The sequence below is a fragment of the Ruditapes philippinarum genome, unplaced genomic scaffold (assembly GCF_026571515.1).
Source record: "Ruditapes philippinarum isolate M1 unplaced genomic scaffold, ASM2657151v2 ctg3322_1_1_1_1, whole genome shotgun sequence".
NCBI classification, from domain to species: domain Eukaryota; kingdom Metazoa; phylum Mollusca; class Bivalvia; order Venerida; family Veneridae; genus Ruditapes; species Ruditapes philippinarum.
The window spans coordinates 165,855-237,943 of record NW_026859142.1 but is presented as its reverse complement, the minus strand read 5'-3'; the positions used below and the strand labels follow the sequence as shown (position 1 = coordinate 237,943).

The following is a 72,089-nucleotide window of genomic DNA, read 5'->3' as shown; positions in this document are numbered from 1 at the left end:
GGTACGGAGTACGGTACAGAAATGGCCGTTTGGTAGTTCCCGTATCCGGGACTTATTTCATTTATTCATATGTTGATCTTTTCGAAGAATTTAATGACATTCCTGGAAAACCGAACATTAAAAACGCGACCAAACCTATTGAACATGCATTGTACAAATTCAATATCTTAGACGAAGCTGAAACCGAAATTGTTACAAATATACAGCCCCACGTTGTATCACGAAATAGGTATTACAATTCATACAGTAGCTTTGTATCTTCTCTTGTCAGTCTCAAAGCTGGGGATGAGATTTCTGTGAAGATTTCAGATATTTCATACATAAGATACACGAGGAACAACTACTTTGGCTTAAACCTTATTTAGATGTTTCACTTCTTTGGTTTAAACCAAATTGTGATATATCTTTTCTTTGGCTTAAACCTTGTTTTTACCTCCCCGATATGGAGCGCGTCCTCGTCGCGGTGGAGGGGCAACAGCAATAACAAATTATAAGAAATCTCATCTTAACAACCGAAAGTCTGACTTGATTAATTCAAACTTAACTGAATTTACTGAATTGCAAAATCCTAAAGTCGAAGGTACCTTTCGTCATAAGTCGTGCAACAAAAACGTTTATAAATGAATCATGACTTTCTATATTTGCACCTTTGTCTACATTAGACTTTGACAGACTCTTGTTCTAGATATTGTATTTGATTTTTATTGTACAACTGATGATGTTTGTGTAAAATTCTATGTAATATTTCTTACTGTGATATTTTAATCATAACTCTACAAACTTAACACTGTCATTCTTAACTATTAAGAAAAAAGATAAATGGAATTTAAAGATAATAGCTAACTATTCCATAACAACACCGCACAATCAACATATCTATATGATATTTAATTCTTATCAATATTTGCTGGCTGAGACTCCATTTATTACATCTTATTCTTTAAAGTCGAGTGCTTGTACGAGTTGGTCTAAAGTGTGTATTGATGTTTTGTGCAATTTGATTCTACAAAAATTTATACCATTTTGTTGATAGCCCATTATGAACATATCGTCAAAACATACATGAAATGTATTTGAAATGAAAGATATGGGCTGAGTGTTGTTAATTGTACATTTATGAATTATGTTTTACTGTTTCTTTAGATTAATAAATAACTTTTTACTATCAAAAAATATAAAAAATATATATATATTTATTATAATATATACTTTGAATTAAAAAATCATGTATAATGTATTTGTTCGTTTGTTTGCGTTGGAACTAAAAGCCTTGTTTTCACCTATGTCAGTGTATAAGTATAATAACAAGAAACAAAAATAATATGAATGACACATGGAGAGGCTTTAAATTATACATGCCAATAGACCAACATGTAAAATTATAAAAACCTAATGTCTATCTGCCTTGAATCTTAGTAAAAGTTAAACTCAATATAGAATTTTTACACATTAATTTGCTCTTGGTAAAAGCATTCTTGCTTGCTTACATATGGTTTTCATTTCTGACATCGTGTAGGAATTTCAAACTACAGGATTCGTAGGGTTCTACTTATTTGTTCAATACAATACAATACAAGGTTTTCATAGGAGTTTACTGACAGTAAAAAAGAGTCTTCTCAACCCGAAAAAGAAAGTCAGTAAAACAACAGTATTTTCCCTTTAAACCGACTTGGGAAGTTGCTGAATGCCCCAAATTTAAAATATTTGACAACAACCTGTCGACTCCGAGGTAGCATATATTATTAGAAATTGTTAAGGTATCAGAATTAAATTAAGAATACCACAGGTTAATTGACTATTGTACTTGCGATAATTGTTAAATTAATTTTAATGCCTAATTTAGGCCTGAATACGGGATCAAGTTTTTTTTCAGAATGCTCCTACTTAGTCTTTTCCTACAAGTCCGAGAAAATTGAAATGTTGAAATCCTTCTCGAAAATCATTTTAACGTTCAAAAGCTAAACACGAGTGATGTTTGCATAGTTTTCTGGAAACGGTTTTGAATTTTGAAGTCAGTATTTCTCATTAATATAATATTATATAAGTGGTCCCAGTCGGACACAATTTTGGTAATGCTCCTATTTGAACTAAGAATTTTTACAGCATTTTACTAAAGCATAGGTCATATATAATATATCTGTTAAAGGGTATAAATCTATATCTTATGAAATATTTTTATAAAATTTATCAACAGTAAAATCATATTGTTTCCATTATTATATGGTTGATTCCCGAAATAGTTGTAACATAGGATGTTTCTGTTATTTAATACACATGAATTATGTACGTAAACAGAATAAAAATTTCCGAAACAAAATATTTTTTTGCTATTTTAAGTAGTGTTTATCCGTTCAGCAATGACTTTGTGCATGCGCCACTGCTTTAAGGCAATTTTTGGCCATTTTCAATTCATACAAACATTTTGGAAGTATTCTTTTTTAAAATTCAAACAATAATTAAAGCTATATAGCTTTATACATTTCACTTTAAAGTACAATGGAGTTTTGTGCATGGTATATTTTAAAAAAAGGTTTGATAAAAACGAAATGGAAAGTTTTCATTAGCTTATTCAATGCGCGTGACCTAATGGTGGCAATTATGAACACAAAGAAGAAGAATTCGATGCAATTGAGTAAAAATTTTAAAATTAACAAGCAATTATCATAGTATTGCAAGCAATCCATAAGTCCCCTACCGGTTAGAACCCCAGCAACATTCTGAAGGGCCATTGGCAATTCACTTATGTTTCTATTTTAAGTAAATTTGTTGAAAAAGTTCTTTAAAAGTGATCACAGGAAACAGTTTTTATGTACAGACAGACGGACTGAAGGACACTCTACAGTTATTTTTTAAACATCCCTGTTATCAAAATATAACATTTTTAAAAGCAAAATTTTTAAAAAGGAGATAACTCTTGAAATAAAGATGCAAGATGTCATACCTGATGTGAGTGTAACAAAGAACAATTAGTAATGAACGTATGAATAAAGAATGATTATTTTTAATTTGAAGTAAATGAAAGTTAAAAGAACGAATAAGAAAAATTAAAAGTTTAAGGAGGAGATAACTTTGGAAATATGGATGCTAGATTTATAAACCTTGTCATATTATTATGATGTTGGAATTTGAAGAAAATCCTATCATGATTGAAGAAGTTGAAGTAAAAATTACCAATTTCTCGAAAAAAAGTCTAAGTTCAAAAGGGGCCTTATTCTGGAAATAGTCTTGCTAGAGTATTGAACTTTCTCACAAATGTTAAGTGATAATAAGAAACATATATATGAAGTTTGAAGTAGATACATTCAGAACAAAAGAAGTTATTAAAGAAAAAACAATATTTTTTTAAGTTCAAGGGAGGTAATTCTAATAAATTTTGTGCTAGAGTTGTAAACTTTGTCACATATGATGTGGTTGATGACTAGCAACTTATATTTAAAGTTTGAAGATAATACCTTAAGAAATAAAGAACTTATAGTGAAAAAACTTAAAAAACTAGAATCAGAAATCTTGAAATTCAGTCCATTTGTTGCCATAGCAACCAGAATTTTCAACATAGGAAGATAAGAAGAGAATGTGCATAATTTCCAGACTGCCATCTACCCATATGTCAAGTTTCATAAAAATATTTTCAGTACTTTTTGCGTTATCACTGGATCCAGGTTTTGTGTAAAATTTGCCATATTTTCAGTCTATTTGTTGCCATAGCAACCAGAATTTTCAGGACGAGAAAAAAAAGAAAAAGACGTGCATAATCTTCATACTGCCATCTATCCATATATCAAGTTTCATAAAAATATTTTCAGTACTTTTTGCGTTATCGCGGGATCCAGGTTACGGTAAAATTTGCCATATTTTCAGTCGATTTGTTGCTATAACAACCAGAATTCTCAACATAGGAAGAAAAGAAAAAGACGTGCATAATCTCCATACTGCCAAACATCCATATATCAAGTTTCATAAAAATATTTTCAGTACTTTTTGCGTTATCGCGGGATCCAGTTTTGTGGACGGACGGACTGACGGACGGACAGACGGACGGACGGACGGACTGACAGACAGACGGACGGAGGGTAAACCTAAAGTCCTCTCCGGTAAATCGGTAGGGGACTAATAAACATAAACTGCTCACAAATAGCATATTTCAGATTGAATGCAATGTTTTAACCTGTTTGGAATACATTTTTACCAATTACAAGCAGCTAAACGTATGTTTACTCGTGGTAATTTTGGAAATTTCCGTGGCACAAAACATGTCGACCTCGCAATTTTAAGGTAAATGTTCATGTTTGATATTTCATTAATTGTGAATAGATACAGATGGCTCAATATTTTAACGGTTACTGAAAGATATATCTTTTGTGTTATGTTTGCACGTTTAAGTATGAAATATGTCTTATATTTAAAAAAAAGGCGAGAGGTAATTTTGTGATTTTGACCGTGTCGGGTGAATTCGCTACGCCGAGTACCTTGTATATATTTTATATAGTAAACGAGTCCTTGTTATGAATTTTGTTCTTGATGATTTGGGGGTGATTATTTTATGATAATTTGATCATTATTGGCATGCAAAATATGTCGTACGCCTGTGATCCGAAAAACGTAGTTCAGTATTAAAAGTGAGCGGGATTATGATGGCATTTAAACTACGCAGTGTTAAATTTTTTTCTAGCACTGGCAGTGGACACAGTAGATAGGTCTGTATTATATGCAAAAAATCTTTGATCCGATGTCAGATCCGATTTTTAAAAATATATTTATAATGTAAAAATTTGTAATGTCATGATAATAATAAAAAATAATAATAAAAGTGTAAAAATAATAAAAGTGTATGCATTGTATCTTCTCATTTAAAAGAAAGTCCAGAAAAATAATTGTACAATGAATATGAAATCCTGTAAACGTCTTGTCTAATTTTCTATCTGACCAAACTTTTTAATGAGACCAACCGCTATTTAGACCAGATAAGCGATGTCCATTCAGTGGCCTCATTAGCGAGTTTTTACTGTATAATATTTGTTTTCTGAATTTGAAGATGGTTGGGTACTTTACATTAAACAGAGAAAATATTGTGTAGAGGAAAGACATTGCTCAGATCTGTCATGGAGACCTGATTTTGATTCATGTTACTGCGTGATCAGTATCACAATACTGAATAATCGGGTCGTTTATTATATAATCGTTAAAGCCTTTAAACTATATAGTCACACTTGGGATATGTTGCCTGCTTTTTAAATTTGTCTTCTGACGTCTTGTCTGTGATATGCAGGCTTAATATGAACACATCTGCGGATGTTTCAATATTCAAATTTTACTATTTCATATTTAAATGTTGAATTCTGCTTAAGCCGGTGCTACAGGGCGTGGACTGTAGTATTGCACTTCACAGTACCGTCCAAGAACAGCCTGTATCATTTTAAATTTTGTCGTTTTGGGCTTTCTTTAGGGATTCTCATTTTCTCTATTTTAATAACTTCAGAAAATTTCAAAATTTCATTTTGTTTAGTTCCGCCCATTGTTTTCTCGTTTAGGGCACACGCGTTCTTTTACTTGGGGATCATACGCCGCTTTTCATGGAATGACACTAGTGTCACATTTAAGGTTCCATGATAACCGCCGTATGAACACATCTGTGGATGTTTTTAAATTCAAAATTTCACCATTTTGTGTTGAAATGTTGAATTGTGCTTAAGCAGGTGTTAGGGGCGTGGACGACACCTTTTACTTTCCAGTACCGTCCATGAACGCCGAACCTACAACATTTTACAATTTTGCCGTGTTGGCTTTCTTCAAAGGATTATGTTTTTCACTATTTCGATCTTGAAATCCTAACTTTGTTTAAATGGGAAATAAATATGAAGATATCGGTATGGGTCAACCAAAAACATGCAAATATTGCTATCATCAATGAATAATGAATATTACAAGTGAAATAAAATCACAAACAAATTATCACAATTGTTTATCTTTATCAGTTTTAACATAGCGGTATCTTTGAAATTATATCACTTTCAATAAACTATAAAATTATTTTTTATATATTTTTCGTATTTGTTTAACAAACAACTTTGAAATTTTATAGTTTATAATAGTTTACCATATATAAGACTTTTAATTTATCTTTAAATAATATATTTTGATATAATTTGTTTTAAATGACCAATATACTATTGTTCTTGCATTTTAAATACCTGGAAAAAAGTTATCCTCGGAAGCATTAAAAAGCAGCAAAATTACATCAAAATTGCAGACTCGGTTTGACTGAGGCTGTACATGAGAGATGGTGAAAAAGTGCAACATCCCTCACACCACCTAGCACCGGCTTGAGCGGGACTCATTTCTCAACACTTAATAGTTTTGGTATCAATGATCTCAAAGGACCAGAAAAATATAACATCACTGAAGTGAACTACGGGGCACATTTTTACGGCTGCCACAACACTTGACACCTGTTGTTGTGATGTATAAATATCTGGAACAATATTGCATTTGAGAAAAATGCTATGCCACCGCATTAATACAACACTAAATAGTAGTGTATGAACATATTTCTTTTTGTTTCTATACAATTGAAGATTGTCATAATGTATAGATCCCCGACCTATCTAATTCTTTTTATCAGATTAGTGGTTAAATCTATTATTAATCCAATAAAAGATCAGAGTAGGAATATATCAATGCACTCAAGTCTAGTGAATGTGGTGGTAAAGGTCATATTTTACACAGCCTAATTGTCATGACTACATCAAAGAACAACACAGTAAGACACTTTGTCAAAATCTAGGTTAGCTGATATTAAAGTTCACTTTACATCTTAATCAGTGCACATGGTTCAAAGTTCATAGCTGTACATCAAAGGACAAGAAAGTAAGTCACATCATCAAAATCTAGGTCACCTGATATCAAAGTTCAATTTGACAACTAAAACTGTGCACATGGTCAAAATTTCATTGCTGTACATCAAAGGACAAGAAAGTAGGTCACTGTCCCCTTGACCCAAGGGTTTAATTCAAAGCAGTCTTGATACCAGTCCACCAAACAACATTTCAAGTCAAATATCTAAGCTGTAGCTTTCTCCCATTCAGAAAATATTTGTTTTATTTTCTGTTTTTACCATGTGTACATAATGAGAATCACTGAACCCGGGCAGGGCCAATTTTGACACCAGAGTAAAAATTTGAACAACTTTGGTAGAGGACCTATAGATGATATATTATAGCAAAAATCAAAGCTCTATGCCTTGTACCTTCAGACAAAAGGATTTTTTTGGGCTATAATTTGAACAATCTTGGTAGAGGTCTACCAGACAATGCCTTATGCAAAATATCTAAGCTCTAGGCCTTTTGGGTCTTTACAAGAAGGTATTTTAAGTTTTTACTATATGTAAGGCTGATTTTGACCCCAGGGCTATAATTTGAACAATTGCCTTCAATCGGACATATAACAATTTTATTCACAAGTAATTTGAGAAAACAATACCAGAAGCAAATAAAATATATTAAACATCATTGCAAAATTATAAAATTAATCAAAATCATATAATTATAAATTTGTGTATGACAACTCACCCCCTAAACAAAACAAAATAGACTCAACCAAAACAAGCGTCTGCTTTTTTACTTAATTATGTACTTGCATGACGATGATTTGCAAACCAAATTGAAGAGATAAACCTATTGTAAATAAAGTTTTCTTTTAAAAGGAAAGGCTTACCCAGTTGTGCCAGCATCCCATCCTTTTAAAAATGTTTGTTTTTTTTTTAAAAAAAAAAAACAAACCTTAAATCAACTCTTTATTATAAAGAAATAATTAAAAAAAAAATAAATTGACCTTATATACCAGTAAAAAAACAAGGCACTTATGTTTTTACAGGTAAAGAGCGTCAATTTATTATCACTATTTTTTAATTATTTGTATATCATAAAGGGTTTATTTAGGATTTTTTTTTTGAAATAAAGTTTCACTTTGAAAGGGGTAGGTAGGGTAACCCCAAGACCCATTTGTGCCACCAGTGTTATGCATGCAAATTTGAACAAAAGAAGGACCAGAAGTCTACTGATTATAACTGAACTGAAATATGCTGACGATAACAGTAACAACTTTTTTTTTTGTAAAAAACGAATATTTTTTTGTCAAAAACGATTTGAAATCTATTCTCTATTGTGTAAAACTAATGAAGAAAATAATCAATCGTAAAAATACTAACATTGGCTCTTCCACGTGGAGGGTATAAAAATATCTATCTATCCTAATGAATGGAAACAAGTGTGCACATTTCATTTTTCACTTCTTTTTGCAGAAAGAGTCATTCGTTTTGGCAGTTGCTAATTTAATTTAAATAGCAGCTTTATATGCAAGTAAATGCACTAAAAGACTTCGTTACGTGGTACCAATTAATATGCATGTATCAACTATGTTACACTTAAAATATGTCACTTGTCTATTGATCACAGATATAACGACAACACAGGATGCCCTATCTGTAGATCAGCACGTTTCAAGGTTAATGATATGCATGGGCTATTTCTAAATTACATTAAACTCCATGTTAGAATTGCGTTGAAATATAAGACACAGTAGATCTAAATATAACTCGATCGCAGACAAATGTGAAAGAGCTATGCAATCTGTGTGACTCGGTCACGATCCTTTGGTAAGAAGGACCGTCCTTTGGAGACTGTATACTTCAACAGTAGCCATTCTCTATTGTATAAAACTAATAAAAACAAAATAAATCATAAAAGAAACTAGCTTTTGCGTCTTGAAACGGAACATTTTCGTTTATAATTTATTTCTTCCTTCTACTTACGCTTTAAACCGATAAATCAAGTAACAAGTTTGCTTCTTAAAAAAAGAAGCATGCAAGAGGTCTTTTTACAGCTGTTGAAGATTTATTTAATCGTAAAGTAAGAACTTCTAATTAGTTGATGGCATCTGCAAAAAAAGGCAACATATCGGCTATTTCCGTCAGTCTCTCAGATTAGGAATAATTAATCGGCGAGGTGTTCCGGAGTTAAAAAAGCAGCAAAATTTTCATACACGGTTCATTAGGTCATAAAATAGTTTCTTGCGGAATTAACAACAGTTACATTAAAATTGATGTCTGCGAATGTTTTAATTCATGCATTCCATATGGAATTTACGTTCTAAATGTATACTCTGTCGACTGTTTTGCGAAGTTTTTTTAACGGACTATAACACAGTGCATATCAATATGGGTGCCCTCTTTGCGAAATCTACTCAAACGGTACCACTTGCACATGCACAGGCTGTTCTTTGCTAAAACCAAACCAGCAATGGATAAAAATCCAACTAATGCTACTTCAAATGACGAAAGGAGGTATGTCATGTGGAAAATATGTATACCACGGAACACTAGAATGTTTTATCTTCGATTGTTTATTGCAGTGTGTCCATTTTCAATTATTGCAACACATCTACATCTATATGTTACTCCCGAACAATCAATTCTGATTATGATTGGGAAGCGCTTGTCAGGAAAACTGTGTTAAAAGTATAAGGCGCATACTAAAAGATAACGTTCACAGATAAAAAGGTGCAGGATAAAGGAAAAAGTGCAATATTAAAAGCATACTGGGGTTGGGGACTAGAAGGTGACTGTCGCCAGCCTATCCTTGAAGGCATCTAGGCTGAGACTGGATTTGACCTGATATGGAAGACTATTTCAATACATGAGAGTTCTAGGAAAGTAGAAATTAAGATGATATTGGGTACAGGACTGGGGGATCAGGAAGTTCAGATTTCTAGTAGGGGTCAGATGGTTATGGTCAACATATACAAGTTTGTATTGGATTTTATAGAACATTACAAGAGAGGACTGGAGTCTGCGGCTTTCTAGGGAAGGCCACCAAAGTTCATTAAGCACTTGGGTTACACTACTGTGGAAGTTATAGTTTTTACAAACATATCTAAACCATAATTTTGCTTATGTGGATTGTTGGCTGAATGGTACTATTTGTTTCTTACCAAAAATTAATGGGAAAACATTTTTCATTAGAATGTTATTGCATATTATTTAAAGGTTAAAGAGCCCTCATAACATCCTAGCTTGAGTTCAGAAAATTGGCCATAACTTGAAATCCGTACGGTAAACTTTGTTCAAATTTTGCATACAGGTGTACTTTAAGGTATACATCTGACCTATGATGTCAATTTTTTAGTTCCTGATAGTACCCATTAGGGTCCTAATACCTTAATACCAATATAATATGTGCTACATAATTATAACCTCCTTTCAGTGTAATATTTAGATAAAAATGTTAAAAAGTTTTAGCTAAATAAAACTTTCAACAATAATTATTCTATTGTATGGTAATTGTTTCTATCATTTAAACGCGTAGTTTGACGGAAAGAGCCGAACATTTACGATTTGGATTTTTTGCGTATGATTTAAGCGTCTGACATAAATAAATTATCAAGGTTTCAAGTTTTGTTTTGAATAAAGTTTAACATAATCGAGGTTTTATTTTTCTTTTCGATGCGCAGTAAGATAAAGTAATCAAAAATGATGACCAATATTCGAGGTGAAAATATAAAGGAAATAAAAATTGCACTTAAGGTAATATTTCTGTTATTAAATTATGCTTTCTTTTTAAAACGAAATGAAGTAGTTTTAAAGTACATAAGCCTAAGTTCAGGTCTACTGAATTTATTTCTTGTTTGAAAGGCGGTAGTTATATGTGGTTTAAAAATGTAAGTTGATGTGTTTTAACATACACGATTTCTGACTCATCAGGCAGTTTTGTTGTTCTTTACCTGTTCTTTAAATACATTGTATGTTTTCATTATTATCGTTTGCAATGTATTGTATATTATATTGTTTTTCCATAGTTTTATATCTGAAACTAGCTTATCAAATATCAAAATTGACATTATAGATGATAAAAAGAAGTTTATCGGCAATATAATCTACTTTGTTAACGACTAGGTTACATTAAAAATTTTGTTATTAGTCTCAATATTTCGACTGCAAGACCGACCGATTTTATAATCTGATTTTTCATAAGCGATCATCGTCTATATAATAAAAAGCCCTAAAGCGCACAATTTGTTGGGCTCATTTGTTATCGACTAGGTTACATTCAGGAAGTTTACTTTTTTTATGTTTATACTTCTCACAGTTCTCTCCCCTGTTTTATTGATTTTGTAGTATTATTTTGAGTTCAACTTCCCGCATCGGTGTAAGAGCTGAAAATTGCATTGCATTGAGAATTTTTTTTTAATTCATCCATGTAATTATTTACATTTTTAGACACTAGAAAGTAGTTTCATTTTTAAGAAACGGGATAGGGCTGTACGCAGGTAGTTCTGGCTTCCAAAACTTGAAAAGCCGCTTTATATTTTTGTTGACATAAAAAGCGTCAGACTCGATCGTTACCAAACCTTACAAAAATAATAAGCACACGCGCAACAAAGAAAAATCTTGAGCACTTATGGATTAAAGAAAATGTTTAAATCCTTACATATCATTTTAAATAATGCAAAAATAATATAGCAAACTTTTTTGTCTTTTCAATACAGCAGATCGGCGTGCATTGTATCTTTTCAAATCGACAGCCAAATTTATATAAGTATAATTAATGTAACGACCACCTGTAACTGAAAATACACGAAAACATTAAAACATACTTTTTTAAAAAAGGATTGAAAAAGATATATAAAGATACTTTCATTGACTGATTTCAGAGATGGGTTTTCATAATATGTATCATGCTTGTTATTGTGGAGTTGGTTGTTCTGCTATTTCTTGTTGCAATCTGGCGCCTTCAAAGAGATAATCAGTTGGCACCTACACAAAAGCAAATGTGTTACCCACAAGTCAAGTTAATATTAGACCTAGATGACAATACAGCTTGTCCGGTGGGACTTGTGTCTAAATTTGATGAAACAAAAAAAGAAACAACCTGTTGTGGAAAACTGAGTGAAGTTTTAAATTCGGTCTTGAATAAGGTATTCATTGATTTAGAAATGTTTACCATACTTATTTTATTAGATCTATACTACACTTGTACACATAAATACATAATTATATACACAAGTCTTATAAATTTGTATATGTACATGTAATAGTGTAAATGTAAAAAGAGCCTCACGGTAAAATATTGTGCTAAAATGTAAAATACAGGTATATTTTATCAAACGTTTTGCTTTAAGATAAGTGTTATATTCCAGAGTGTGTTTGACAGATATAACAGCAAAATAAATCCAGGTGAGTATATTTACATTGTCAATTTAATGTATACAAAAAAGCACATATCCTGTCAAATATTTCTTTTAATGATAAGTAGAAAATTATATTTCGATTATATTTTTATTTGCATGCAAGCAAGTGAAAATAATGTTCTGATTAAAATGAAAGTTGTGTCTTATCTCGATAATTGATAGATCGATATAGTTTGTCTGGTCTCTTGAATGTAAAACCGGCTTACTGTACTTGATAGCGTAGTACATCCTTTTATTTCTTGTACATCAGACATGATTATCTACTGTTAACACCGGTGCTAGAAATACTTGTCTTAGACAAGTCGGGTTTTTGTAATTTCATCAGAAATATGACTTAATTGATATGCAGGAAAAAGAATCAAACAGCGGCTGTCCTCATAGACGGGAATATCTAGCACTCGGGTAACTGTTTAGCGTACACGGTTACCCTCGAGCTAGATATTCCGGCCGGTACCGGCTGTCGGTGTAAGATCTTTATAATCAATGATTACTAATTATAACATATCATTGAAATTGCTTTCTTCATTTCTTTATCCGATGAAACAGAAATAAGAACATATAACCCAGAGGCGTTTAACTGTAAGGCAGCAAATCAAGATATGTCTGTAACAAGACTAACTTTGGCACAAGACAAGAAATCAGGTAATTCCTTGCTTTATATCAAATGTTTAGGAAAAAATATGTCGATCGGATAGCAAATTTATCAACACAATAATGTTTATAATAGATACAAACACAAAAAAGGAGACTTTGTATTGTGTTAGGCGAACAATATCTATTGTTGATAAAGTTATAATGTCTATTTGACAATATTTCATCACGTTTAGATCTACATAACAAAAAAATTAACATATGCTAAGCCATATACACTTAAAAACTTGCAATTAGAAATTTTTTAAACTTTGTGTGAAGTGACCTATTAATTATGTACGATATATCTGCTACTATATAACAATTCAGCATATAAAACTGGTGATTTTTAATTTTCATAAGCATTCTTTTGAATATAAACTTCCCGACAAGAAATGTAATCTCGGACTCCTGTGTTACAGACACAATGATACCCTCAACGATAATATGATGTAGTCCCTATTAATGAAATATAACATTATGCAATGTTTAATAGACCTACATGTACATTCGTTTGCTTTATCAAAGGGATACAGCTGTCTTTGAAAAACATTTTATCTTTACAGAATTTACTATTTCGTGAATGTTTTCGATAGAATTGTTAGTGGTAAGAAGTTATGTAATTAATATCTCTTTTCATTGCAGTTCCTGTAGATTCGTCTCATAAATTGTATTGGGAAAGTGACCCTGCGTTGCCTAAACTTTCGGGATTAAGGTATTCGGTAGAAGATGGTCAAGTGTTTGTTGAGGAAACTGAAATTTACCATATTTTGTTACAGCTAAAATTAAATATGAGCAAAACAACGGGTGTATTGGATGAAAAAATAAGGCATAAAGTACATTTTATATCTGATAGCGGTGCGTCAGCAGTTCTGTTGGAAGATGTGACGTCACCATGTACAATGACGTCAGGTTCTGGAACAGAGAAAGCCAGCGTTGTTGAAGCTGTGTTTCGGCTTAAATATGGCGATCGGCTATATGTGAGTACAACCCATCCTGAAAGTATCGTGACTGATCCACAAAATAATCATTTTAGTATATACAGAGTTTAAGTGTCCATGGTCCTATATTGGATAAATGTTTCATCTGTGATACATATTAAGAGTAGATCTACTAAATCTAATTTATGCTCATTGTAAATCATCATAAAGACGACAAATATACAATGAAATTGTGAAGTGACCTTTAAATTATGTACAATATATCTGCTGCCTTAAATTAACTGAACATATAAAACTGATGACTTTTAATTTTCATAAAATACTGATAGAGTATGTAATGCATACAAATCTAAACAAAATTAAGTGATTGTATTTTCGTTGATCAAAAGTGGAAGTAGAATATTGATCACTGTTGATGAAACAATTATTAGATCTACATCAATTATTTACATATACATTGTTCCTTTATAAATCATAACAATAATTTAATAAAAATGAATAAAAAGCAAAGACAAAGTAACGATTTCTGGCTTATGCAATGTAAGTGCCAGGTTATAAACAGTTGAGAGAAATCTGTGTCTTTTGACAGAAAAACAAATTCTTGGATCATTAAAAAAAAGATCTAAGTTCAATTTGGCTGGCATGGAAAATCAAGCAAAGCAAGTTGAAAAGCAATCTAAACTTGAGGCCTGAATATAGACAGCCGCGAAATTTGTAGTAGCTGGTAAAGCAAAAGATGGAAGTGACCGGAGACTACGAAATAACATTAAGTAGCAAAGGAGAATGCGGAATCTATAGATCACCCGACAAAGCGATTGTGGCCATATTTACATTTTTGTATATAAGAATGCAGTGGAAAATTAAGTGCTTGTATCAATAGGCATAATGTAGTTGTAACTTTAAAAAACAGTTTGTATCTATTGTCAATATGTTTTAGATCTACATCTACTATAAATTAAGACTGACTAATTTGATCTTAAGAGAACATACTGGCATTTATTCTAGAATAAAAATGTTTGGAATAAAAAGTTATTGTTTACACTGGAACACTTCGAAGGGATATTGAACAGATTATTTCATGGTAATATTATATGGAGTAAAGGAAAATATTCGAAAATAAAATATTCTAGTGTATAAATCTGAATGACTTTAAAAACTGAAATAGTAAAATTAAGTTGAATACCAAAGTTTCCAGATTCGATATAGTACAATATATATAACCATCGGACGTAGAACATTACAATTATACCCTAACAAACTCACGCGAATATATAAATACCCCATATAAAGACCTTATCTTGAATTGATTATTTTATTCTTAACTGAAGACAAAAATACATGTTGTTCTGAAAAACGATTCTTTTACATGACGCAATTGAAGGATGGATTGCCTATTTCATAATACGGATCAGCATCTTAATTCTTTCAATATTTGTTCATGTTAACCTAAATCTTTTCGCTTTTTGTACCAAAATTATATATACCTTATGATTTATTAACCTTTATTCATGTAGAATAATGAAATTTATTATATACCTATATAATATTTTTTTAAATATTTATCGCATGTTTTCTTATAACATTTATTGCATGCACATTTATTACAAGTACGACCCGACAGAAAGAAACCCGTATCACACTCGAGTGTGATCCGGATTGACGTTGCTAGCCTTAAACCAAGTACGTCATGGTTGAATATATAAAATAAACAACTAAAGGGTAATTATAGGAGAAACTGGATCTATTACTTGTACCAGAACGGATCATACACGGTGGTACTGCGCCTCATGAGATCAAAATCTTGCAAATTCCGCTCGAGTCAATAAACAAGATCCAAATTCAAGGTACATTGTACCCCTATAATATTACTCTATTACAGGTAACGACGGAGCGGGTTATCCGTGGCCGAGTGGTTACGGTCGATGACTTCAAACCACTTGTCTCTCACCGCTGTGGGTTTGACTTGCTCCAACCTATTCTGATTCGTCATATGAGAAAGCTACCCAGTTAGCTTTCGGAACGTCAGTGGTTTTACTCAGATGGCAGTCTGTGCCCGACACAATAAACAGAGGGGAGCTGGAACATTACCATATGACCTTTACTGTATTGTAGGGACACTTAACCCAACGAAAATAATTACGACGCATTACATAATGTAATGAAACATTTACAGACTGTCTTTTTTGTACAGATAGAGTTTCGAATCCTTGTTTCAGAATGTTACGTTTTTATTCAAGCAGCAATTTTTATTTTAAAATTGATTATAGATATTTTAGCTATGCCATTACAAGTTTTGCTCCTACAGTCTGTACACTTTACAAGGGATATTTTATAAGACTGCTAATTATTTACATGAATATCGTAATTGAGGCAAAACGAGTATGTTTGCTGCCTGTGTTATGCTCTCTATATGAGAGTTTTGTCCAGGAATTATTTCACGAGGGCATAGCCCGAGTGATATTATGATGCACATCCGAACGACAAACAGTGATGTAATCAAGCGAAAAAATCACCGATTTGGATATATCATTTCGATTCTAACACGACATCAATAAATAAATGCTGCCGTACCTTGATATTAAACAAAATTGCGCCTGATTTGTTTCCGTACTTATTTTCAGCGCGTCTGATTTATTTCGTGGTTACGTCACATATATAATGATAACGTCACATCTCTAAATATAGAACATCAACTGTGACTCTATTGCATAAAATCACACACTTTCGGTTCTTCTATAATGCTGGTCGTGTTATAATTGTATTTAACGCATATATACATAAAAGAACGGTAAATCAATGTGGAATGTTTATAATTTAAAATATAGATTATACATTGCATTGGTTAAAATATTTATGTCATCGCTTAAATAAGTTAGCGGTAAATTTTCTAAGAAATCAATAAATAAAGCAAAGGCATTAACATTTGTTGAATTATTAAACAGTTTTGTTATTTAATTATTATAATATTACAATTAACCGTCCAATAATGGCATAACAAGAACCATTTGAAAAAGACATATATCAAAAAGACGTTCATAGAAAGCATTTGTACTTGATATTATTTATGATAGACAAACATTACATAATCATTTTATTTATACTAGTCGATCATTTAAACAAATTATTCCTGCTTTCAGATTATTTGTATAATGTATGTAAACCTGTTTTAAGATATACATGTAAGACACTTATACGATAACAAAACAGAACTCTCATCTACGGTGGCCGGTAGCGTCCATGATAAAGCCGCGATAGATTTAACTGTCATTTTGTAAATGTCGCTAGCAACTTTTAAATCCGCGAGATTTTATGTCAAAATTGTATAAAATGTCGCGGCTTATAGAAGCTCTTGGGTTTTTCTGTCACACTTCTGTGTCGAAAAAGTCGAGTTTTACGAAGGAAACAGCGAAATAGTAGACTAAGCAAAGCAAATATATGCCCTATTTAGAAAGCCGATTGTGTCAATTATAATGCGCGACATTTTTTATGCATACCTTCTTAAAAGCCGAGTTTGAGCATTAAGCCTCGACTTTTTTATGCCGAGAAATGACCTGCGCAAAAAGTCGCGGATTTCGGCACAAAAATCGCGGATTTTTACCCACGACTTTTTATGAAAATTTGTTGTTAAGAAACAAAAAGACGCGGCTTATAATTCCCCCCTTGACTTTTTGTAGAATTTCTACAATACTTGAAAAAATGTCGTGGATTTCTTTCTGTGCCTCGCATTTTCATAGACAAACAAGGGATAAAATGTAGAGTCTAACCATTGACGCTACCGGCCATTGAAGTCAAAATGATCCCTGCTGTTTCCAACAACTGTTATAAAATATCGGATTTATACGTTCCCCGCGACATTTTGTACGATTTCGGCAGAAAATCTCGCGGATTTGTAGGCTGCCCGCGATATTTTATGATAAAAAAAGATAACATTTCACGCGGGTTTGAAATGGTCGCAACCGGCCAACATATGCTTAAGGATTTCATATTCGCATATATAAAAACGAAATTGCTTAAGCGTTTTACAAAATATCATATCTTGTAGTGATATTGTATTGTGCGATAGTAACTTTATTCTAACAGTGCTAATTTTAGACTTAAAAATATTTTAAGAGATAGATAAAATTATTAGATACATATGCTAATAAAAAGTGTTAAATAATAAAATCAAAAACTAAAGAACATATGAAATTGAAAAACAGGATATTTATAAATATATAACAAGTATTTGACACATGTTTTACAACGGTACTTAATAAAATTTAATGACAGGATAAGTTTTCGGATCATTGAATCGTAACAATATAATAGACAAGATTTATGTCGAATGGCGCTTTCCCAGCTGTGCTACAGTAGGAAGATGACAGATCTAAATGTTGCATTGCAGTGACGAGTTGGCAACAGCGTAGAACCATTGTCATTATTTGTGCTAGTTTGAAGGACATGCACAGTTTAGAGGGACTCGATGGAGTTACATTTAGCGACCTTAAACAATCTGCCATATACTTTTATCATTTTGTTTACAATAAATATATCGTTTGCGACGAAATAAAGAGGGGATGTTTGGAACTTTAATAACCATAAAAAACTCGTCTCATTATATGAAGTGCGTTTATTATTGTTTGCTTATGTCCAAAAAATCAGGAATGTTTTGTGCGCTGTGGCATCGAATAGTTTGGACCTTAAATCATAAGATCATTTGAAAATTTAATATTTTCTTATTCTTCCAGACTAAGATTTCTTTATATAAACTAAAAGACGCCTCACATAGACACACTCCCGAAAATATTCAGCAGCATTGTTGAAATATCCCTAAGTAGTTCCATTGCATAAGCAGAGATGGAAAGGTCTGATATTATCCAATTATTTTCTTACATACATTTTGTAAAATGACTAAATTAATGAGCATTAAATACACACATTGCCAAGCACGAATCGGGAGAATGGATACATTTAATATAATATGAATGTAAAAACAAAGAGAGCATCTACCATCTAGCATGACATTATATTAGACAATGTTTTAGTACCTCTCGGTCATTTTGTGTTTTCGTTTTTTTTTATTCTGTAAAAATTAATTTGATTTCATTTTGGCTCGTATATTAATATCACAACCTTGTATGGATTAAGTGATAAAAAATATATGTCTTAAATCATTTTTTAACTATTTTTCCACAAATGAGACAAAATGGCTATGTTTCTTTTATTGCAATGGTGCTCGTAAAAAGGTCATATCATTTATTTTCCGGTCATCAACGTTTAATTAGAACCAACTTTCTTTTGCAAATTCCAAAACTATGCCAGTTAAGACGAGACTATAAGTATAATCAATACACGCCAACATATGAATTCATCGCATCAACCAGCGGTAAAGTTAAATCTATTCATATCTATTTGTAAATTTTAGTTAAAACCAGTGACATACTTTTTAAGGGTTTAACAAGACGTTGTTAATGACCAAAAAGGACGCCATTTAGAGCATATCCTGTAAAAGCTCAAAGCATGACTATTTACAACAGATGTAAGAAATCCTAATGAATTATACATTATATAAAATGTTGTTCCATATGTAAAACATTCATAAAAACTTAATGTGTATCTAAATGAATTATATAAATGTTATAAGTATTTGAAATGGGGACACATATTTAACACCCTGTATGAAAGTTTGTTCATATTCCACTATCAACAGATAGTCAAGAAAATTTAAATGAATAATATTGACTCAAAGTTTTTTTTTGTATACATGTATGTATATTATTCAGCTTAACGGGTCCAAAAGTCACATTTAAAAAAGAACAACTTTGAAAATCAACGTGAAGATAAAAAGTATTCATTTCTTAAAAATAATAATAATTTTGATGAAAATCTCATACAAAATGTCAAACTTCGTTATTAGCTTGGCTTGCTTTTCACTTGAATAGATTATCCTTTCATAAATAAACTAAAACGACCCCTGGAGTATTATACACAGAGATAGGGTAACCATTTACAGTAATTATAATCACATGTAGGTAACTATCAAAACAAAAACAATTAGATGTATTCAGTTACTAATTTTAACTTGATTACATATAACTTAATTAATGTATTTCTATCACTGTTTTAATACTTCAGTATTTTGTTATATCTGTAAAAGATGTACAGGTATATTGGTATTGTCATCATTGTGTCACCTTGCCAATTTGCAAATAATTCTGCAAGTGGGGAAAGATTCAGTAAGTTGCAAAGTAGGTTATGCCAAAGGAGACAAAAAGGTTAAATGACCGGGAGTCAAACACAGAACCCTCCTAAGACCGCTAAAGGTATCGAAAAGTAAGTAATGCCAAAGGAGACAAAAGGTGTAATGTGTGAATTTAAAGTTATACATGTAAATGCAAGTTATAATATTGGCAAATGTCTTTATAAAGATCGTATTTTTTCTTTATAATAATTTGTTATTTGTGTTAAAGCATCTAATAAGTGTGTAAGATATCTCCTGAAATTCTGAACAGTTTGAAAAGTTTATTGAAAATGCTGGGCATCTTATAGGAATCAGTCACATATACAAACATATACATAGAATGTGAAATATCACAAAAAGAATTCATTCAACAAAATATATTAATGTACAAGATGGCATATATAAATCAAAACGGAAGTGTTACATAATGAAAATAAGCTATCAGTTACTTAAATGCTATTATATTTTTTTACAGAATACTGCAAGTTTTATCTATGCTATTCATTAACACAGAAAACATTTTCTTCTTTCAGTATTAAAGACTTGACAGTTAGATAGGTATTGATATTCATCACCAAGTGAGCAAGTATTGCACAAGTTACACACTCTCAATCCTCAGGGTATATTACAAAATCTACAAGACTCAACAGACATATACATCTTTAGACATTTATACATCTAAAACGCAATTGTACTATTATAGCTAAATGAGATGGTAAAATATCTAAAGACTTTCAAGCCTGAATTCACTTTTGTACATTCTGTATGTACATTTTAATAACTAAATAAATGCGTACGAATAAATTCGGATCAAAGTATAAAGAAGGTAAAAGGTAACCAGTCATAACCTGCTTCACTAAACTATCAGTGAGTTTCGCGTGTAATATTACAATGGACAAGAAAAAATAATGTGTGCGTGTGACATATCAACGCATTTCTATGTATGCATATGTACCAAATAGTTGTGAAAAAAAAACCTTTCTTTGTTATATAACACTTGTGTGATAAATTCGTATAAAGGTGCTTGAATATGTAGTAAAAAACTGAAAGTTCGTAATATTACGCAGAAACAGCCAGTCTTTATTCAATTATTTCATGCCGAGAGCTCCAATAATTTTATTTGTGTTAGTCTCGTTAATTAGGCATCCAGCTTTAAATAGACTGTTATGGATAGGTTTACTGGAGATTGCTTGGTTGTTGATTGGATTTTACATCACACCGACACAATACAAGTCATATGATGACGTTCCAGCTTAACTAGTGGAGGAAGACCTCAGATGGTTCCATACATTATTTCAGGCACATCCGCCATCTTTGTAAAACCACCGTCGTTCCTGGATAGCTCACATGAAAGAATTCAAAGTCCCTGTCGGGATTCGAACACACAATGGCAAGGGGCAAGTGGTTTGTTTACTGGAGATAAAAGTGGTACAATTTAAACAGGACAATTCATAGCTATTTTCCTTATTATACTGGTATCTGAATATATACACGTTTAGATTAATAACTGAGAAAATCACTGCTTGGATATAACTGAATTCTACCACATGGGCCAAGTTTTGTCAATAATTTGTCGGAGGTAATAAAGATTCTTTATGACTAGAAATCGTGTAAGTATCAACATATATAATGCAGGGCATCAAGTCTTGGCTGGCTTGAATCTGTTTACATATGTACCGTCCAATTTTCGCCTTAACACGGGATTTACTTTCTTCATAACCTTTAACTCTGAAGGCTCGAGCTAGGAATTTTCATACAACTCGCAATAAAGAATGTTAAAATCTTTCTATAAAGCATGTTTAATACACCAAATATTATAACTTGTGATTTTAGTATTCTTTCTAGACCGGTTTTGCATGTCAGTTTTTCCACATGTTTATTCGAATTGTAAACAGAAAATGCTTTCAGTCGAATTCGATTTTAGAACTGTTTACTTTCAGACTAAGATCTTAAAAAGTGTTTTACATAATTAAACCAAAAACATCACATATATACACGTCTCTTATATCTTATCGAGCACATTTGTGTTTTGTAAATAGAAAATTAATATTTTAATACTGTTAAAAAAGTGGTATATTCGAAAGCCAGTTATAATTAGGCGCTTTTTGTTGTTATGTTAAAATAATATAGATTCGTATACTATAGAATAATTTGAATATTCTATGTACATAACATATATAAATTTATAATTTTTCTTATTACCTACCATTAAAGCGTTAACATTCTCTTTTAACAGAGACCACTACTTTGATTCTGAGTCTTCGATAATCTCAAACAAAGCTTATTTTCACCGTTTTCAAGACATAGAAACGCTGTTCGAAAAGGTGAAATTTATGCACGCTGTTATCGTTACCGAGAAGACGATTCTCAAGTTCTGTCATCAACAAAGATATCAATGGACAATTTATGTCCAAATGTTCATGCACATTCATTTTCTGAACATACCAACATTAAGAAGAACTCATCCAATGTGCATTGTAGTAGTGTAGCATATGTTTATGTTAGTGGCGTCATTTTTTGCAGTGGTAAACAGTTACCAGTATGTTAGAGTATAGTCGGTGTTTGATTCATTTTCTTGCACATTACTTATTAAGCATGTTTTGAAAAGAAAATGTGAAAAACAACTTTTTCATTTTTTCAACAAGCTATTTTTTTATGATATTATCGAATGTTTACAACTTCATTAATAACGGCAAAATAACGTTATCCGAAGAACGTAATTCAGCAATAAAAGTTCGCGGAAATGATGTCATTTAAAGTACGCGACTTATCTCATACGGGGTGTAAGACTATAGGAATCTTACACCGGCTGCCGGTACAGACCGGAATATCTAGCTCGCGGATTACTGTTTACGGCGGTAACGAGGCTCTAACGATTTTCCGCTAAACAGTAACCCTCGAGCTAGATATTCCGGTCTGTACCGGCAGCCAGTGTAAGATTCCTATAGTCTTACACCCCGACAGCCGGTGTTTGATTCTTTTTCTTGCATATAACATATCAATTATTTTTAAACAGAAATTACAAAAACGGATATTCTCATAACGCACTTTTTACTTATAGTAGCGTATGAACTGACAATTTCATTCATAACGGTTAAGCGACGTCATCCTAAGAACGCAATTCATTCATAAAAGGCTCGCGTCAATGACGTCATTTAAAACACGCGACTTGTCCTACATGGGGGTGTAAGATAAGAGTTTTCTAGCACCGGTGTAAACGGTAGATAATCCTGTCTGATATGCAAGAAAGCTTTTTTTCTAGCACTTGTGTAAATAGTAGATAATTCTGTATGATATGCAAAAATCTTCTGCTGATACCAGATCCGAAAATTTAAAAAAAGTTTATTTTGTAAAGTGATTTGTTATGTCAAAATAAAAAGACAAAAGTCCCTTCAGTGGTCTCATTAGCGAGTTTTTACTGTAATACTATTTGCTTTCTGCTTTTGAAGATGGTTGGGTACTGTTTTAAAACATATTGTTTAGAGGAGGTACATTGCTCACATCTGTCATGCAGACCTGATTTTGCTTCATGTTACTGTTACTGTGTTGTCTGTTTTACAATACTGAATAATTGGTAATTATAAAAATAAGTAAAACAAAAATAATGATTTTTGAAAACAGAAATTGACTTTTATCAAATGAGATATGTTTTTTTTATTCATATGATCGTAAGACTCTTCTGATAAAAATCCATGTACTTGTGTTGTTGTTTGTGTTTATATATTGTGTACTTGCTATAAACATGTGTTTGTTTAATGCAATAACATTTCGAAGTTGAAGTTGAATAATTGGTTCGTTTATTATATAATCGTAAAATCCTTTCATTTAGCTGTTGAAATCCTAACTTTATTTAGTTCTCTTAATGAGATATAAATATGAAGGTATCGGTATGGGTCAACAAAATACATGAAAATATTGCTATCATCAATGTTAAATGTATATTACAAGTCAAATATAATAACAAACAAATTATCACAATGATTTATCTATATCAATTTTAACATAGCGTTATCTATGAAATGATATCACTTTAAATAAACAATAAAAGTATTTCTTAGTTATCTTCGTATTCGTTTTACATACAACATTAAAATTGTAATATTAATTTTAACCGTTTATCAAACTTTTAATTTATCTTTAGATAATAGGTATAGATGAATTGGTTTTAAATGACAATATACAATTGTTCTTTCATTTTAAAAGCTTCATTTAAAATTAAACTTCCGTATTTTTGAACGCATGCTAAGGTTTTATATAGACACATTGGGAATTGCAAAATTACATAACAACATTTATTTAAACTTTGCATGATGACAATATTTTAAGGCCACCAACATCGTTTTCGAGTGATACGACTTAAGCCTTTTTTTTAGGTCATTTTAAGGCAAAAATGAAACATAAGTCTCACAAACTTTATTTAGAATCATTATTAAGAAAATGTGTCAGACATTTAGTCCAAATGGGAGCATTTGTAAATTCAAGTCTGACTAGCAGCATTTTCTTTTTTTTTCTAAAAAATATGTGACAAATACTGACTTTTTAATAGAAATAAGCAAAACAAAAAAGGTTAAGTATCTAATGCATTATATAGAATTGTAATACTTATATTCCATATTTACAACTGTTAAATTGAACTACCTATCTATATTCCGTTAATGTCAAACCCCTCGCGGGGACGTGGGCATGTCTGCGCGTCAAAAATCGCAAAAAAAGTTTAAAAGAGGATAAAAGAATATTTTAAAAAATGAACCGCTGGTATCCTGTGCACATAAACTGTTGACCGGTCAACATAGCCAATCGTTGATGCACTGCATTATATCCTGATCCCTTTATCGTTTTAGATGATAAAACATATTCAATCTCCCTTCCGGAAAAAAAGATGATCCAAATGGGAACATTTAGCAAGTACACAATGGGGAAGTATCCTATTATTGAACATGTCTAATTAGGTGAAACCTTAAGTTAAGACTATGTTGAAGCAGAGAGCTACTGTTTCGAAATATATAGTGCAAACTTTCTAATGTTCAAAAAGAAAAATGTCTTTCTACATGATTCTATAAACTCTAATTAAACTTTAATTACTTTATTGATCTAAATATAAAATTAATAAAAGAGTTTTAACACAAGTTCTTTGACATATATTTTGTTCTGCAAAACTCTTCATCTTTTTACAACTGGCGTATTATTGGAGGAAAAGAAAAGTCCTACCGTTTCTATTACATACACCTTGCATCAAATTTCAGTTGATCTTGCCAAATTACATTTCAGAAAAGTAGGTAAGTTTTCGATCTCCATTTTATACTTGTTTTTGTAATTATAAGTATATCCAGATTCGAAATGGATCTATTGATGTTCACAGAATCCATGGTGTTAATCAAACAGCCATACATTTTAACTGTTTTTGCGGGCGACGGTTAAATCTAACTAGGTAAAGGCCACAGAAACGTTCGCCCAAAAACAACAAAAAACAAAACAACAACAACAAAAAAACCCAACATGTTCCCACCAATTGAAAAAGGAAAAATAATTGAACATGTTGTTAAGATGATAAATTTAAACACATCCAGTTGGTTTATTTTTGAACAGCAATATACCCTTCAATATACCCTTCGTTTCGAATTGCAAAAAGTAAAAAACAATATTATCTATGCATACGCATTACATTAAATTTTGATGTAATTATGGTGAGTCAGAAATTTTTTTTATAAAGTAATAAATAGATCGCGAAGGTATGGACAAAATTATACAATCAAAAAGCTTTATTGAATAGCTTTATCGAACCCAAAGCCCAAAATAAATGATCGGATCCAATCTAACAGGTATAAATAGTGTTTCAAAAATCCGAAAATCGTCTTCCATCATTAAATGTGCCGTATCACGTAATTATCGATGGCGCGTTTTTATTTTTATTATCATTCTCTAATGAATTATAGGTCCACCGAGTAATCAGTTAGATGCTATCTTAGGTCTGTTTTGTCAAGCAGAACGAAAGCATTTTTAATATATATATATATATATATATATATATATATATATATATATATATATATATATATATATATATATATATATATATATATATATATATATATATATATTATATATTATATATACTTTAATTTTTTATATCAAACTCAAGTGAGCGACAAGTCTGCGCGATGAGAATCTGTGGAGTGTGATTTATGATAATTTACGATATTCTTTAGAGTAAGCTAATTTACAAATGATCAAACTAACACGTTACCATGTTTCCATAACGTAGAAATGGTGTGTTCATCATGCGGACAACTTTGTAATAGTTTGAAAGCTTCCACACGCATATAGAACTTTGATTACTTAAAAGTAGGGATTATGAACGTCTTGTTTAGCAATATAACAAATAAATTATACCAATATGAAATCTTCTCATAATTATAACTTCCTTTTATTTAATTTCATAACTGTATTATTTGAATGAAAATGTTAAAAAAGTTTAATCTTAATAATACTTTCAACTTTGATTATTCTAATAAAATTACATAATGCCTTAAATGTTTATATCAATTTAAACGCGTAGTTTGACGGAAAGAGCCGAACAGTTACGATATGGATTTCGATCAATCCAGTCTGCGCATGTTCAGAGCGTCTGACCTAAATACATTTATCAGGTACACAGCAGACGAGGTCTGATTCAAGTGTTTAATGTTTTGTTTTTACTAGAGGTTAACATAATCGAGGATTTATTCTTCTTTCCGATGCGCAGGAAGATAAAATTATCTTTTAGCAAAAATGAAGACCAAAACTCAAGGTGACCCTGAAAGTGCAAACGGAATTAAAAATGTACTTAAGGTAATATTTTCTGTTAATATTATACTTCCTTTTTTAAAAACGAAATGAAGTAGTGTTAAATTCATAAATATATGTTCTGGTCTATTGAATAGATTTCTCGTTTAAAAGGCGGTAGTAGATGTGATTTAAAAATAGAAGTCGACGAGATTTCTGATTCATCAGTTTATTTTTTTTCCTTGGTGTTCTATTCATGTATGTTTTCAGAAAATATTCAAATATGTTATCATTATTTTCGTATGCAATGTATTCTAGATTAATATATTGTTTTCATTGTTTTATATCTGAAACAAGCTTTATCAAAATTTTCATAGATGATTAAATGAAGTTTATCGACAATATAGTCTATTTTGTTATCGACTAGGTTACATACAGGGAGTTTACTTTTTTATATTTATACTACTCTCAGTTCTCTCCCTTGTTTTATTCATTTGACTGGAGAATAAGATTTTTTCATACCTATATTTACCTTAAGAAACTAGGTACAAGTTCGTTTTGAAGAAATGGGATAGTGCTGTACGCAGGTAGTTCTGGCTTCCAAAACTTGAATAGCCGCTTTATATTTTTGTTGACATAAATGCATCATACTCATTACCAAACCTAACAAAAATAATTTGCACACGCGTGACCTTTTCTTCATAACAAAAAATATATCATGTGAACTTATGGATTAAAGAAAATGTTAAAGTCCTTACATACCATTTTAAATAATGCAAAATATAATATAGCAAACTTTTTTGTTTCTTTTCAATACAGCAGATCGGCATGCAATGTATCTTTTCAAATCGACAGCCAAATTTATATAAGTATAATTTATATACTAAGCACATACATGTGTTAAGTGAAATTAAAATTATTTCTTTCTTGAACGGAAAACAAAAGCTATATGCACAATAATAACAATGATATGATGGCGATGATTGCAATTATAACAGTTATGAAGTTATAAAACCTATGGAAATAATAAAAAAACTACGCCCACCTGTAACTGAAAATACACAAAAACATCTATTTAAAATCTTCAGTCATTTACATACTATTAAAAAACGATTGAAAAATATATAAGAATTTTCATTGACTTATTTCAGAAATGGGTTTTCATAATATGTATCGTGCTTGTTATTGTGGAGTTGGTCGTTCTGCTATTTCTTGTTGTAACCTGGAGAGTTCAAAGAGATAATCAGTTGGCACCTACACAACAGCAGATGTGTTACCCACGGGTCAAGTTAATAGTAGACGATAATACAGCTTGTCCGGAGGGACTCGTGTCTAAATTTGATGAAGCAAAGAATGAAACAACCTGTTGTGGAAAACTGAGTGAAGTTTTAAATTCGGTCTTGAATAAGGTATTCATTGATTAAGAAATGTTAACCATACTAATTTTATTAGATCTATTCTACACTTATACACATATATACACACTAAATATAAAAGTACAATAATGAAGATCTTCATTCTTATAGATTGGTATAATTATGTAATAGTGTAAATGTAAAAAGAGCCTCAAAGTAAGATATTGTGCTAAAATGTAAAATACAGGTATATATTATCAAATGTTTTGCTTTAAGATAAGTGTTATATTTCAGAGTGTGTTTGACAGATATAACAGCAAAATAAATCCAGGTGAGTATATTTCCATTGTCCATTTAATGTTTACAAAAAAGCACGAATCTTGTTATATATATCTTTTAATAATTAAGTAGAATGATAAGTAGAAATTATATTTCGATTATATTTCTATTTGCATGCAAGCAGATTAAAATAAAGTTGTGTTAAATCTCGATAATTGATAGATCGATATAGCTTGTCTGGTCTTTTGAATGTAAAACCGGCTTACTGTTCTCGATAGCGTAGTACATTCTTTTATTTTTTGTACATCAGACGTTATTATTTACTGTTAACACCGGTGCTAGAAAAACCTGTCTAAGACAAGTCGGGTTTTTGTAATTTCATCCGAAATATAACTTTGAATTGATATGCAAGAAAAAGAATCAGCTGTCCTCATAGACGGGAATATCTAGCCCTCGGGTAACTGTTTAGCGTAAACGGTTACCCTCGAGCTAGATATTCCGGCCGGTACCGGCAGGCGGTGTAAGATTCTTATAGTCAATGGTTACTAATTGTAAGATATCATTGAAATTGCTTTCTTCATTTCTTTATCCGTTGAAACAGAAATAAGAACATATAACCCAGAGGCGTTTAACTGTAAGGCAGCAAATCAAGATCTGTCAGTAACAAGACTAACTTTGGCACAAAACAAGAAATCAGGTAAATCCTTGCTTTATATCAAATTTTTAGGAAAAAATATGTCGATCGGATAGCAAATTTATCAACACAATAATGTTTAAAATAGAGACAGAAACAAACTGCAGACTTTGTATTGTGTTAGGCGAACAATTTCTATATTATTGAGAAAGTTATAATGTCTTTTTGATAATATTTCATCACGTTTAGATCTACATAACAAAAACATTAACATATGCTAAGCCATATACACTTAAAAACTTGCAATTAGAAATTTTTTAAACTTTGTGTGAAGTGATTATGTACGATATATCTGCTACTATAAAACAATTCAACATATAAAACTGGTGATTTTTAATTTTCATAAGCATTCTTTTGAATATAAACTTCCCGACAAGAAATGTAATCTCGGACTCCTGTGTTACAGACACAATGATACCCTCAACGATAATATGATGTAGTCCCTATTAATAAAATATAATATTATGCAATGTTTAATAGACCTACATGTACATTCGTTTGCTTTATCAAAGGGACACAGCTGTCTTTGAAAAATATTTTATCTTTACAGAATTTACTATTTCGCAAATGTTTTCGACAGAATGGTTAGTGGTAGGAAGTTATGCAATTAATATATCTTTTCATTGCAGTTCCTGTAGATTCGGCTCATAAATTGTATTGGGAAAAAGACCCTGCGTTGCCTAAACTTTCTGGATTAATGTATTCGGTAGAAGATGGTCAAGTGTTTGTTGAGGAAACTGAAATTTACCATATTTTGTTACAGCTAAAATTAAATATGAGCAAAACAACGGGTGTATTGGATGAAAAAATAAGGCATAAAGTACATTTTATATCTGATAGCGGTGCGTCAGCAGTTCTGCTGGAAGATGTGACGTCACCATGCACAATGAGGTCACATTCTGCAACAGAGAAAGCCAGCGTTGTTGAAGCTGTGTTTCGGCTTAAATATGGCGATCGACTATATGTGACTACAACCCATCCTGAAAGTATCTTGACTGATCCACACAATAATCATTTTAGCATATACAGAGTTTAAGTGCCAATGGTTCTATATTGGATAAATATCTCATTTGTGATGATTAATGTTAAGATCTAGATCTACTAATTCTAGATCTACTAATTTATGCACATTGTAGTTATTCTAAATCATCATAAACCCGACGTTCAATGAAATTGTGAAGTGTGTGAAGTGACCTATTATTTCTGTACGATATATCTGCTACTATAAAACAATTATAAATATAAAACTGATGATTTTTAATTTTCATTAAATACAGATACCGTCTGTAATACATACTTGGAAATCTAAACAAAATTCAGCGATTGAATTTTTGTTAATCAAAAGTGGAAGTATATTGATCACTGTTGATGAAAGAATTATTAGATCTATATCAATTATTTAGATTCACATTGTTTTCTTAATTAATCATATCAATAATTCAGGAAAAATGAATAAAAAACAAAGACATAGTCATGCTTTCACGCTTATGCAATGTAAGTGCCAGACTATATACAATTGGGAGAAATCTGCGTCTTTAGACAGAAAAACAAATTCTGGGATTGAAAAAAAACAACAACAAAAAACAAACTTAAATTCACTTTGGCTGACATGGTAGATCGTGCAAAGAAAATCGAAAAGCAGTCTAAACAGAGGCAGCAGCGACATTGGTCAACAAAAGTACTTATAGTACTAAGCTGATCAAGCAGGCAAGCTAAGAAAAGGATGGAATCGAAATGTACTTCACCCAGTGACCAAAGTAACATTTATAAGGTCCCGCAGAAAGCAAAGGAGAACGCGGACCTTATCAGCATTGAGGGAAACTATATATCGCCTGACAAATCGGTTGTGGCCATATTTACATTTTCAAAATACATCTGATTTAGTGGAAAATCAAATGCTTGTATCAATAGGCCTTCTGAAGTTGTAACTTTGAAAACAGTTTGGATATCTTGTCAATATGTTGTAGACTTTCATCGCATTTATTATAGACTAAGACTGACTAAGTTATTTTTAAAAGGACATCATACTGGCATATATTCTAGAATTAAAATTAACGAGACAAAAAGGTATTGTTTACACTAGAACACTTAGGATATTGAACATGAATATCATTTCATGGCATAATTATATGAAGTGAACGAAACTATTCAAAAATAAAATGTGCTAGTGTAAAAATGTGAACGTCATAACTGAAACAGTAACATTGAGTTGAATATACCAAATTACCCAGATTCGTTATGGAATGTGTTAAAGTAAGAAATACGATACAATATACGTTACAATTGTACGTAGAATATAACAATTATACCCTGTACCTGATGTGATATGAAGCTGATTGATTGCCTGTTTCATAACATATCAACTGTACTTAATATTTTGAAAAAAAAAAAAAATAAATAACACATGATTTACTTACCTTTATCCATGTTGAATAATGAAATTTATTATATACCTGTATGATGAATGTTTTAAATATTTATTGCATGATATCTTATAATACTTATTGCATGTATTTCAAATACGACCCTGCAGAAAAAAGCTCGAGTAGGATCCGGATAGACGTTGCTAGTGTTATACCAAGTACATTATGGCTAAAGGGTAATTTTAGGAGAAACTGGATCTATTACTTGTTTTATCAGAACTGATCACAGACGGTGATACCGTGTCTCATGAGATCATATCCTTGTAAACCACCGCTCGAGTAAAGAAAAACAAGTTCCAAAATCAAGAAACTGTAATATTACTCTATTAACGACGGAGCGGGTCGTTCGTGGCCGATGACTTCAAAAGGCTTGCCTCTCACTGCTGTGAGTTCGTATGTGAGAAAGCTATCCAGCTAGCTTTCGGAACGTCGGTGGTTTTACTCAGATGAGAGCTTGTTCCCGAAACAATAAACAGAGGGGAGCTGGAGCATCATCATATGACCTATACTGTGTGGTAGGGACACTTAACCCAATGAAAATAATTACGACGCATTACATAATGTAATGAAACATTTACAGACTATCATTTTTGTACAGATAGAGTTTCAGATCTTTGCTTCAGAATGTTACGTTTTTATTCAAGCAGCAGTTTTTATTCTGAAATTGATTATGAATATTTTAGCTATGCAATTACAATTTTTGCTCATACAGTCTAATGCTATTGATAAACATGAATACCCGATATCGTAATTGAGGCAAAACGAGTATGTTTGCTGCCTGTGTTTTGCTTTCTATATGAGAGTTGTGTCCAACAGTGAGAACTTTGTTACATGTATTTAACGCATAGACATAAAAGAATGGTAAATCAATGTGGAATGTTTAAACAATTAAAATATACATTATACATTGTATTGGCTAAAATATTTATCAAATTAAGATAAATGAGTTAGCGGTAAATATTTTAGGAAATCAATAAATAAAGCAAAGGCATTAAAATTTGTATAATTATTAAACATTTCTGTTATTTAATTATTATAATATTTCAAAAAACCGTCCAACAGTGGCATTACAAGAACCATATATCAAAAAAGACGTTCATAGAAAGTAATTGTAAAAACCATGATATCATTTATGATAGACAAAAATTACATAATCATTTTATAATACCAATCGATCATTTCTACAAATCATGACACTTACATTCCTGCTTTCAGATTATGTGTATTTGGTATGTAAATCTGTTATGAAATACCTATTTAAGATAAACATTTAGTCACTTTTGTTGCAATTTTGCGACGCACGATAGTCCTTATCTATGTGTGACCGATAGCGTCCATTTTAAAGCCGTGAGACTTTTAAATCCGCGAGATTTTATGTCGAAATTTTATAAAATGAATGTCGCGGTTAATAGAACTTTTGAGTTCCTTCAACACTTGCAATAAATGACGCGGATTTCTTCCTCTTCTTCGACTTTTTATAGACAAATGAGGGATAGAATGTAGTCTAACGATGAACGCTACCTGCCGCTGAAGTCAAAATCTTCTTTGCTGTTTCAAACAACTGTTATGATAAAAAAAATCGATCTTTGACATTTTATCTCGCGGATTTGTTAGTTGCCTGATAAAACGATAAATTACTAGCGGCCACAATGCTCATCGCAAGTTTAAGCATATCTACTTATATAAAACAAATTCGCATAAGCGTTTACAAAAGTCATACCTTGTAATATATTGCATAATGCAATAGTAAGAGTGTTAATCTTAGACAGAGGATATGTTAAAAAGGTAAATAAAATTGTTAAATACATATGCTAATAAATCATAACTTTAACTTTTAACAAAAATTAACAAAACGTAAACAAATTATAGGAATGAACACGGTATTGGAAATTTGAAAATTTAATTTTCATGAAATGAAGATCTTACAACGATGTTTGATCTTAATATTGTATCCTTCCCGTGTATTAATTTTAAATTAAAGCACATAGCATTTTTAATTAACAGAATATTAAGCATTCGTCAATTCTAAAATCTAAAATAAAAAAAACTAGTAGTAAATTTCTATATTAAAACGAACAGGGAATATATTATGAGTTATGCAGTATACCGTCTTCCCTTTTATATATAACTGGACTCCCAAGAAAAGCGGCGAAATCTGGACTAGCAGATGAAATTTGACATATAGAAGGAGGGTCACTCTTGTAACGTATTCCTTGGCAAAATGAATAGTGCATTCGCTGATATATGCAATCAATATTATAAGTGCATTCAACAACGGTTTGAAGGGGCTACAGTTGTTTATGATGGTTATCTTTCTGGCCCAAGTATCAAAGACGTAACGAATATCAGACGGATAAATGGAAACATGTTAAGTTTTCACTTGAGCCCAAAGAAGAGAATTTTTTAAACGACAAAAAGAACAATATTTGACGAGTTAAGAAGTAAAAGCAATCTTTGCTTAAGACGTCGCAGATTGTCTTATAGTACATACAGCTATTTCCGAGAGTTTAATTCAAGATACAGCAGTGATAGGTGAGGACACAGATTTACTGGTATTGCTTTGTTGTCATGCTAATCTAGATTCCCACGATATATCTTTCATAAGACGTGATATATCTCATATACCCAAGCTACGGTATATTCCTAAGAAAAAACAAGTGTTGGGACACGAAGTATGTTATTCTCTCCCATTCAACCATGCTATCACAGGTTGCGATTCGACATCCCACATGTATGGCATCAGTAAATTTACCGGTATCCATTTGTTCAAAAAGGATTCCAAGTTTCTTTACTTTTCAGGTATATTCATCAAAGGTTCTTCAAGAGAAGTTGTGACAAGTGGAGAAAGTGCTATTGTTTTATTATATAGAGGCGTTGTATATGAAGGACTTAATGTGTTGAGGTTTACAATTTTTTTAAATAAGGTTTTACATGCTTTCAACCACGTTCAAGTACAAACCTTACCTCCAACTTCCGCTGCTGCAATGTATTATAGTTTACGAGTGTACTTACAAACACAAAGTTGTCTTGGAAACAAAACAATTGCGCCTATGGAGTGGGGCTGGAAACTCTGCAATGGAAGCCTTGAACCAATCATAACTAGTCTACCACCAGCACTGGAAACATGGCTGAAGATAATTAAGTGCAACTGCAAAAAAAAATTTGCGATACAAAGCGGTGTACATGTCGTAAACACGGATTAGAATGCTCTTCATGATGCGGTACATGCCATGGTGACAGTTGTGTAAATTCGCAATCCATTGACGATAACGATATTGATGAGAACAAAATGCTAGTTCTCGTTGTTTAAATTACTTACCCAGGGTATTTTCTAGGATCTGAAAAATAGGGGCGATTTTTATCGAAAATTAGAATTTATTACTTTGTTGATCTTTTCCCTTCTTTTTCTATGTAAACTTTTCCCCATGCCTCTGAAAAAATACGGGGGAATTCTCAAAAATATGAGTGAATCCCCTAATCCACCTCCTAGAATAGACACTGCTCACCACAAAGTTATTACGTACAGACGCAATTTAATTTCGTAATATGCAAAAATTATATGTGTTTTATTCTATGAAAGCACTATGTACACATGAACATTTTTCAGTCAGGCAACCGAAGTACATAGACTTTTGTGTATTTAAAAAATGTATAATTCTATTGATATCTAAAATAGTTATATGTCACTATTTTTTAAAGATATGTTAAGGCTGCAAAATAAATTTGTATGTATAATTATGTTTAATGTTCATCGTTTGAAAACATTACTTAATACACATTACGGGTAAAGAATAATCATGAGAAATAATATAAAGGACCGTGATATAATTGAAAACAAATATTGAACTTTCCTCTGATTTTAATGTTCATTAGCAGTTATACACTTATATAAGTACTGCTGTTTAAAAAAAGTTCAGCTGTATTTGTTTCACATGAAAAAAATGTTAACTGACAAAACTAAAGATCTATATTGTAAAAAAATGGGTGGGGTAAATTTTTTGACCCCCTCATATTTTAATGTAAAAACGATTAAGATTATTCATGTTCTTTTATTTGATAATAGTGTTGAGGAATCTGCTCAGCGAAATTTTCATTTAAGTATTTTAGTGATAATTTACTACATTGTCACCTTAAGTGTTTAAAAGTATCAAAAGTAAGTAATAACAATGTTCTTTTCTTCTTACAGGAATAAATCAATTGTATGTACTAGTCTTTTATTATTAGCAACACTTGCTTCGAAAACTCTTTGTGTTCCTCAAGAAAGATGCAATTTAAACGAATACCAAGACACATTATTTTGTATAAATATAAGTTCAAAGATAATGAGTTTTTACATGTTTAATTACTTTCTTATTTTTCTTGTTTAAATATATATATGTAGCTTAAAACTAACATATGATGAAATAGAACTGAACAAATATTGAATGCTATTTTAAATACTTTATGATTAAATAAAATTTTAATGCAAAAATACGGAACCGAACTGAACATAATTAAACCATACAATAATAAATAGTGTAAAAGGTTGGGTATGTTGTTGCAAATGTTGTTTTAAGTTGTAGTTCTTCTCATTTTCATTGCATGCTTACTTTATATCATACCATGAGAAAAGTATTTAATGCTTATTAAGTCATAATTTATGGCGTACATATACTCTTTTACATTTTAAGATATTTAATCCCTGGAACATTAAGGTTAACTATACAGTGGATGATGAATACATGCACAATCTAAAATTATATCCTGAGGACAACTCGAATCATATTTCCATTTACTTGGAAATAAAAATTGAGGATTTGATGACTGGTATGTTTGTTTTGTTTATCATTAAGTCATCAATTTTTTAATTAAAGCAAATGTTAATTTTTATTTAATTCTTTTAATAAAATATGATTTTTAATTCTATGTACATTTGAACATTCAAAACAATTTATCGATTCTACCGATTTTAATTAAAAAACTTATATAAAATCCCGCTATTGATCCAACTTTTACGTATTTGTATGAAACTAAATTTGATATTTTTCAATTAAAATCTGAAATCACTTGTTTGATTAGACTCTGTGAACACATTTACACTAAATAATCGACATGAAATATCTTGTCTAAAATCTTTTTACCACAATTTCTTTCTTTAATTGTAAAAATACTGTGTTTTTGTCTGGATTAATTTGGGTTGCCAACTATCGAGAGTCGCATTTAATTAATGAATGCTAACCTTGATTTTTGAATATTGTGGTTAATATAAATACAATCAAATTTTAGTGACCTGTCTAAATTGCAAACTGACATATATAGCGCTAGGTTTTGCTGGATTATGCGTGATACTGTACTTTGGAATTATTTTGGCTAAAACCCGGCATGAAGGTACGTATACTGACAGGAACGTATCTAAAAAGTCCGAATGATACCAGTTGATTCCTTTTGACACTTACTTAAAAAAACAACCCGTCTGTATAGTTTAAGAACAATAAAAAAATTTTTTGGTAAAAGAACAAATAGAATAAATTTATCAATGTATTTAGATAAAGATATCTAATAATAATAATAATAATAATAATAATAATAATAATAATGATAATAATGATAATAATATAATAATAATAATAATAATAATTATTATAATAATAATAATTATTATAATAATAATAATGACGACGACGACGATGATGATGATGATGAAAAAATAATGTATTACATAAAATAGATATCTAGTGTACGTTTCAGTTTAACCTTTTCGTACTTCCAATCATTTTGTAATCATGTTACATACTAACTCTGTAGCAACCTAATTTGTACCTGGTATTATCGTTATATGTGAACAAAGAATTATGAGTTTTATTTGTCGAATAATATTTTATTTTGTTTTATGACAGTTCTGACTAATGGTGGATCATGTGATGGTTGTAATCAGGCTCGTCAAACGGTTCGTTTATTGAGTTGTCGGGGTTATCAGCATGCTCTGTGTCTTCAATGTTTCAGACGTTGTCAACATTGTCCCGTGTGCCATACGTTGATAAGGGCATTCATTTAGAGTTTAAAAAACCTTTCATTTCAAGACATGCTTTTCCCAAAAAGATGTTCAGTGGATTCTTTAATTCGTCGATTGTATACAAATATAGAAATGTCATTTTAAGAAATGTACATAAAACTAAATAAGATTTCGATGGATATTGACCTATCACCACAAAAAAAATAGTGATCCACGAATAAAAATGATTATGCACATGAATTTATAACTTCTGAAAGAATTCATTTTTAGTTAGAGAATAACAAAATGCAATATGTTTAAATGATAATGACAGTCATGAAATATTGTATTCACGAATTCACAATTTCATCTTCATAAATTCACGAGTTCAGTCCTTTAAATGTTATCCTACATTAAAAAGAAGAAGACTAAAACCAGTCAGGAATCTTTTGTTAGCTATAACTTGGATCGTTTATTGTTTATTGTTTTTTTGTTTGTTTTTGATTTTGTTTTTTGTTTCCTTGTTTTGTTATTATTTTTTTGTGGTAAAGTAAAATAATATAACTCAAACCACAACATCATCATTGCTGTGAAAGAAAAGATATATGTATAAGGTGAAATAATAATACCGGAGTTACTTAAACATAATAAGATCTATACTTATCAAGATTGAAATTGATTATTTAAAGTCAATGTACATCAAATGTAAAAAGGATGATATTGGCATAAAATGCACTTACGAAAACACCGATTTGCATTATGACTTGTCGAGGAAGGATAAAAAAGCATTTAGCATGGCAAATAAATATATATTAAGACTCACCGTCATATCCGCTAACGTGCACGACTTTACTATACAAATCTGGATAAAGTTTGATTACTCGGAAGTAATAATCACAACAAAATTTCCTTTCAAAATTGCAGACTCGGTTTGATTGAGTCTGAACATGATAGGCAGTATGAATGTCCTGCTTTAGCAATATAATAAATGAATTAATACCAATTATATATATGCTACATGCGTAAAATTATAATTATAACTTCCTTCCATTTAATTTGATGTAATATTCTGGCGAAAATGTTTAAAGTTTAATCTAAATAGTAATCTCAACTTTGATTATTCTAATAAAATAACAAAATGCATATACATTGTATGGTAATTGCTAATACCGGTATCATTTTAACGCGTATTTTGACGGAAAGAGCCGAACAGTAACGATTAATAGCGTCTAACCTAAACAACAACAAACAAGATCTGATTCAAGTGATATACTTAAGTTTAACGTAATCAAGGTTTTATTCTTCTTTCCGATGCGCAGTAAGATCTTTCAGCAAAAATGATGACCAAAACTCAAGGTGAAAATACAAACGGAATTCAAAATGCACCTAAGGTAATATTTTCTGTAAATGAATTATACTTCCTTTTTAAAACGAAATTAAGTAGTGTTTAAGTTCATAATCCTAAGTTCAGGTCTGCTGAATTGAATTCTCGTTTAAAACGCGGTAGTTATATGTGGTTTAAAAATATCAGTTGACGTGTTTTAGCAAACAAGATTTTCGAATTGTCAGGCACTTTCATGTTTTGATTTTTTTTTTTTTTTTTTCAGAAATGTTTTCAGTATGTTTTCAGAAAATTTTCAAATTTTTGTTATCATTATTATCATATGCAATATATATGCCAGATTATACTGTTTTCATTGTTTTATATAGCAATTTTTATCAAATATCAAAACTTTCATTGAATGAAGTTTATCGACAATATAATCTACTTTGTTTGATAGTTTACTTTTTTATAATTATACTACTCTCAGTTCGCTACCTTGTTTTATTAAGAGTTCAGCTTTTCGTATCGGTGTAAGATATATTGCATTGCATTGAGAATTTGATTTTTTATACCAATGGTATAATAATTTGGGTTTTAAATCCATGTCTTTACAATTTACCAATAATGTGTTCATTGCTTTTAAAGCCTTTCAAGTTAAATGCTCATTATTAAGAGAAAAAATGCCTGTATAGCTGAACAGTAATAGTGGTCTACTACTTCTATTGTCTGACCGTTATAAGTCCATTTTTCGTTAATAAAAATACACCCTCTTTTTCTAAAGACAACAATTTTAGTTTTCACGGTATTAACCTCTAATCCCCATTTAAAGCAATATGTGTACAAAAGATCTAAACTATTTTGTAAATCTTCAGGAGTTTTAGCTACAATGGCCATCGTCAGCAAAAAGCAAACCAATATAATCAATCTTAAATCAATAAACCCTACATATAAACGTGCGTTTTATTTGTACAAATGTATATGTTCTTGAAAAAAGAGTGTCTGCAACTTCCCTAATTAAACATTTAAGTAAATTTATTTATAGTGTTGTTAACGGACTGTCGATCACTGGTATTTATTTTTGTAGTCAATTGATTAAGATCAGTCAATATGCCGATCAAACCCGCCCTTTAGGTATCCCTTAGGTTCGAATCCCATCTATAATGTATATCAACTTTCTCCTGTTGTACAGGTATACGGTATTTAGTATGCAATGAAAATTCTATAGGGGCGTGGTCGCTAAACTCGTTAACTTGATGAAAAGAAAAAAAAAGACTGATATTTTACAATGAAATCTATATAACTGCAACATTTTTACATGCATTAAATTTGGGTGCAGATAATTAAATAGTGAACATTGTTAAATATATTTGGAGACACATTTCTTTTTAACCGGTAATACTTTATCAAATATTTATTCAATATATATTATGGTAATATCCAATGATAATATTTCACGAATTTTAAATAATACGATGTGGAATTTTACTTACATTAGCACAAATGAAAATAAATCAAGAAAAGGCCAGGCTTTCACCGTTCAGAATTTTTTCGTGGGCTTTATTAATTAATTTTATAAATATCTGATAGGCTTAGTGATTTTATATATGTTTAAGTATATAACTTATTTGAAATTACTGATATTGTCTTCATTTTGATAAATATAAGGGGGTCAGTATACGTTTCCGTAATATTTATTCAACTTATATTCATTTCAAATTAAGTAGAATAGTTTTGATACTGTGAATCAGATCTTTGCAGTGAACTATTGTCAACATCCATCGTCACAAACCTAATTCAACTTTTGTTTATTTGACCGTAAAAAGAATACCAGTATTTACAAAATATATCACTACACAATATAATATTCTTTATTATACGTAGTCTCATCTATACATATTTAAAACATAGACAAACAATGCATAACCATATAAGACACATTTTGTCTAAATTCTTTTATTTTCGCCGAATTTACATAGCAATGCTTTATGTATATGAGGCATTAAACTTTGTAATGAAATAACTTAAATATTTCGAATGGAAATTGAAAGACTAGAGTTGAGAACAAAAATGTTAAAGACAATATTTATTGTCTACAACATTGACATATATAATACGCATTTAAAAAAAATTAAGGAAGCTAAATGATCGTGCGATACTACATTTTAGCTGCGAATACGATAAAATCTCGTTACACTAAACATTTAAGCTGTTGTGTTCGTATTAAAGTCATACAGATTATTTTAAAGCATTTTTGCCTTGATTATATCTCACGTATAGTTATGTTGAAACAAAAGAAAAATAACAAAGAAAAAACTTAACTTGTTAAACAAGGAAATGGTTCCGCTCAGGTGCCCGTTCGTGCCTGAAATAATGCACGGAAGGGCACCTGAGGTCTTCCTCCACCAGTAAAGCTGGAACGTCGCGATATGACCTATACTGTGTCGATGTGACGTAAAACCCAAATCCAACAAAAACAAGGAAATAATATCCATCATTTTTACAAGAGAGACACCTGTTTCTAAAAGCATATAACTTTTGAACTATTTAAAACAGTGTACACGTTAGACTTAGTGCTATTTATTTACATTCAATATATGTACTAGATGTTATTTTCATAACTATAGATAAAGACACAAGTAGTACAATTAGCTTAGATATCCCATAAATCCTTAGTTATAGCAGATAGCTATATTTGATATATTAGTCTCTGCCGATCCTTCGGCCAAAAACCGGCACTCGACGTACATCCATAATAAGCCGAGGTAAGCCACTGAACATATATTATCTTTAGAAATTAAAAACAAGTTCGCTATGAAGAATTGCGAAAGTGCTGTACGCAGGTAATACTGGATTCCAAAACCTTAATAGCCGCTTTATATTTTGTTGATAAAACTCGTGGACGATAACTTGCATATTCCATTCTAGTTCCGTCCATGAAAAGGCTAAATTAAACCGAGCTTGCAACATTTTCAATCTTGTCCTTTCGTGCGTTTTTAACGGATTCTTTATTTCTCTCTATTTTACTTGACAAAAAAAATTAAAATAAATGTGGATTAACGGATAAAGGAAAATGTTAAAATCCTTATTTACCATTTAAGATAATGAAAAATTAAAAAAATAAGGCAAACTATTTTGACTATTTCTTTTCAATACAGCGGATGGGCAGTCAATGCACATTTTCAAATCGAACATCCAAATTTATATTAGTATCATTGGTGTACTTAGCATAATACATGTGTTAAGTGAAATTAAAGTTATTTCTTTCTTGAACATGATGGCGAAGATGGTAAGTATAACAGCTATATAAGTTATAAAACCTATGGAAATGATGAAAAACTTCACCCAACTGAAAATACACAAATCATAATATCATACTATAATCAAAACGATTAAAAATATGAAAATTTCATCGACTGTTTTCAGAGATGGGTTTTCATAATCCTTATCGTGTTGGTCATTCTGGAGTTGTTCGCTCTGCTGGTTCTTGTTGCAATCTGGCGAGATCAAAGAGATGAACAGTTGGAACCTACACAACAGCAAATGTGTTACCCACGGGTCAAGTTAAACAAAGTTGATGATGATACAGATTGTCCGGAGGGACACGTGTCTAAATTTGATGAAGCAAAGAATGAAACAACCTGTTGTGGAAAACTGAGTGAAGTTTTAAATTTGATCTTGAATAAGGTATTTATTGATTAAGAAATGATTACCATAATAATTTTATTAGATCTATACTACACTTATACACATATATACATATATACACACTAAATATACAAAAGTACAATAATGAAGATCTTCAAGTCTTAAATTGGTATAGGTTATAGTGTAAATGTGAAAAGAGCTTCAACGTTAGATATTGTACTAAAATGTAAAATACAAAATATACATGTATTTTATAAAACGTTTTGCTGTAAGATAAATGTTATATTTCAGAATGTGTTTGACAGATATAACAGCAAAATAAATCCAGGTGAATATATTTACATTGTCAATTAAATGTATACAAAAAACACGAATCTGGTCATAAATATCTTTAATGATAAGAAGAGCAAGAGAAAATAATGCTCTCAATATAGTTTTTTTAAATGTCGATTTATGATAGACTTATACAGTTTGTCGTAAGACCGGATTACTATACAAGAAAGCGTTGTTACATCTTACTTGTACATCAGACATAAATACTTACTGTTTACACCGGTGCTAGAAAATACTTGTCTAAGACAAGTCGAGTTTTTTGTAATTTCATCCGAAATATAATCTTTAATTGATATGCAAGAAAAAGAACCAAACAGCAAGGGAATATCTAGCCCTCAGGTTACTGTTTAGCGTAAACGGTAACCCTCGAACCTTATATTCCGGCCGGTACCGGCAAGCGGTGTAGGATCTATATACTCAATCAATGAATACCAAAGTATCATTAAAATCGCTTTCTTTATTTCTATATCCGATGAAACAGAAATAAGAACATATAACCCAGAGGCGTTTAACTGTAAGGCAGCAAATCCAGATTTGTCAGTAACAAGACTAACTTTGGCACAAGACAAGAAATCAGGTAATTCTTTGTCTAATATCAAATGTCTAGGGAAAAAAATATGTCGATCTGATAGCAAATTTATCAAGATAATAATAATTAAAATAGATACAAACACAAAAAGCAGACTTTGTATTGTGTTAGACGAACAATATCTTAATCTATTGTTGATAAAGTTATAAGGGCTATTTGATAATATTTTATCACGTTTAGATCTACATAACAAAATCAAAGCACAGAAGGCGCCTTATTTGTTTGGGTCTCTGAATGTCAAAAAGGTGGAGGTTGTGAGACTACAAACCAATTGTTTTTGTATAGTGCAACCAATGATTTCCAGTGTTTAATTGCAACACTGATATTCAATTCAATGTTTTTTTGACTTAAACAAAAAAAAAATGAGTTGCCTTAACTGGGATTTGAACTCGAGACCTCTCGATTCCTAAGCGAGCGTGCAAACCCCTCAGACACGGTGACAATATGATAATGGCCTGAAGAAAACCATATTATTCTAAATTAGGGTTTGTAACTCTTAATTATTTCGACGCTAAATCTGTTGTTTAACACTGATGTACACACTGATGTACATAATCATGAAGTTTACTGTAAGCATGTAAATCTATAAGGAATAAAACAATATTAGAAATCTTCGACCATTCGGGAACTATTTTGCTAGAAAATTTATGCCCCTGTCATCCGAAAATCTTTACGCGGTGATCACCTCTGATCTTTTTGCGTTAGTGTACATATAAAGGGAAGTAACCGCTTCAAAAAAGCTGACTACTTTCGGCATTTGATCAGGGTCTGAAACTTCGCAACCATTATTTGTTTGGTCTGACGACCCAAACAAATAAAAATTAACATATGCTAAGCCTTATACACATAAAAACTTGCAATAAGATTTTTTTTAAACTTTGTGTGAAGTGACCTATTAATTCTGTACGGTATATCTGCTACTATAAAACAATTCAGCATATAAAACTGATGATTTTTTAATTTCATAAGCATCCTTTTGAATATAAACTTCCCAACAAGAAATGTAATCTCGGACTCTTGTGTTACAGACACAATGATACCCCCAACGATAATATCATGTTGTCCCTAGTAATGAAATACAATATTATGCAATATTTATTACATGTACATGTACATTCGTTTGCATAATCAAAGGGACACATCTGTCTTTGAAAAACATTTTATCTTTACAGAATTTACTATTTCGTAAATGTTTTCGACAGAATGGTAAGACGTGGGAAGTTGTGTAATTAATATCTTTTTTCATTGCAGTTCCTGTAGATTCGGCTCATAAATTGTATTGGGAAAGTGACCCTTCGTTGTCTAAAATTTCTGGATTAAGGTATTTGGTAGAAGATGGTCAAGTGTTTGTTGAGCAAACTGAAATATACCATATTTTGTTACAGCTAAAATTAAATATGAGCAAAACCACGAGTGTATTGGATGAAAAAATAAGGCATAAAGTACATTTTATATCTGATAGCGGTGCGTCAGCAGTTCTGCTGGAAGATGTGACGTCACCATGCACAATGAGGTCACATTCTGCAACAGAGAAAGCCAGCGTTGTTGAAGCCGTGTTTCGGCTTAAATATGGCGATCGACTTTATGTGACTACAACACATCCTGAAAGTATATTGACTGATCCACACAATAGTCATTTTAGTATATACAGAGTTTAAGTGCCAATGGTTCTATATTGGATAAATATCTCATTTGTGATGATTAATGTTAAGAGTAGATCTATATCTGATAATTCTAGATCTACTAATTCATGCACATTGTAGATATTCTAAATCATCATAAAAACGACGTACAATGAAATTGTGAAGTGTGTGAAGTGACGTATTAATTATGTACGATATATCTACTACAATAAAACAATTATGCATATAAAACTGATGATTTTTAATTTTCATAAAATACAGATACCGTATATAAGCATACTTGGAGATCTAAACAAAATTCAGCGATTGATTTTTTGTTGATCAAAAGTGGAAGTATATTGATTACTGTTGATAAAAGAATTATAAGATCTACATCAATTATTTAAATTTACATTGTTTTCTTTATTAATCATATCAATAATTCAAGAAAAATGAATAAAAAACAAAGACATAGTGATGATTTCACGCTTGAAATGTCAGTTATATACAATTGGGAGAAATCTGCGTCTTTTGACAGAAAAACAAATTCTGGGATTGAAAAAAAATCAAACAAAAAACTTAATTTCATTTCATTTTGGCTGACATGGTAGATCGAGCAAAGAAAATCGAAAAGCAGTCTAAACTTAAAGCCTGAATAGAGGCAGCAGCGACATTTGGTCAACAATAGTCCTTATAGTACTTAGCTGATCAAGCAGACAAGCTAAGAAAAGGATGGTTCACCATGTGACCAAAGTAACATTTATAAGGTCCCGCAGAAAGCAAAGGAGAACGCGGACCTTATCAACAATGAGGGAAACGATATATCGCCTGACAAATCGGCTGTGGCCATATTTACATTTTCAAAATACATCTGATTCAGTGGAAAATCAAATGCTTGTATCAATAGGCCTTCTGAAATTGTAACTTTGAAAAAAGTTTGAATATTTTGTCAATATGTTGTAGACTTTCATCGCATTTTTTATAGATTAAGACTGACTAAGTTATTTTTAAAATGACACCATACAGGCATATATTCTAGAATTAAAATTGACGAAACAAAATGGTATTGTTTATACTAGAACACTTCCGATATTGAACATGAATATCATTTCATGGCATAATTATATGAAGTGAATGAAATTATTCAAAAATAAAATGTGCTAGTGACGTCATAACTGAAACAGTAACATTGAGTTGAATATACCAAATGATCCAGATTCGTTTTGGAATGTGTTCAAATAAGAATTACGATACAATATACGTTACCATTGTACGTAGAATATAACAATTATACCCTGTATCTGATAAGATAGGAAGATGATTGATTGCCTAATTCATAACTTATCAACTGTACTTAATATTTTCAATACTTAAAAAAAAAAAAAAAAAAAAAAACAAAAAAAACAATAAAAGATAATAAAAAAAAACATATGATTTTCTTACCTTTATCAATGTTGACTATGGAATTTTTTATACATGTATACCTGTATGATGAATGTTTTAAATATTTATTGCATGTTTTCTTATAATATTTATTGCATGCATTACAAATATTACCCTGCAGAAAAAAGCTTGAGTAGGATCCGGATAGACGTTCCTAGTGTTATACCAAGTACATTATGGCAAAAGGGTAATTTTAGGAGAAACTTGATCTATTACTAATAGTAAATTTATCAGAATTGTTCACACAGTGTTGTACCTCGCCTCATGAGATCATATCCTTGTGAACCAACGCTCTAATTAAGAAAAACAAGTTCCAAAATAAAAATCCTTCTGTAATATTACTGTATAAACGACGGACCGGGTCGTACATGGCAGATGACTTCAAACCGCTTGCCTCTCATAGCTGTGGGTTCGACCCGCGCCAATGTCTTCGGATTCTTCTTGTGAGAGCGCTATCCTGCTAGCTTTCGGAAAGTCGGTGGTTTACTCAGATGGCAGATTTTGCCCGAAACTATAAACAGAGGGGAGCTGGAACATCACCATATGGCATATACTGTGTTGATGAGACGTTTAACCCAACGAAAATAAAAACGACGCATTAGATAATGTAATGAATCATTTACAGACTATCATTTTTGTACAGATAGAGTTTCAAATCTTTGTTTCAGAATTCAAGCACCAATTTTTATTTTAAAATTAATTATGGGTATTTTAGTTTTGCCATTACAATTTCTATACACTTTACAAGGAATATTTATTTACATGAATACCCGATATTGTAAGAGAGGCAAAACATGTATGTTTGCTGCCAGTATTATGCTCTCTATATGAGAGTTTTGTATAACAGTGAGAACTTTTTTACTTGTATTTAAAGCATAGACATAAAAGAACGGTAAATCAATATGGAATGTTTATAATTTAAAGAATTCATTTTACATTGCATTGGTTAAAATATTTATGTCACCGCTTAAAAAAGTTAGCGGTAGATTTTCTAGAAAATCAATAAATAAAGCAAAATCATTACATTTGTTGAATTATTAAACATTTCTGTTATTTAATTATCATGATATTTCAATTAACCGTCCAATAATGGCATAACAAGACCCATTTGAAAAAGACATATATCAAAAAAGACGTTCATAGAAAGTAATTGTAAAAACCATGATATCATTTATGATAGACAAACATTATATTATCATTTCATTATACCATTTCAGATTATTTGTATAATGTATGTAAACATGTTATAAAATACTTTTATAAGATATGCATGTATGACACTTATACGGTAACAAAACAGAACCCTCATCTATGGTGGCCGGTAGCGTCCACGTTAAAGCCGCGATAGATTTAACTGTCATTTTGTAAATGTCGCTACCAGCTTTTAAATCCGCGAGATTTTATGTCAAAATTGTATAAAATGTCGCGGTTTATAGAAACTCTCGGGGTTTTCTGTCACACTTCTGTGTCGAAAAAGTCGAGTTTAACAAAGGAAACAGCCAAATAGTAGACTAAGCAAGGCAAATATATGCCTCAGATTTTATGTCAAAATTGTATAAAATGTCGCGGTTTATAGAAACTCTCGGGGTTTTCTGTCACACTTCTGTGTCGAAAAAGTCGAGTTTAACAAAGGAAACAGCCAAATAGTGAGATAGGGCACCAAATAGGCGCTATTTAATGAAACATTTTTAATATGTTACAAGAATAACTCTAAGTAACACGCACGTAACACCAATGTAACACATATAAAGGATGTAACCCTTAAGGTCCTATACTTAATTGTGTTTTGAAATCAATTGTAAACATTAACTTAAAGTAGAAATGTTCATTACAATCCCAGTTGGCGTAACATTTGTAACAATGCTGTAACATCTATATAACAACCTTGTAACATCTATGTAACCTATTAATTCCGATTTCTGACCAATCTTAAGCTTTGTGCTGTAACACATGTAACAACCTGTAACATTTGTAACAATAATGTGTGGAAATTTTATTCCACTCCACACTCTCGTAACACTTGTAACAATGCTGTCACAATTATTAACAACCTTGTAACATCTATGTAACCTTATAAATTCCGATTTCTGACCATTTTCAAGGCTTGTGCTGTAACACTTGTAGCAACCTGTTACCTTTGTAACAATTATCTGTGAAATTTTATTTCACTCCAAACTCTCGTAACACCTGTAACAATGCTGTAACAACTACGTAACAACCTTTAACAGCTATGTAACCTTATTAATTCCGATTTCTGACCATTTTAAAGGCTTGTGCTGTAACACTTGTAACAACCTGTAACATTTGTAACAATTATCTGTGAAATTTTCATTTCATTCTCAACTCTCGTAACATTTGATAAAAAATATACGTCTTAAATCATGTTTTAACTACTTTCACAAATGAGACAAAATGGCTATGTTTCTTTTATTGCAATGGTGCTCGTAAAAAGGTCAAACCATTTATTTCCCGGTCATCAACGTTTAATTAGAACCAACTTTCTTTTGCAAATTCCAAAACTATGCCAGTTAAGACGAGACTATAAGTATAATCAATACACGCCAACATATGAATTCATCGCATCAACCAGCGGTAAAGTTAAATCTATTCATATCTATTTGTCAATTTTAGTTAAAACCAGTGACATACTTTTTAAGGGTTTAACAAACAGGCATTCGGGGTTTAGTTTTAAAAGCTGCCGACTTTAAATTCCACGCCTGTGTTTTACTTCAACAAGTGATTTCGAGTAATCTCAATCAAGCTTATTGAGAAGGTGATTCGCTTCTACTGCGGTGCTTAAGTTGCTGAAATAATAGGTATTCTTTTCGATTTTCATAATTGTGCCCACAGCAATTTCACTGGTAAAAGTTTACTTATGTATTCCAGTAACGATGCTGAAATAGTTGCAATAACAAATAACTGATAAAAAAAACAAAAAAAAAACGTTAACAATTTCTAGGAATCACGGTTTTGGTTTTTATTAAACTCTTAAAATGATAAAAAAAATGTTTAATCTTATTATTGTATCCTTCCAGTGTATTAATTAATAATTAAAAGCACGTAGCATTTTTTATTTACATCATATTAAGTATTCTCTGAGATAAAAACTAGTAGAAAAGTTTGTACATTTGTATATTAAAACGAACAGAGAAAATATGTTCATCATTCTAGATTAGTCCCAATTTTTTTTTTATATCAATGTTTTTTAATCATTTTACAAAATCTCAACAGAAAAACCTGCCATTTGTAAATTTTTAAATAAAAATAAAGTCACAAATAGTACTTCACTGAAAAAGTCTGGTGTATCATATAATTATCATACAAGAAAAACAATAAAATTGCAACAAACAATCAACGCAGGATAAGTTTTAAGGTTTATTTAATGATGATAACCGACGTTTAGACTCTCACGAGTCTTCATCAGGGTTATAAAATATCAGAATACTAGAAAAAAACATTGTATAAATATTGGGTATACTTTACGTCACGTGATTTGTTCTAAAAATATTTTAAATTATGTCATTTTGGGTTTACCCCATAATCTATATTTAACTGTATGCTTTTTAAGAAAAAAACAAACCGTAAATGGAATAAATGTTTATGTTAACGTCATTCAGTGTTTCTTTTTATTTTCTTCTTTCCTTTTTTTTACAACTTGGATGATGTCACTCAATTACATATGACAGTGAAGGCAGTGGTGTCTAAGTTTCTTGGCGTGGAGAACATTCTTTAGACATTGTTAGAGATTGTAACGTTCACGGTAAATACAAAGGCAATAACCAATACACTGACATCCCCAGATGATTTTTTCAGTACACTGAAGATTAATCTGAGAGAAAATGATGGAGGAGCTTGGTCCACAAAATTGTCTATGGATGTACAGGAGGAGGATGAAGAGATTTTGCCTAGTATTGGATGTAGTGGAAACATTCAAAACTTTGTATCTATCTTAAACTACTGTTTTGAACAAAAAAAGGATTTGTACTTTTGATTATATCAATATTTCTGTTGTCATAGTCTGTGGTCTTGTTCAAAATTAAATGATTTCAAAGACATCTGAGAGATACCAAATCTCATTTAAATAATTTTATGGACCACAGTGGAATACTAGTAGGAAAATGACTTGTAAATCAAATAGATTGGTGTGTACCAGTGAGACTTGCAAACTATAACGATGAAAAAGTTTCAATTAAAAACAAACTGTTATTGGCAACATGCTACCTACCGACGTAATACCAGCTTCAACCCCTGAACTGACACACTCTTTAGAGACAATTACGAAAGTAATGTTACCCTCTTCATTTGAGCGTTGCTCCACAGAAATGACAAAATAACAAAACACGATTTTTAAAATAAACACAATATACCATTGGCACCAGAGGAAATAATATATTATAAACAAGATCAATAAGGAAAGGGGGCGTTCAATGAACGCAGCCTCCACACGATCCTGCAATAAGAGCCAGTGGCAAGGAGCCCAGGAGGACCCAAACAAATACAGGACAGGGCACAAGGCAGAGCACGGGCCGGGTAATCACTTTAAACATACATTAGAAGAAATAATTAGTAACTGATAAGGGGAGCTCAAAGATAACAAATAAATTATTGATTAATAGGTTCATAAAGTCAAAGGGTACAAGGGAAGGGGACAGGAGACCCGGGAAGGGGGTGTAAATAAAAGAAATAAAAACTAAGGGCAAAGGGAAAGATACATACCGTAGAAGAGAAAACAACAAGGGACACAAAAGTGTCACCAAAACAGTATGAAACAACAAAGACAAGCATCTCAGGAACACAGAGAGGGGCCGCCTTGGAACGGTTAACAGCATAATAATGACTGCTGGGGAGTTTAAACCGGTAAATGGTGCACCAAACATCACTCTTAGCCCCATTATGATCCTATAAACGAGACAATGTAAATAAAATGAATCCCCGCAACGCAAAGTGAAATTTTAACAGTTGTGATGGTAACAAAAGGTGAAATGCTAAAACAATGAAACATACAAAAAAACCAATGACCATAACGAAAGTACTCTATGTTTTAAAGGAAGACAGAGCAGCAAATATATCACCTACAAGGGCCCGACGAAGCAAGACAGAAGACGAACATTAAGGCAATTCAGTACCAAACGGCTTTAAGAACTGTCCATCATAAGAGTCTCCCACTTGGTCCGTCAGATGTACATGTAATCAAAAGAGGAAATCGTAGCGTCCAATTGTAAATAGGTTGAACACTAAGCATGCGGTATGTGTTAAAATAGTAGGGTCATAACCCCTTTTCATAATTTAAGTAAAGCCAACAGAAAAATTACACTGACCCAAGATCTGACGAAGTTTGTAAGCAACATCCCCGTAAAATTCAGACTGGCTAATCCCTAGTCGCAGAAGTGGTTTAAGATCACTATTGAATTTTGAAATTAAATCAAAGTTACGGCTGTAAAATTTTGTAAATATTTACGTAATTTATAATAGCGGTAGCCCTGTTTGAGTTGCTTACCGGTAATGAAAATGTTTCGCTCACCAGTCCGTACACCACCTTATCGTTTACCAATAGAAACACGAAGAATAGCAGAACAAGAAATCAATACAATATTAGAACAATGTGTAATTAATCCTAGTTCTTCTCCTAAATAACGATTCCTAATACTTGTTCCGAATCCAGACGGAAGCACCAGAGTTGTAGTGTACTTTAGAAAAAATAATGCTAAATACAATACAACAACCATCCTCTACCAAAAATAGATACATGTTTAGAAGTTCATGCAAATAATAAGTATTTCGGTTCCTTAAAAATGAAACAAGTTTCATCAAATAAAGAGAAAGCCAAAACTTCCTTTTTATTAGGTTCAAAAACATGTAAGTATGCAAAATCCCTTTTGGTTTAAGCAATTTTCCAGCTGTACATAAGCGACTCAGGATTATTTTTTATCACTCATATAAATAAGGTGATATTGTCTGGTAGCATGAGGTAAAAGGTAAAAGTCTAAAATTACAGAGGTGATGGACTGGTTATTGTGAAGAAAGTAAATTAGTGCTTATTAGGTATACAGATACAACCTCGTGTACTCCATCATGTGGATTCAACAGCCTTCATTTTTACCTTTTACAAAGGGAGTGGGCGTGTTTGGACATGAAGCTGTTATAATACAACACAATAGAGAAAAATAGAATCCCTAAAGAAAGCCCAACACGGCAAAATTGAAAATTTTGCAGGCTCGGTTTGATTGAACCTGTTCATGGACGGTATTGGAAAGTGCAAGTTACCGTCCACGGCCCTAGCACCGGCTTAAGCAGAATTCAACATTTAAACACGAAAATGGTGAAATTTTGAATTTAGAAACATTCACAGAGTGTTCATAGACACGACATGAGTAAACAGATAATAGCCTCCATGGAAGAAAAATACAATTTCAGCCCAGAAACCACATCATGCAAACCAAATAAGACCTACAAAGTACGTAATCTGAAGATAGACACCGCTCACACAATAGCTAATAAACCTGCTACTGTTACATTTGAAACAATATAAGAAAACACTATTTTTATTTCATGCTTTTCGGTGGTTTATAGAAATATATCAGTGATATAAAACTGGTAATTTTGAAACAGTGAAATTACCACTTTGATAATTTCACTGTTTTGAATTTAAGCCCCGTACGGTGTTTCAGTGAAAGAAATACCAGCGTGCACAGTACTGGGTACCAACTTAATGACGTGACATCGAAAATGACGTCAAGTTGTATTATTATTTGGCGAGCTTTTCATTCAGTATTAGGTTTAATGTCTTTTTAAAACGTTTCTTTGCATATTATAAAAAGAAATTATCAAAAGAAATCTGTTAAGGTTAGTGTAAGATCGAAATATATTTCACCTTGTGAACATCATCGTGAAATATACCTTTTGGTGCTCACTCGGTGAAATATATTCCGATCTCACACTGAACTAAACAAATATCCTCTATATAATACACCAGCTCCAAAACCAATTGAAGACATTTAACAAACAGACAGCATAATATATCTTACTTTTAACTTTTTAGACTTTAGAAATGATGATAAGTTGGGGTGGAGGATTTTACTTTTCCTAGTAAATCATAATGATAATTTCTTTGACAGTTTACCTGAATCTCTAAATACAACTTTCTCAACCAACAGCACCAAACCCATGTGAAAAAGAAGAATTACCTGAACACATTTGAAAAGCAATTGACCAAATAAGGCCAGAAAATATTTGCACAATGATAAAATCCCCTTGTGTGTAATAGGGTAAATATTTAGACGGAACAAAACCTACATCTACATTTATCCCGTTTTCAGGCCTAAACCAGCGAATAAATCTTTTTTTTTTCAATTATCTCAAGTACTATATACATTATTTGAAGCGCGACATGATCTTTTAATACTCTTGCGTTTTCTTATAATACAATTGTATTTTACCTTCGAGTCGGCGAAAAAATGGTCCAAGTGAGAGAATTCAGCAGGTGCGCGATGACGTAGTATCCTACCATTGTATATTAACATACAAGAACCAGAGAACCAGACCAGATTGAACTCCAAACTCTTAATAGAACAAGATAAGTAAATTAAACTAATGTGTAGATAACTAGGAAACACCGGATGATAGAATCAAATAAAATATGGAAAATTCAAGATCATCAATGAATGCAACCCCCATACAATTCAGCAACACATGGCCATTTTAAAAATGAGTCTGTGTAAAGTGGGGGAACTAATAGTAGATTATCAAATATGATAAACAAGATCAACAAGGAAAGGCGGCGTTCAATGAACGCAACCCCCACATGACCCAGCAACAAGAACCAATGGCAAGGAGCCCAAACAAAAACAGGACAGGGCAAAGACAGAGCACGGACAGGTTAATCATTAAATCAAAACAACGTAATCTGATCGTTTATAAACGATAACATTGTCATTATATAGCGTTTATAACATTGCCATTATTTCGGGCTTCATTCCCGTTCTTTCTATTTTTTGCGGAAACAAAATCATGGTCAGTTGTAAGGGGTATATGTTTATAAAATATGATAAACAAGATCAACAAGGACAGGTGGCGTTCAACGAACGCAACCCCCATATGACCCAGCAATAAAAACCAGCGGCAAGGAGCCCAGGCGGACCAAACCTCTTAGCGGTTATTTTTAAAACGAAAAAGTCCTTTATGACTGAACAAAAAAAAATTCAAACATGTTTTAATGGTCTTTTTATATTCAGTAGGCCTTGAGATTATAGAACAATAAACATGTTAGTTTAGAATATATGAGTTATGTTAAAAAACATATAAAATGCTTAATAACGACAACAAGAAGCAATTATGTAAATGACTGCAGTTATGTGACATTTATAGCTTGAAATTCCAACAATATTTCTGGCAGACATGAACCAAAATTGGTTCATTGCCTGGAAATCTGTTCAGCAATAACGATAAATTGAATAAATTATCTAATGTTAAACAAGAAGAATATGCTCAATTAAATATCGTTTGTAAAACAAGAGGAATATAATGAATAAAATACTTTATGTAAAACAAAACGGATATAATGAATAAAGAATCTTTAGTAAAATAAGAATGTTGTAATGAACGAAGCGTTGTTTGTAAATCAAAATGGGTATAAACTGATAAACCATCTTATGTAAAATAAGAAGAATAAAGAATTAAAAAAATAAATTATATGATTTTCACTTAAATATCAAGGAAAAAAAAGTTAATTATTTGTATAAATAAATCAGTTTGTGCTCAGTACTGTAGTTTATTCAACAAAAGGGAGTACAACGAGAATAGTTATGTCGAATATGATGACAGATGAAACGTTATTTCTTATTGGCGTGTACAAGTTTGTGTAATTATAAGCATTAGATAGAGACATTTTACTCGATAGATATATCAAATGAAAGTAGGAAAACATCTGTGAGACTCATTTTGGAGGACAATTCTAATTTTTATAGTTTTAATTGGTGAAATCTTGAAAGAGGAAATAATACTTATGATTGAAGATATTTACAAAACCTTGAAGAGATCTACAAGATGAAAACGTTTAACTAATATAAAACTACAAAAGTTTCAATCAGACATGGAATCAAAATGAAAACCTGTCAATGAACCATTGTTCAAAATATGTCAAGAATACCATTTGGTGTCTTTAGTTTCAACCAAGTACCAAGTGAGTTTTTAAACACAATTGAGTAATAAAGAGCATTCAGATCAAATCAGTAGTGAACATAAGCACCGACGGACATAATGGATGAGGAAAATAACACTATTCAAACTAATTTAACAACAGAACGTTTTTTCAATAATGCTACCACAACTGATTTCTTTGATTGGAGCCTTCAAAACAGGAATGCATATTATGTCAACCTTATAGAACGTATTATAGCATTATTTGGTATCTTATTAAATGCCATAACAATTATAATGCTATTATCATTAGATGGTCGATTAAAGACACAGCTGAAACTCATTCTCAGTTTGGCAATTTCAGATGGCTTAGTAGCATGCTCCCATTTTATTTTGACATTTTATATTTTTCCCAGCGCATTGAAAGCACACAAGATTTCTGTTTTGCCTGTTTTAGAGAAAATAATTGTTAATACTGTATTGGCATTCTTATACACAGTATCACAATTTGCTGGTTTGGGGACAATGTGTGCAATTACAGTTGATATATTTATCAAAGTGAGGAAACCTTTGCGGTATAAAATATTGATGTCAAAAAGACGCGGGAACATTATAATACCATGTTTATGGGGTATACCGATCTTGCTATTGCTAACGCTCTCTGTTTTTGCTGTTTATCAGTTTAACATCACACTTCTTTCATATATGTACATGTACGGAAGCATATTGTACTGTGTGATTTGTCTTATTTTCTTTTTTATATGTATGCCGATTTACATCAGCATATTCTGTACCATACGGTCTTTCATGCTGAGACAACCATCTGCATATAGACACAGTACAAAAAAGACAGCCATCACGTTCCTTCTTATAATGGCTACCTACTTCATATGTATTTTGCCAAATATTGCATTTGTTTTAATTTTTACCGCTAATTTATCCTATCAAGAAAGAATGTTAGCCCTAGACGTTGCAAGTTGTTTATATACACTGAACACTGTTTTAGATCCAATTATTTATGCAACCAGAATCCCCGAAATTCGGACAAGATATAAAAGATTTTGTAACACCATGCATCCCTGTATACACCACTACTGAGTAGGTAACCTGGGGATAAATACTGAATTCTGAATGGTACTTACAGTTTCTTTGCATGGTGTAAACTAAGAAACGTTGTGAATAATAAATTATATGTATATTTTGAAAATTGTATCGTTATGTTCATGGTCAATATTTTAAAATAATGTGTATACTCTGTAAACTTTGTCTTTGCGCTCATTGTCAATATATAAGATAATGTATAAAATATACTGTAAAATTTTATCATTGTGCTCATTGTGAATATATAAATAAAGTGTAAGATATACTGTAAAATTTTATCATTGTGCTCATTGTGAATACATAAATAATGTGTATACTGTAAAAATATTATCGTTTCGTTGATTATAAATATATATATGGAACTTAAAGGGTTTTTTTTGTCACAAAAACATGTATCCCAACTATGCCATACTGTACCATGCTCAACTGTCATTTATGAAATCTGGTGAAGATGTTTTATAGTTGCCTGAGCGATAATATACATTTGTTTTCTGACGTCATTGATACAGCTCAATCGATCCAAACATGTACTTTTGTTTTCAATGTCTGTGTGTTTTGCGACATTTAGTGATTTCATTAATTCACTAACCCGTTAATGTTATGTTATGAATGGTATTTGTACACTGTTCTATAATTGACATTTTGTTTTGTTATAATTATCCTTTTAATTTGTTATGGTTTCAAATGTCATTTCTATTAAGTGTTATTTCGTCATTTATATGCTTAAATCATAATTAAATGTCATTTCCATATATTTAGCTCAATTCCCAAACAAGCAATTGATAAATAAAGACCCTAACGTGCATGAAAATAAATCATTTGTAAACTTGTTCTAGAATTCTAATAAACAAAAAAAAAATCGTGTTTGAGCGAGTTTTAACTAAAAAGGTTTACAAAGTGTTAATTAAAAAAAATGCATGTAGTTCAAAAGATATTCCATTATACTTATCTTAAGACAAATATTAAAAATATTAGAAATGTATCAAAAATGATAAAATGAAAGAAAAATTGAATATAATAGTAGTCACAACATTTTACACTTTGCTCGCAACAAATACTTGTATGTAATGGCATACCTTATAAACGACATGTCAATACAATAAATTAAAACAACATTTTGTATAGTTTATCCTAATCTGTAAAAAGTTAATCGTTCAAGAAAACAAAGACTTGACATAGTAAATTTTTATAAACTACCGAAATTAATATTTTTGTTTGTTTGTTTGCTTGGATTTTCACGGCACGTCAACACATAACTGGACATATCGTGTCGAATGCTATAATAGGCTTAAAATGTAATGTAAAACTTTGTAAATGACAATAAAAATGAGCCAATCAGATCCTAGAATACAAGTTTATCTCTTTCAAATAATCAATGATGTTTCTTGATGGAATTGTATTAAAGTGAATTTACAGAATAAAATCTATTACGGGCCTGTAAAAAATCATGTTATTCAAGAAGAAAATGGATGGTGACACATCAAGAGATGGGTTTATATCATGGAGTTGGTTAAAAACGGCATTTTTCCAGTTCGCTTTCCACCCAGCCGATACAAATTTATATATAGCCGGCCTAAAATCTCAAGCAGGTTACAATAAGTCAGTTTTTTTTTGAAAATTTAATGATTGTTAAGCTAAAGCATCTACTTTTTCAAATCCTCGTATACCTACCTGATTTAGAATCCAATATAAATTAACAGATTTTGTTTTAAGTATATTAGTATATTATGAAACCGTAAAAGAAGTTTCTTTATCACAATATTGTCAGAATTTGTATTTTTAATGGATATTAAAACAGAAAGCGAGTCAGAAAATATCCAAAAATTTATCATGGGTATGCTGTTCTATGTATGACAATGCTAAATCGACAGCTTTTGCTTCAGCAGTAAAATTGATGTATTATTTGGTAACCTCATACTAGATGTAAAATTATTTTAAAACACAGCCGCATCTACTTTGCAACCTTCTTTTGAACCGTCCGTATAAATATGTAACAAATCTTCATGTTCTTCCTTCATTGCTAAAAACCCTTCTTTGAAATGTTAAGGTGAATTTGATGACTTTTTTTATATTTTGAAGGTTAATATTTATTTTCAGGGAATTAAGAGTCCAAGGTGGAACATCATCATCGTCATTTCTGGATTAATTTTGAGTTTATCTAAATCATCTTTTAGACGAATGCCTAATGGTTTAATTTCCTTTGGTTTTTTTAACATTTTTTTCAGTTTATATCAATATAAAATTATAATACTTCTTAGTAAAATAATACATTTTAATTGATACCTTCTTTAAGCAATTTTCTGCCTAGCTTGTTCTAAGCATTACACGCAGCTGAATAAATCACAACGTGATTAGTGTAAAATTTCATGATACATATTTACCTTTTTAAATACTATATTACTTCTTCAAAAAATGCCACATTTAAATAGGAACGTTTTCTTGGAAATATTTATTTTTTAAAAGAATACATAATATATGTAAGAAAAATATCAAAGTTAAATGCTTTCAAAGTATTCAAAGCTATATATGTAACCTGATGTTAACAAAATTATTGTTTAGAGTTTAAAAGATTATTATTATTAGTATATATTAATTATTACTATAACTGTTTGAAAGCATGTAATTTAAAAAAAGGCCCATTATGTCCGAGAAATGCTTTTATTTTCATTTCTCAAACGAGTATATTTTAGTGTACTTTTATAGTTTCCAAAAGATGTCATTATTCAGTTATCTGAACAATTTTTCTTTCTGTTGCTTTTTTAAAATTAGTACACTTATAAAGTAATTTCAAATTATTACTTTAGTATGAAAGTCAAAAAACTACTTTGTTTACATTTTGCTGTCTTTATGGCAAATTATTTCTCATATGGTGGTACTTTATTCAGGTACTAAACATCTAACATCCTCAAAATTTAATTTGACATTATAACATTCACCTTAACGCCTAATTTCATTTCAAAGACATATTGTGTCTTAATGAGCCACAGACATAAAAATAAAATCATCGATAATCGCTTAACCCGTATTTTAAGTAGCTGCAATATATTTGTACGGAACATTTTATCCTACAGCGAACAAAAGAATGCTTGTAAAACAAATAAGTAAGTGTATGTTACAAGCCTTTCTGAAATTGACCTAAAATATTGAAACAACGTTATCTTTTCCTTCATAAACACATTATTCAATTGTTTTATTATCTAAAGCTTTATAAATTTATTATAGTGTACTTTTAAATTTAAAGAAACAAATTTATAGTTAGTTATAAGCGGTAATTTCGATGGTTTTCGTTTATAAAACCTCTTAAGGGTCATTTTTAACGAACAAAAATGTTCTTGGTAACTGAATATGCCTCGAATATTTTCTTTTGGGCATTAAATTGATAACAAAATAGAGCACTAACAGTATGTTAAAGTTAAAAAGAATTGAGTCGTAGCTAACCAATATGAGGATCAAGAATATATACATAAAGTGAATTTGGAAAAATATATCAATTTAGAGTACATTGTTATTGAATAATGCATGGTTTAAGTTCGTATATCATAAGGCCAATCTGCCTGAGGAGTGATTACTTACAAAGTGGTAAATTGTGCATTATTATACAGTCAATTATGAAAGAGAATTTGATATCTATTGCCATTATTACATGCTTATAAAACTAACAAGAGCTGGTTGAACCGGTTGATGCTCCCCGAATGGTTTTTGGACACAGGAAGATATACCTCTTGTAGTGTCACAGACAAAGTTCAAAGTGTAAAAACAACCCTGTAAAAACTATTTTGTGCACGACACATTGTCTCAATATGGTGATCATTTCTGTGAAATAGTTGTAAAATCCGACTTCAAATAAGGAAGTTATGGCCTAGACAAGATTTTTCTGCAAGGTCATGCTGTGACTTAGACCTCAAGGCAGCGACCCAAATGTTGCATGCGACACATTGTCTCAATATGGTGATCATTTCTGTGAAATAGTTTTAGAATCCGACTTCAAATAACAAAGATATGAACCGGACATGATTTTGCTGCTAGGTCATGCTGTGACCTTGACCTTCAACGTAGCGACACAAATGTTGCACGCAACACGACATCTCAATATTGTGATCATTTCTGTGAAATAGTTTTAAAATCTAACTTCAAATAACGAAGTTATGGGCCGGACATGATTTTGCTTCAAGGTCATGCTGTGACCTTAACCTTGCGCGCGACACGTCGTCTCAACATGGTGATCATTCCTGTGAAATAATTTTTAAATCCGGCTTCAAATAACACAGTTACGGGCCGGACACGAATTCGGGACGTACGGAGGTACGTACGGACAGACTGACGGACGGACAACCCGACGACTATATGCTCCCCGAAATTTTTCGCATAATTAAAAGGAGAATAAAAACAAATATTGTTAACTCCATTTAGCGCTGAAGTAATTATTATGACATCAACTGGTTCATATATGGCGTCGTATGACGTTCGAATTTTATGGTATGCATACATCTTGTACTATTGCATTTGACTGGCCTATCTGTTTGATAAAGCAATAATGTCACGCGTGTTAGAATAAAGCTTTGCAAACCGGAGTATACAAGCTAATGAATATTCTATCTACAATACAACGATTTATGTGACATTCCAAAAAGATTTTCCTTTTTGGCGTCGGAAAACGTTTTTGTACTGACATTTAAATGTGGGAGAGAAAGGCAAGCTGTGTAATAGCGATATGTGTAGCTACAAATAAAGATACCCATTAGAAAAAATATTGATATGACATCCACTCGTTAGTTTGGTACATTCACGTTACAAAAATACAATTGCCAATATCCCCGTTTCTAAACACTGTTTGACATTTATTGATGCATTGTTAACGTATCCAAGACGAAAAACAACTGGTTATTTATCAAGGTATCTGAAGTGTCCACTATTATTTTATGAATGAGACATTTGATTATTTGTCTAAAAACAATGTATTCTCTTGTACTTTAATGATAGCCTATACGAATATAATTGTGAGAAGGATCATAAAATTGTTTATCTTAAGATATATTAGGCTCTGTATAATAAGCCCTAACGTTCAAGATGTAAGTTAGTGGACAAATGGAAAATAAACTTATTACTTCTTTCACTGATCTTGATGCCATGCTATTTTTTGTTTGTTTTTGACTTGCTAATAATTCCGAATTTTTTGAAAACGCAAGATTAATCTTCCTTTAAATATCCGCAACATCGAAATCAATTATATAAGAGATCTATTGCGAAAAAGATTAGTTCTTGGGCGTTGTCATTTTTAAGGACTTATTGTATGACGTCCGTATGCCACTTCTGCTGTGTTCGTGCGCTGATATTTCTCTGATAATACATAACAAATTTGAAAACAATGTTTGCTGCTCATCTGTTAACATAGAACCATACAAATGAGCGAGCGAAAATAAGTATTCAAAAGTTTGTTGAAGGATACTTTTTATACCTTCAGGTCGATTAACAGGGAGGCCACACTGTTTTTGTGTGTCCGTGTGTATGTGTGTCAGAAGAATTTAATCTTGACCATAATGTTTAAACTGCCATAAACTGCCACATCTTCAGCTTCCAAAATTCACAGGAATATACATCATCTTAACTTGTCTAGGCACCAGAAGCCATCAATTCAGAATGTATCGGTAACAATAAATTCTTACAAAGGGTTGAGCAGTTTTTTTTATAATTTTTGAATCCTTAATAATTATTGGTCAGTCAGTAAAAGCCATTTTTTGAAAATCCGGAAACAAAGTGATCCCTTGGAAGCATTTATCACAAATAATTACATGATAATTGCAGATTCGGTTTTATAGAGTCTGTACATAAGGGAAATTGAATAAGTGTAACAACCCTCTGCCCGCTAGCACTGACTTGAGCGCTAATCGATTCTCAACACTTAATAGTGTTTCAAGATATTTCTAATTCAACTCAAATTGACAGCGACAAATTAACGTAATTAATTATAACGACGCTGCAGACAAAAGAAACCTCTCTATGTCGCCTTTTTCAAGGCGACACAAAACGGAACCGTGCATATTTATAACAATACAACTATTTAAGGTATGTCAGAACATATAAAAACACATAATAACGATAACAAGAAACAATTATGTAAATGATTGTAGCTTGTGGCATTTATCACTTGGATTTCCCACATTGCTTCTTGCTAAAAATAAACCCCAATTTGATCATTGCAAGGGAACATGTTAAATAAGAAGGATGTAAACAATACAGTATCTTTTATATATTAATTAAAACAAGAGGGCCATGATGGCCCTATATCGCTCACCTTAAATAATAGATCTTAACTGGCTTTTTCTTATTTAAAACAAGCAACATGTTTATAAAATACTTTAATGTTATTTAGTTAGTGCCAAATGTAAAGTATTTTTGGCCAACAGCAACAGGAATGCAATCAAGTGTATAGAAATACCTCTTTTTTCTTTTCTTTAAAGTATACATATAGGTTGCTAAAAAATACACTCCCTGTAGTGTGTTTACATCATGAAAATTTTATCAGTGACATCATAATTAACAAGGCAAAGTACAAATTTGGATAATACTTCAATAAAAATGGGTCAAGGACAAAAATGGCCGGGTTGCATTTGTATACCAAATAACATGACTTATGAGTCTGTGATGTTACAAAAATGTACTACCATTGACCATTAATGTTGAACATTTAACTAAGTCGGTAAACAGGAAGTGGATAAGGGATAGACCTGAACTTGGGACCACATATTAATGCAGTCACATTACCAAATATCAAGAGGCTGTGTTATGTAGTTGCTGAGAAAACTGTTACGGAAATTTCCTTCTATTTACAATTAATGCCGAAAATTTAACTAAGTCATCAAACGGGAAGTGAATGAGCCACATACCTGAAATCATATCCCATTGTATGTGACTACATGTTGATGCTGTATAGGCTGTGATAAGTAGTTGCTGAGAAAATTGTTACGAAAAATTCCTACAATTGACCATTTTTTAACTAAGTCAGTAAACATGAAGTGGATGAGTGACAGGCCTGAAATCGAAACCATGGTATGAAACAATGTGTTAATGCTGTATGATAAATATTATGAGGTTCTCTAGAGTAGTTGCTGAGAAAACTGTTACCAAAAATGACCCAACCAATTCGCCTGCCTGCCTTGAATCAAGTCTCAATACATGATGGTAAACAGTACTTTTTTGGCATATGATTATGTAAAATTTTTCAAAAACCAGTATTATAGTTGTACCAGATATCCCATTGATTTTAAATATTAAAATATTTTTTGATAAAAGTGTTTACTCAGGGATATCATGTTGGGGACAGGATCTAACCGCCAAGCATCTGTGGTTTATCATATAAAGACACCCCTTTCTACAAAAACTTCTTCCTGTTCACATGAGTGGCTCTATACACAGGTTTAATCATAACATTAAATCATGTAAAATGTTATTAAAAAAAACAACAGCAGGGATCTCAGGAAGGTCAGAATTTTCCGTGGCAGACTGTTTGACCAAAAATTTTCATGAGTCAAATAACTTTTTTCTTGTGTTATCTTTCTACACAAATCATTTTCATGTTTTCAGAAATTACTGTTTGGGAAGTCATTTAGAGTAGATTTTCAAGTTTAAATTGATAACTATTGTAAGGTTAGGCAATTATCAGTTTCTTGCTTAGTTAACATGATAAAGATAATTAAGTATTTCTGCCACCATGGATAATTACCATAATTATTGTTCCATTTTCACTTAAATTTATTGAGGTGATTAACACATGTGTACATGCAGGGGTAAAATTTACAGAAACTGAAAATACTGAAAGAAAAAGTTGGGGGCTTGGGGGCCGCTAGGACCCCCAGTGGGTCCAGGGAAACGCCCTGGCTAGGGTCCAGGGGCTGGAGGCCCTCGGAAGCTTTTGCAATTTAGTGAATTTAAAAGCTCAAAAAAGGCTCAGATACATATTCGAGTGCTTTATTTATCTTCAGATGTAATTAATCTGAATAGATATGTTAAAATTTACACAAATTCACTGAGCAATACTTTTTAAGCAATATATACACATTCCACATAACAAATTATGTTCATTCTTTTTACTATTTTCAATTTCATATCTTAAATTTAATCCTTTTCCATTGTCTTCCAATTGTTGATGCAGTACACTCTCAACTGACTTGACAATTTCTTCAGATGTGGAAACATTTTGAATTCTCTCAATCCTAAATGATCCATTATTACTTTATTAGTTATAAAGATCGTTGACAGGTTATATGGCCCTATATAAACGGCTATTTGTAAATATAACCCGAGCCGTTAGGCGAGGGTTATATTGCAAACAACCGTTTATATACGGCCATATAACCTGTCAACAATCTTTATAACGAATTTATAATACAGCAAGCATCATTTTTAGAGAAAAAAAGTAAGATTTCTTCGTGAATCGATAGCAGCCGTGCATATAAAACTATATAAACGTCACGATTATCCAATGAAAAATGACGTTACAAACGTGCAGTATTATAAGACTAGTTCTATCATCAAAGTACTGAAAGATTATATTCAGTACTTTGTTATTGTTTTTTGTTAGTTGCCCCATACATATTCAAAAATATTAAATTATCTTTCACTTTTGACTTCACTCCATCCTTAACAGATTTGGCTACACCATGTGTTGTTTATAATAATGTACATTGCACTGGTTGGAGAAAGAGTAGTTTTTTCAAGAGCAGGCTTGTCTTCAGCTAAACGTTTGGCAAGATGTTAGATTAGAGATCGCCTGCTATGGAAAATGGCAGACAATGTTCACTTAGAAAGGCAGTTGTGATTGCTCTTTGTTTGGCAATGCGGTCTTGCATACTTTCAATCTTTTTGTGCACAGCTTTTGATGAGCCTGGCAGTACCTGAAAAAGACAATTTTCAAATAAAAGATGTATGAAAACATCACACTCATAAATTGTCAATTTAGTTTTGAAACAAGGAGATAATCAAACTAAAAAAAGCATAGATAAAGAAAATCGTGTTCTAATCCTTAAAATAATATTCAGATGGAAAAAAATCTATTATTCAAGTGGTGAAAAAAATAACAAGTCCAAATTACAAGTCCAGACCTATTAAAAATTTGGGCATAGGTTCCCCTGCACAAAGCCATTTTTTAATTTGCCCAACAACCCTTGCCCAGACCACATGAAAGTTGGGGGAAGACAGAAGAAAAAGAGGGTGGGGTAATGTGCATTGTTTATTAATTACACAATGCACAACTAAACCTCTTTTCGTTGCTAACACTAGATAGTGGCTAAACTACACAGAGAAATGATCTTACTTGGTCTAAGATTCTTTTAGTGGTCCTCATCTTCAGCTCATCGTGATTAAGAAGCACCTTTTTTTTGTTCGAATTTGTGTAGTTGATCGTTTTGGAACAGACTTCACAAAAGCCCATTGCATTTGGTTTCTTCAACCAAGCATTCCATTTTTCACCTTTAAAGTGGTTTTCCGCTAACCACTCCCACCTCCATTTGTTTTTTGCACCTTTTTTTAGATCGTTAGTATTAACACTTCACTGTTATTGTCATTTTATTTGTACATGTATGTATTTTGACATCAAATGACTATGCAACAAACGATTTCATTGGCTGGTAAAAATAACGACGACCAATCAAATCTGATCTTGTATAAATTTAACTAGCTCAATTTTTCATCGGCAATCTCCGTATTGTAATTGTTTTGATTCGTATATTTCCCATTTTGTGCAAACAGGTATGAGACGGACACATGGTGCATATCCATATCAGTACCCTCTTTGCGAAATCTGCTCAAACGGTACCCTCTCTGAACATGCACAGGTCAATGTGTGAATCGTAACGTGAGTATGTAATACTTTATACTTTTATGTAAATATTACATACTTAACGATTTAGGCAAATAAAAACATATGTCGTGCTTTGAGGGTACCTATTCGTTCAATAATGAGAGGGTACCTGTGATATAAAAATTCAAATGAAGAGAGGTACCCGTGCCGCTGCAAAACCGAAAGAATGGTGTTATTATGAATTTTACATTTATTTTTGACAATATACTGCCATTTAATTGTCACAAGATGATATGTATATGAACATATTAAATATGTATGATGCATATATAATCAAGCCACAGGTTCATTTCAGCCCGAAAAATATGTCGAGGTGATGAGCGAAGCAAGACATGTCGATTTTTTGTAGCTTATTGTGAAGTAGCAGTACATGAAAATCGGGCACATGACAAATCAGCACATAAATAAAACATTTTAGTGTTCCGTGGCATACATCTTTTCTACGTGTCATACCTCCTTTCCTTATTACTATGAAATTTTACTGTTATTTATGTTTATTGTTATCCATCGCTGGTTTGTTTTTAGCAAAGAATGACCTGTGCATGTTCAGAGAGGGTACCGTTTGAGCAGATTTCGCAAAGAGGGTAACGATATGGATATGCACCGTGGGACTAATTTATTTAAAATAATATATCAAGCATTATCAAGCAATGTGCACACGCTAATCAATGAGGCATCCACACACACCCTTCCCGATTTCTCATCGGATTTAAGTCATGCAGAAAAATGACCTCGGAGATCGCCGAAAATACGGAATTCCGTCAAACATATAAAATTTTAGAAATCATATCAGGGGAGGTGATATTTAAATAAATACTTAATGTCATCCCTTAATACTTCACAGATTGTTAACAAAATACCTGTTTCAAAGTAGCCCACCGATAATTGTATTCATCTTCACTTCTTTGTTTTGAAATACGAGTCTATGTTACAAAATTTCTCAATTTCCTTGTTCAAGGCCGCCATTTTGTCCTACTTCCGGTCGGTTAGTTTTGTATATAGGTCAGATTGATACAGATGTTTTCTGGACAAAAATGTTGACTCAAGACTGATTGATATGCATTATTTAGTGATTTGAATTGTATGTTTATGATCAGAATGAAATATAATGACATTATTAAAATCGTTCAGCAGATTCTGTAAATCCAGCGTACACAATGTTGAATCCCGCAAACCGGAAGGAAGAATTTAAGTTATATCCGTACTGTAAATTAAACTTTTATCTTAACCAGCTTTTTTTGTGAAAAAAAATACAACATTTTTGTTTACTTTCGTTTCTTTGTGCAATATCTTACACAATAATATGTGCAAGTCAATGTCAAGAACCAAAATATATTACATTTTATTTCGGAAATGACACAGTCTCCTTTCTGATGGTATTACGAAATTAATGGAAGAATCTATTATTGCATAGGGATCAACTTCACTTTAGCTCTGAAATTTGGGCTATTCTGATTGACTTTGTTTTGAATTAACATTCACATCCAACAACATTTTCATCTATCTAATGCTTTAACAGAAAAATCCTCATAACAATGTCTGTTGAGACAAAAAATACAAGATACACTTTTTCAATTTATCCCTACAAAGACAGTCTATACAATCTTGCAATAAAAAAAACCCTTTAACCACCAAAACAGAGACCAATTTTCAACTCTGGACCATAATTTTAATATACTTTGTAGAATCCAACAAGCTCATGCCTTGTGAGAAATATCTTAGCTCTAGCCCTTTCCATTTTGAAGTATAAGACCTTTTAAGTTTTTTCTTTTAGTTGCCATAGCAACCAGAGTTTAGCATGAAATGGAATTCTTTGAACAATCTTGATAGAGCTTCATACAAAGAGTATTCCTGCCAAGTTTCATTTACATTGGCCTTACGGTATCATAGAAGATGTCCTTAGAATATTTAAAATGTGGACGGACGACGGACGCCATTTGGTTGGCCATCCTAAAAGCTCACCTGCACTTTGTGCAAGGTGAGCTAAAAAGAGAATTATATTATTTCAACGTATATGTGAAACAATAAATGTAAATTTTACTGAATTTCAATGAAATAAATTTGAAATGTGTTCAGTCAACAAATATAGAGCGGAACTTGTAAAGAATATGTTGAATGTAAGAAAAAATTCGAAACTTTTTGGAGGTATCAGAATGTAAAAGCTCGTTAATGATAAGAATCTGATCCAGACACGTAACACCATAGATATATTAACTGACATTAACAAAATATCTCAAAGAATAAGTGTCTGAAAATATTATTTTGGAGAATCATTTTAATGTTGTATGAATTAGGACTAATAATTGGAGATATTTATAAAACTTTAAGGAGATAGAATCTACAATATGAATACGTTTAGACAAATAACTAAGAAAAGCAGCAGTTGAAATCAGACATAAGATCAAAATTAAAAACAAGACTGTCAATAATCAAAGTTTAAAAAAAATGCAACTATGCCATTGTGTTTTCGTAGTATTATTTAGTGTAAGAAAGAGAGTTTTAGACAATTTAATGATTTATAAAGATCATTGTTTTTATTTCAGTTACTAACATAACGACGGGCATAAAATAACAAGCATTATGACGGGCATAATGGATAAGGCAAACAACAGTATTCCCACCAATGACACAATCAAAAGTGTATTAAACAATGCTAGCACAATGGATAACTATGATTGGAGCTTTGAAATTGAGAATGGATATTATATCAACTTTATAGAACGTATTATAGCATTATTTGATACTTTATTAAATGCCTTAACAATTATAATTCTTTTGTCATTAGACAGACGATTGAAGACCCAGCTAAAGCTTATTCTAAGTTTGGCATTATCAGATAGCTTAATCGCAATTTTTCATTTTATTTCGACATTTTATTTTTTCCCCAGCATTCTGAAATCACACGGGAATCCTTTTGTTACAGTAACTGTGTTTGAAAAAGTAATTCTAAATGCTTTATTGGCATTTTTGTACGCAGTATCACAATTTGCTGGTTTGGGGACAATGTGTGCAATAACAGTTGATATATTCATCAAAGTGAGGAAACCTTTGCGGTATAAAACATTAATGTCAAAAAGACGCGGAAACATTATAATAACATGTTTATGGGGTATACCAATATTGCTATTGTTGTCCCTCTCTGTTTTTACTGTTTATCATTATAACTTCTTCATTCTTCCATTTTGGTTCCCGTTTGCAAACCTATTGTACTGTGTACTTTGTCTTTTTTTCTTTTTGATATGTATGCCAATTTATATCAGCATATTCTGTTCTATACGGTCTTTCATGCTAGACAACCATCTTCATATAGACATAGTACAACAAAGACAGCCGTTTCATTTCTTCTTATAATAGCTACTTATTTCATGTGTATTTTGCCAGATATTGCATTCGTTTTGATTATTGTAACCAATTTGTCCCACAAAGAAATAATATTAGCCATAGATGTTGCACGTTGTTTATATACACTGAACACTGTTTTAGATCCAATTATTTATGCAACTAGAATACCTGAAATTCGGACACGATATAAAAATCTTTGTATAATCATGCACTCTTGGTTTCTTCAAAACTGAGTAAGTTTCCTGCAGTAGTTCAGAAATATGCACGTAGTTCTTTTAAATGGTATAAATAAAGTATTGTGTATACTGTGAAAATTTATGACATCATTTCAAGGGCAGAATACTTATTATCATGTATTGTTTTTACTCCTGGAATATGTTTTATTTTAGTTTTATTGATTATCACCAAAATTCAATGTCTTATTTTTTGTTAAAAAATCTCAGTTTGAATACACGTATTTTCAATTAAACTATGCATATAATGTCGCCGGAGAATAATACACAATCTAGAAATCAATTTGATTATCCTTGTTTTCGTATTTGAAAGGTGACATGTATGCTTAAAATCACATGTATAATATTCAATACGTCCATACGTGTGTATTAAAATTTTGTCTTAAAAGAACGATAAATAACATGTTTGTTACCGTCGCTGTCCGATGTTGCTATAAATTCAATGTACTTTTATGAGAAATAAAACCGTATTGTTGTAAATGTGTTGTGTTGTATCTTTATAGAATTTGGATACAAATCTTTTACAAATAGACAAAAATGCTGTTCTTTTTATGAAATATAAAAAAATAATCATTTTTTTCTGCATTTTTATTTACACTGTACGTGACAAATGAAAGAATTGTCCGTTACTGTATCTTTTAACGATGTTTTAATCCTTTGATCAGGCATAAAATCATTAATATTAGGACCATTTGTATAATTTATCGTTGTGATTAGTCCTATTAAATATCTTTTTAAAAATATTTAATAGTTACCTAATACCAGCACGTTTAAAGAGTCAACATAGAGAAAACCACTTTTAAATGAAATGTCCGTTACTTTCTGTGATGGATTAAAGCAGTACAAAGTCTATGAATGTTTTTTTAATGTGAAAGATTAAAGCTTGACTAATTCACATAACATTCAATTTCAGTATATCAATAAAATATTGTAATAATAAAAACGACCTTAAAATTTTTTGAAGTATTTGTGATAGAAATTATCGTTACCAAAAATGAATATTAATTTAATATAATAGTTTTGCATAACATTTATAACGTCATTGATATTGATGACATCATAAGAAAGAATTGTTCCAGTGACTTTCAACGGACAATCAAAATTGATATATTTTTTCGCATCATCATCTGCAAAAGTAAGGTAAGTCAGTTATTTTTATTAATTTGTAAAAAAAAATCTTATTTCTACATATCTATAGTAGATATATAAAATATGTATACAAAGAAATTGGTACCAGGTTTTTAAAACAGAAATAACTAGAACTGCCACTATTATGGCGTGAATACCCCCGCATACCACTTTGTCAGAATCAACATTGGCCATTTAGAGCTCAAGGACAACCTCCCTGCCAAATCTGAGGTTACTAAGCCAGTGCATTGCTAAGTTATGTAATCTGCATGCTTCACATGTGAAAATGTCAAAATCAATACACTGCGGACAGGCATTCTTTAGCAATTGAGAAGAAAAGCTTTTTAACGACGCACGTAACAAGAAAATAGAGATTATCTGAAAGAGCTTGCACGAAATCAACATGAACAACAACCGGCAACACCAGGCACAAGCGGGTACAAGACTGGACAGAGTAATCCCCGGCTTGTGGTCAACATGAACAACATAAACGGAGAAATGGACCAAGGGTGCAAATTTTGTTTGTTTGTTTGATTTAACGGCATTTCCCATCAGTATTTCAGTCATATAGGCGGGTAGTTTCCTAACAATCGTTCCGGGAGAGTTACAACAGTAATAGACTACCTTCCTCCGCGCTAAACTACAAAATCATCTCCCGGGGATGGAACTCACGCCAGAGAGGTAACTGGATTAGAAGTCATCGACTCCAACCCCTCGACCACGGATGGATGCGGATTTCAAAGGAGTTGAAGCGGGCGAAAAAAGTGCTTGTTAAGTTGAGAGAAAACTATGAGACATCGAACAGAAAATAAATGTAATTGCA

At 31.5% G+C, this 72,089-nt stretch overlaps 5 protein-coding genes across 5 annotated transcripts in view; all 5 read left to right on the top strand.

The window, feature by feature from the left end:
- The window catches only part of LOC132755394 (tumor necrosis factor ligand superfamily member 15-like), a 4,037-nt gene extending 2,800 nt beyond the window's left edge, over nucleotides 1-1,237 (top strand). The window contains exon 3 of the mRNA XM_060746262.1: nucleotides 1-1,237. This exon is cut by the window's left edge and continues 78 nt beyond it. Within this exon, the coding sequence (XP_060602245.1) occupies nucleotides 1-365 (365 nt within the window). The 3' untranslated portion in view covers nucleotides 366-1,237.
- Nucleotides 1,238-10,680: 9,443 nt separating this feature from the next.
- LOC132755393 (uncharacterized) lies at nucleotides 10,681-14,991 on the top strand. The gene is made up of 5 exons (XM_060746261.1): nucleotides 10,681-10,710; nucleotides 11,704-11,967; nucleotides 12,190-12,226; nucleotides 12,787-12,882; nucleotides 13,516-14,991. Exons 1-5 carry the CDS (start codon nucleotides 10,696-10,698, stop codon nucleotides 13,920-13,922), a joined length of 819 nt encoding a protein of 272 aa, XP_060602244.1. The 5' UTR covers nucleotides 10,681-10,695; the 3' UTR covers nucleotides 13,923-14,991.
- Nucleotides 14,992-26,622: 11,631 nt separating this feature from the next.
- LOC132755391 (uncharacterized) lies at nucleotides 26,623-31,522 on the top strand. Its single transcript, XM_060746259.1, has 5 exons — nucleotides 26,623-26,859; nucleotides 27,945-28,202; nucleotides 28,443-28,479; nucleotides 29,029-29,124; nucleotides 29,751-31,522. The coding sequence occupies exons 1-5, from the start codon at nucleotides 26,800-26,802 to the stop codon at nucleotides 30,155-30,157; spliced, it is 858 nt and encodes a 285-aa protein (XP_060602242.1). The 5' UTR covers nucleotides 26,623-26,799; the 3' UTR covers nucleotides 30,158-31,522.
- A 7,217-nt stretch (nucleotides 31,523-38,739) lies between these two features.
- Nucleotides 38,740-46,007, top strand: LOC132755392 (uncharacterized). The gene is made up of 5 exons (XM_060746260.1): nucleotides 38,740-38,906; nucleotides 42,263-42,523; nucleotides 42,776-42,812; nucleotides 43,299-43,394; nucleotides 44,658-46,007. Exons 1-5 carry the CDS (start codon nucleotides 38,853-38,855, stop codon nucleotides 45,062-45,064), a joined length of 855 nt encoding a protein of 284 aa, XP_060602243.1. The 5' UTR covers nucleotides 38,740-38,852; the 3' UTR covers nucleotides 45,065-46,007.
- Nucleotides 46,008-54,912: 8,905 nt separating this feature from the next.
- LOC132755399 (adrenocorticotropic hormone receptor-like) lies at nucleotides 54,913-56,980 on the top strand. The gene has a single exon (XM_060746265.1). It carries the CDS (start codon nucleotides 55,727-55,729, stop codon nucleotides 56,702-56,704), a length of 978 nt encoding a protein of 325 aa, XP_060602248.1. The 5' UTR covers nucleotides 54,913-55,726; the 3' UTR covers nucleotides 56,705-56,980.
- The last annotated feature ends 15,109 nt before the right edge of the window (nucleotides 56,981-72,089 follow it).

Bases quoted from the DNA above. Each gene is read 5' to 3' on its own strand.
- LOC132755393 (XM_060746261.1), top strand. The intron at 11,968-12,189 runs GTATTCATTGAT...GTTATATTCCAG, and splicing joins TAAATTCGGTCTTGAATAAG to AGTGTGTTTGACAGATATAA. The intron at 12,883-13,515 runs GTAATTCCTTGC...TTTTCATTGCAG, and splicing joins GGCACAAGACAAGAAATCAG to TTCCTGTAGATTCGTCTCAT.
- LOC132755391 (XM_060746259.1), top strand. From the start codon at position 26,800: ATGAAGACCAAAACTCAAGGTGACCCTGAAAGTGCAAACGGAATTAAA. The intron at 26,860-27,944 runs GTAATATTTTCT...GACTTATTTCAG, and splicing joins GAATTAAAAATGTACTTAAG to AAATGGGTTTTCATAATATG. The intron at 28,480-29,028 runs GTGAGTATATTT...CCGTTGAAACAG, and splicing joins TAACAGCAAAATAAATCCAG to AAATAAGAACATATAACCCA.
- LOC132755392 (XM_060746260.1), top strand. From the start codon at position 38,853: ATGATGACCAAAACTCAAGGTGAAAATACAAACGGAATTCAAAATGCA. The intron at 42,524-42,775 runs GTATTTATTGAT...GTTATATTTCAG, and splicing joins TAAATTTGATCTTGAATAAG to AATGTGTTTGACAGATATAA. The intron at 43,395-44,657 runs GTAATTCTTTGT...TTTTCATTGCAG, and splicing joins GGCACAAGACAAGAAATCAG to TTCCTGTAGATTCGGCTCAT.
- LOC132755399 (XM_060746265.1), top strand. From the start codon at position 55,727: ATGGATGAGGAAAATAACACTATTCAAACTAATTTAACAACAGAACGT.